Consider the following 72089-nt stretch of genomic DNA (forward strand, 5'->3'; position numbering starts at 1 on the left):
AATTAACAATTCACTCCTCCTAGGCTCATTTTACCATGACAATCCTGCATAAATTAAACTTAAAATGTATCAAATGAAGAATTCACTCTTAGGCCCATTTTGTCCTTACATTCCTGCAAAAATAATCATCAAAAACAATAATGTCATCCCTTATCCCTGAACACAAAATTAAATACAAAGAGCTCTCTGGAAGCTTCTGCTTGTTCTAGGAGATTGTTGAGGACCTTTTCCTTGTCTTCTTCACTGGACCCCTGAGCAGATGACTGTTGGAAAGGGAGCCATTTGACAGCTTCTGTCGGATTATTGGGAGCTCCTTCATTACAGAATATTAAAGGAAAATGTGACTTTTAATATTTCTTACAAATGTATTATATATTAAGATTATATATATATATTTACACTCAGATATGCGCGTTTTATATTTATATTTGAGACATGCCGCACTGCTGCTAAGCGTAGCTTGTTCTTCACTTGGAAGGGACTCTTGTAGGGTTTCTGCACTGGAATATACATATCTTGGTTAATTTAAAATTGATCAGAAAAGGCTGCAAATGTAACGGTGGGTTGGAGTAAATGTCAAGTATGTAGTGACCACCTTTCAGGGAAAATCCCAAAGTTCTCCAGAAAAATAAGAGCCCACCATCTCCGTAATTACTTACAGATGTAAAATCAAAAAGGTGCTCCCAAAAGCATACTGCAAACATTAAGGAACATTATCTCTGTAAACGTCAAATTAAATAATTGCTTCCTTGTTCCTTATTTAACATTATAAATAAATAAAAAATCATTGCTTTATTTATATCAAAAACATAATGTCTCACCATCAACATGACCCAGATAGCAAAATTGGTGTGGCCCAGATCCGGCCCACACTTGACACTTTCATCTGGCCCACATACCGCGTGGAATGATGGCACTTGGGCGGTCCGCTCCTGTTTGCCAGATGTGGGCCACAATTAAGCCATAACAATGCCGCATGCCAGCTGTAAACAAAACAAACGAAGCAGAACTGGCCCATATCTGGCCCAGACACCAAAGTTGCTTTGGCCCAGATCCGGCCCACACTTGACACTTTCATCTGGCCCACATACCACGTGGAATGATGGCACTTGGGCGGTCCGCTCCTGTTTGCCAGATGTGGGCCACAATTAAGCCATAACAATGCCGCATGCCAGCCGTAAACAAAACAAATGAAGCAGAACTGGCCCATATCTGGCCCAGACACCAAAGTTGCTTTGGCCCAGATCCGGCCCACACTTGACACTTTCATCTGGCCCACATACCGTGTGGAATGATGGCACTTGGGCGGTCCGCTCCTGTTTGCCAGATGTGGGCCACAATTAAGCCATAACAATGCCGCATGTCAGCCATAAACAAAATAAATAAAGCCGAATTGGCCCACATCTGGCCTACACTTGACTGTGGCCCATATCCGGCAAACAGGAGCGGACCGCCCAAGTGCCATCATTCCACGCGGTATGTGGGCCAGATGAAAGTGTCAAGTGTGGGCCGGATCTGGGCCACAGCAACTTTGGTGTCTGGGCCAGATATGGGCCAGTTCTGCTTCATTTGATTTGTTTACGGCTGACATTGTTATGGCTTAATTGTGGCCCAAATCTGGCAAACAGGAGCGGACCGCCCAAGTGCCATCATTCCACACAGTATGTGGGCCAGATGAAAGTGTCAAGTGTGGGCCGGATCTGGGCCACAGCAACTTTGGTGTCTGGGCCAGATATGGGCCAGTTAAGCTTCATTTGTTTTGTTTACGGTTGACATGCGGCATTGTTATGGCTTAATTGTGGCCCAAATCTGGCAAACAGGAGCGGACCGCCCAAGTGCCATCATTCCACGCGGTATGTGGGCCAGATGAAAGTGTCAAGTGTGGGCCAGATCTGGGCCACAGCAACTTTGGTGTCTGGGCCAGATATGGGCCAGTTCTGCTTCATTTGTTTTGTTTACGGCTGACATGCGGCATTGTTATGGCTTAATTGTGGCCCATATCCGGCAAACAGGAGCGGACCACCCAAGTGCCATCATTCCACACGGTGTGTGGGCCAGATGAAAGTGTCAAGTGTGGGCCGGATATGGGCCACAGCAACTTTGGTGTCTGGGCCAGATATGGGCCAGTTAAGCTTCATTTGTTTTGTTTATGGCTGGCATGCGGCATTGTTATGGCCATCACCCAAACAAACTTGGTTCAAGAGTGTTAAAGGACAATTTCTACTTCTCCATCAATCATCCTTCTGCAGTTTGTGCCAATCCACTCAATCTGAACGGCACACACACACCTGGACACAGTATGAATGACCACAGGACTTCACTTCAGCAGCAAAATGGACATGCGGTTGACATATCACACAAGGACAATGATAACACCACTCCGCCACAACAACCTCTGCTCACGGACACAATCTCAGCTGAGCCCTGCCCACAGAGAGACATATCAGAACTGCTTGAAGATTCAGCACCCAAGGACGACTTCCTGGAAAACAGCCAGGGAAGCCAGGACAGCATATCACAGCCTCCTATAACACCAGAGCAACAGCCCCTTTCACCAGACACGCTATCCCTCTCTCCAGCATCGCCTCTTCTGTGTTTCTCACAGAAAATGGAAGAACTGGTGTATGCTGGAACCAAACTATCCCACTCTTTTGCTGCAAGCCCCCAGATACCAACCAAAAAACGACAGGCACCATTACCACCCGCACCAAAGCCTGCGGGCCCAGCTCGCCCTCCCCCTCCTGTGAGAGCACTTCGGCCTCTGCCACAACGCCAGGGCCCACACCCTCCTCCATCTGCTCGAGGTGAACCAAAAACAACTGATACCAGCTCTCAGTGATGTGTTTTGGGTCCCCGCTCTGATAACAGTAACTTTCTCAAATGTTTACAGAACAAGCGGGAACCCAGTGTGCCGGTATCTTTCTCTATTGCTGTTTTATTACAAGATAGAAAATCTAAGGCCTTCAATAGCCGTGCAGCAAACCTAACTAATCTGGTGCCTATTACACGTCAAAGTAAGATTGATGTGGGGACAAAAAGTAAGACTGTTAAGTTAGCACTTTTAAACATTCGTTCACTTAAAAATAAATCACTTCTAGTCAACGATTTAATAACCACAAACAACCTGGATTTTATGCTTCTAAATGAAACCTGGCTAGAAGACAGCTTTAGTGCAACAATCCTCAATGAAGCAGCCCCTCCTAACTTTACTTTTATGAGTGTCTGCAGAGCTGTTAAGAGAGGTGGGGGTCTAGCTGCTCTTTTTAAAGATATCTATCAATGTAAGCAAATATCATTTGGGAATTACCCTTCTTTCGAATATCTGGGTATTGTGTTAAAAGGTGCTCCACGCATTTTACTTATCATTATTTACAGGCCTCCAAAATACTCTCCAGCCTTTGCTGAGGACTTTACAGAAATGTTATCAGCAATTACCTCAGAGTTTGACTGTTTTGCCATTGCTGGAGATTTTAACATCCACATAGATAGTGCAGAAAACAATATGGCAAAAGAAATCAAAAGTGTTTTAAAAACGTTTGATCTGACTCAGCATGTACATGGACCCACACACAATCGTGGACACACTCTAGATTTACTTATCAGTAAGGGTCTAAACATTTCATCTATTGTTATTAAGGATGTAGCACTGTCTGATCATTTCTGTATTTTCTTTGATATATTGATCTCTCCTGCCACTGAAGCTAGATCTGTGTCTGTCAAGAAGAGATGCTTAAATGAGAACACTAGTGTACTATTTATGAAGGCTATATCCTTAACACCAAGCATATCTGCAGACTCTGTTGATTTTCTCCTTGATTCTTTTAACTCAAAAGTTAAAGGTGTAATTGATGATATTGCTCCTGTTAAAGTCAGGAAGAAGAGTGGCAGACAAAAAGCACCTTGGAGAAACTCAACAGCAGTGCAAAATATGAAAAGACAATGCAGAAAAGCAGAGCGCATGTGGCGGAAGACAAAACTTGTAGTCCATTATAACATCTACAAAGACAGCCTTCATGCTTTCAATATGGAACTAGGCAAAGCTAGACAGACTTTCTTCTCAAATATTATAAACAGTAATTTAAACAACACACGCACTCTTTTTGCTACTGTAGAGAGACTGACAAACCCCCCAAGCCAGATTCCCAGTGAAATGCTGTCAGAGAACAAGTGCAGTGAGTTTGCTTCTTTCTTCTCTGAGAAAATCAGTAATATCAGAAAGGTGATCAGCACATCCTTGAGTTGCACTGAGGTCAGACAGATCAAACCACCTGAGAAAGTAGTTACTATGTCTGACTTCAAAGAAATTGATGGCAAAATTTTGGAAGAAACCGTACAGCACCTTAAAACATCAACCTGTGCTCTTGACACACTTCCCACATCATTTTTCAAAAGTGTGTTAAACAGTTTAGAAGCAGATCTTCTAGAAGTGGTAAATGCCTCACTTCTCTCTGGGAGTTTTCCAAACTCCCTGAAAACTGCAGTTGTCAAGCCCCTCCTGAAAAAGAGCAATCTGGATAAGACCATATTAAGCAACTATAGGCCGATCTCAAATCTTCCTTTCATAGGCAAGATCATTGAAAAAGTTGTCTTCAATCAGCTGAACAAATTCTTAAGCTCGAATGGATCCTTTGACAATTTTCAATCTGGTTTCCGACCGCACCACAGCACAGAGACAGCGCTCATAAAGATAATAAACGATATTCGCTTAAATACTGATTCAGGCAAACTATCAGTGCTGGTGCTACTCGACCTCAGTGCTGCATTTGACACTGTCGATCATAACATACTTCTTGACAGGCTGGAAAACTGGGTGGGGCTTTCTGGGATAGTCCTAAAATGGTTCAGGTCATACTTAGATGGGAGAGGTTATTATGTGAGTATAGGAGACCATAAGTCTGAGTGGACATCCATGACATGCGGAGTCCCTCAAGGCTCAATTCTTGCGCCACTCCTGTTCAACCTGTATATGCTCCCAATGAGCCAAATAATGAGAAAGAACCAAATTGCTTACCACAGCTATGCAGACGACACACAGCTCTACTTAGCCCTATCGCCTAACGATTACAGCCCCATTGACTCCCTGTGCCAATGCATTGATGAAGTCAAAAGTTGGATGTGTCAAAACTTTCTTCAGTTAAACATAGACAAAACTGAAGTCATTGCATTTGGAAACAAAGATGAAGTTCTCAAGGTGAATGCATACCTTCACTCTAGGGGTCAAACAACTAAAAATCAAGTCAGGAATCTTGGTGTGACACTAGAGTCAGACCTTAGTTTCAGTAGTCATGTCAAAGCAATAACTAAATCAGCATACTATCATCTGAAAAATATTGCAAGAATTAGATGCTTTGTTTCCAGACAAGACTTAGAGAAACTTGTGCATGCTTTCATCACCAGCAGGGTGGATTATTGTAATGGACTCCTCACTGGCCTTCCCAAAAAGACCATAAGACAGTTGCAGCTCATACAGAACGCTGCCGCCAGGATTCTGAGCAGAACCAGAAAATATGAACATATCACACCAGTCCTCAGGTCTTTACACTGGCTCCCAGTTAAATTTAGGATTGATTTTAAAGTATTATTACTGGTATATAAATCATTCAATGGCCTAGGACCTCAATACATTGCAGATATGCTCACTGAATATAAACCCAACAGATCACTCAGATCACTAGGATCATATCAGCTAGAAATACCAAGGGTTCACTCAAAGCATGGCGAGTCTGCTTTTAGCTATTATGCCAGCCGCAGCTGGAACCAGCTTCCAGAGGAGATCAGATGTGCTCCTACTGTAGTCACATTCAAATCTAGACTCAAAACACATCTTTTTAGCTATGCATTTACTGAATGAGCACTGTGCCAATGTTCGTCCGACTGTTTGTACTGTACTGTATTTTATTTTTTTATTTTTTCTTAACTGTTTTAATTATTCTTATTTCTTTTTATTATTTTAATTTATTTTATGTAAAGCACTTTGAATTGCCATTGTGTATGAAATGTGCTATATAAATAAACTTGCCTTGCCTTGCCTTGCCTTATGGCTTAATTGTGGCCCAAATCTGGCAAACAGGAGAGGACCGCCCAAGTGCCATCATTCCACGCGGTATGTGGGCCAGATGAAAGTGTCAAGTGTGGGCTGGATCTGGGCCACAGTAATTTTGCTTTCTGGGCCAGATGTGGGCCAGTTCTGCTTTATTTGTTTTGTTTATGGCTGACATGCGGCATTGCTATGGCTTAATTGTGGCCCAAATCTGGCAAACAGGAGCGGACCGCCCATGTACCATCATTCCACGCGGTATGTGGGCCAGATGAAAATGATGGCACTTGGGCGGTCCGCTCCTGTTTGCCAGATTTGGGCCACAATTAAGCCATAGCAATGCCACATGTGAGCCATAAACAAAACAAATAAAGCAGAACTGGCACAAATCTGAGCCACAGTTAATTTTCATTTGGGCCCAGATTTGACACCTTGTATGTATACCTGAAATGATGGCACTTGGGTGGTCCACTCCTGTTTGCCAGATCTGGGCCACAAGCAGGCCATTTGTTCAGCCACATATTAGCCAAGAATTAACTAAATAAGCCTTAAATGTGTGTTTTTGTGTGTGCATGCTGTGCCATTAAAACTTTGGGAAACTCAGTGACTGAATATCACTGACACTAAGTGAACTCTGCATCAACAATATCCAACATACAGAGAAGAGAAATGTAAAAATGGCCCCTCTTTATGTTAAGATAAGTTACAACAGATGATTCAAACACATTTCTGAAAACATTTGCATCATTTATTAATATTGCCAAAGAACAACCCACTGCAAGTTTACATTTTCAAAACTGGAAAGAAAAAACAAAAGAAAACAAAAACAAAAAAAACAACAATAAACAAACACAAAATATATGCATAGAAAGCATAGTAAAAACTAAATAAAAACAAAACATGTTTCCAGTAGCCTTGGTCATCCAAAAAAAACAAACAGACAACACAGAAGTTAACACACTACAAAACCTTGGCAAATGGAACCATCCAAAATTATATAATTTGACCTCCTTGACTGGGCCCATCTGCATCATGGCAATCTTGCAAGCCTTTATTGGATACACAAATGAAAAAAAAACCCAGTTGACTCAGTAACAGAACGCTAATACAATAGCGTTGAAGTACAAAACAAACACACACACAACAACTTAGAAGCTAAATTAAATAAAAAAGCCCTAAACAAAATATAATTAAAAAATAAAATAAATAAATACAAAACAAAAAAAGCAGGCACTGTAGTAAGAGATGCGTTCAGGAATTACCTGCGTCTATACACCGTCTATTTACTAATAGTGAAGCTGCAAGTTTTAAAAACTTTAAAAACGGCTGTCTCTGTGCTTTAATCAAAGCAGCACATTAATACTGAATGGTGAATAAATGGACTGGAACTACCAGTGCATTAAATGGTTTGGTAACACTGTAAGGTCTTATTTGTTAACATTAGTTAATGTATTAACTAGTATTAACTAACATTAACTACATTATTTATTAAGCTTTCTTAAAGTTACAGTCAATCATTGTTTGATCATGTTAGTTCACAGTGCATTAACTAATGTTAACAAATACATTAACAAATACAACTTTTGATTTTAGTAATGCATTAGTAAGCATCACAATTAGCATTAACTACGATTAATAAATACTAGGGGTGGAACGGGACACAGAAGTCATGGTTCGGTTCATACCTTGGTTCGGACATCACGGTTCGGTACGAGTTCGGTAAATTGGAGGGAAAAGCAAAACAAAAATGTAGAAGGCAATTTTTTTTTCTTGTGCATGTCTGTAGGCTGTAACACCAAAGGAAAATAAATGTCTTAAAGGAGAACTCCGGTCAATTTTAACATTGAGCTCATTTTTTTGTAAATTTGGAGTGCAAAAATCGGTGTTGCCTACACTGTGTTATCCTCTTTTTAAAATTTGCACCCTGTTGACTTCAATGGGGCAAGTTTTAAACCTGCTTTTAGCCTCTTAACATCCTTGATGTGTCATTACAAGTGCCCAGCCATGTGAGTGATTCCTTCAGAAAGAACACGGTGAATCTGACTGCAGTAGATGTGAAAGATATGAATAAAAGTGATGTTAATTCAGCCAGCGCACACACCTGTATTTACTTCCTGTTTTCGGTCGAAGTCCACAGTAGTCGATTGTCGAGTTGCTTAGTTACCTATGATCACGCACGTGAACTCGATGATCGACTACTGTGGACTTCGACCGAGAGAGAGAGAGAGAGAGAGAGAGAGAGAGAGAGAGAGAGAGAGAGAGAGAGAGAGAGAGAGAGAGAGAGAGAGAGAGAGAGAGAGAGAGAGAGAGAGATTTTGGTTGGGTGACAGTTGTAGGTTACAGTTTGACAAGAGTTTACAGTTTGACAAAAGCACAATGTTGTGTTTTATTGCGAGTGTACACAAATATAAGTAAACACTTTGCAGTTTGAATGATGTCCTGTATGAAAAAAATGACGGAGTATGTTTTTATGTTTCCACTGTTCGATCGCGCCCGCGCCTCGATCTCTCTCTCACACACGCACGCACACAACATATTCCAGCATTGCAATCTTGACATCGCAGCCTGTTCATTATAGACACAGAGTTTCAGAGCTAAGGCGGAGCTACAGATTAGGTGTCCCTAAAGAACCTGCATATTTAACAGTAGTTCCGCGTTACAATAATTAATTTGCACGCAAGTTTTATTTATTTTTATACCGTGTATTCTCCGTGTATATTCATGCACTGAACCGTGATGCACCGCTTCGGTTCAATACGAATACATGTACCGTTCCACCCCTAATAAATACTGTAGAAGAATTGTTCATGCCACATGTTAACTAAAGTAGTTAACTAATGTTAACTTGTAAAGTGTTACAAATGGCTACACCTTGCAGCCAATCAGAATAAAGTATTCAGACAGACCATGGTATTATACACATCTAGCAAAAACACAATGTAACTGACTTACTGGTGTCTTGGACCCTCCTCCGTTTCTCTCTTTCTCTTCTCCCTCCGTCTCGGTCACTTGCAAGATGAAGCCATTTTTTAACAAATGATTCGATCTCTTGATCGGTGGCCGCAGCTGTCAGTCTGTTGTTTCTGACAGTTCCTAAAAAAATATAACATTGTAAATGGAAAAATGGAAATGGAAATCACATTATGAAATAAATGTTTATCTCCAACACACATTGGCCACAATTATTGGCACCTCTAGATTTTGTTTACGAGTAAAATATCTCAGAAGTATATTCCCATTAATATGTATCTTTTTTAGCACACCAGGGTTTAAATATGAGGAAACACAAAGGCCAAATTCCCTTAATTATCCATCACAATGAGTAAAACCAAAGAATATAGTTCTGATGTGTATTAAAAGATTGTTGAACATCACAAAATAGAAAGTGGCTGTAAGAAAATAGCTAAAGAATTGAAAATCCCCATTTTGACCATCAGGGCAATAATTAAGAAGTTATAATCAACTAAAGATGTTACGAATCTGCCTGGAAGAGGACGTGTGTCTATATTGTCTTAATGGACGGTGAGGAGGAAACTTTGAGTGGCCAAAGACTCTCCAAGGATCACAGATGGAGAATTGCAGAGATTAGTTGAGTCTTGGGGTCAGAAAGCCTAAAAAAAAAATATCAAACAACCCCTACATCCCCACATGTTGTTTGGGAGGGTTTCAAGAAAAATCCTCCTCGCTCTGCTAAAATTAAACTCCAGCATATTCAGTCGTCAGACACTGGAACTTCAAAAGGGACCGGATTCTATGGTCAGATGAAACAAAAAAGGGGCTTTTTGGCAGCAAACGCACTAGATGTGTTTTAAACTGTAGGCTATTTTATTCCCACCAGCAGTTTTTTTGTAGCAAATCACATTGACACATATTAAGGTGACTCAAAACAGTAAATGACAAAAAAACAAACAAAACTAACGTTAATTTTATAATTACTAGGGTATAATAAAAATGTTAAATACATAGAGGAATAGCCTAACCAACTTTTAAATAGTCTACCTGAATCCAAAACATCTATTATTGTTACTTTGTAATCATCTCATAAAAGCTTTTATTGTAAGAAAAAGCATGTAGTTTTTTTTTTTTTAATTTGTGCATTATTCCTAGGGTTCATTATCCCTAGGAATAATGCACAAATTTGCTGTCACAAAGTAATACAACTAGTGCAGTATTATGTCCAATGTATATAAACATGAATGTCAAATTACACTATATTATATATTTATTTTTTCATTGCCAAAATAAGACACGAGTTAAATACTTTAACCCTGCAGAACTGACTAAAGGTTGGGAGAGTGATAGGGAGCAGATCTAGCTTAGAGTTGAACTGCCAAAATAATGTAACTTCGAATAGAAATTATTCCATCGACTCTATAACACAACATGCAGACTCCAACTTGATATAACGAAGCAATCGCTAACAAAAAGAAACATTTATCGATTATGTCTTACCTTGACTTTTTGCAGTACCGGTATCCGTCCTCCGTCCTCCTGACAATCCTCTGACGTTTTGGTTTTGAGCGCCTTTTTCGCGCTTTCCGGCAACGTTTAAATTTAAAGGGCCGTGAACTGGAAAATCGTCCGTTAGATTTTTTTTTCTTCACAGACAACTACATCCAGTAAATATTTTATTTAAACATAATAGATCTTATCTCTAATCAGCAAAAGAGTGGGAACATTTTGTCATGAATGCAGGGCTTTGAAAAAGTATTCAAGAAAAAATATCAAAATAATATTTTCTCATAGCAGGTTCTGCTGATTTGTCATCTTCATTTAATTGTATTTCATCAATTATAGTGTCAATTAGTATTATAATTTATATTATATATTATAATTTTAATCTTTAATAAAGATTGTTTATAGCCTAAAGATGACAGTTGTATAAATTTAAATTATTTTTAGCCAGAAATGTAAGAAAAATGTAAGGTTTATTTAGAATAAAATATTATATATATATATATATATATATATATATATATATATATATATATATATATATATATATATATATATATATATATATGAAATATTTTACATATTTAAATATTTTAAGGGAGTTTAAAATATTACCCTTTGTGGGGTCACTTAAAACAACATGAATCGCAACCTTTTTGACTTCAATGTCCGCTTATATTCTCCACAACAAATCCTGTACATTTGTTATAAAAATAGCCAAATAATGAGAAATATCTTGATTTTTGGTGGATTTAGTTTTGTCATAATTTTAAGTCATCTTGAGGCCCCAGAGGAAGTTTGTCCGGGTCTGCTCTAGAAGTTAGATGACACTGCTAGCAAGATAAGCAAGGTTACACCGAGTAGGCTACAACATGTTCCTTGCTCAACATCTTTGTTGATTCTGGAACAGCATTCGACCAATTAGATTTGAAGTTTGCAGTTATGTCAAGTTTAGGCTTACAACCATGCTTTTAGATCAATGTTATTATCATTTCCCTCTGATTGTAGGTTTAGGGTTAGGGTTAGGGTTAGGACTATTTTTATGGACAGGAATGTTGTTCCAAGATCAACAAAATATATTGATACAGGAGCATGTACTTGGCAAAATCATTGTGCCCCAAGCGTTACACAAACAGCAACTAAAGTATCTTCTTGCACATCCCAAAACCATAAAAAGTCTTCATAAGTTTGAACCTAGACACTTGAACTTTTCTAGACACTCTACCTACAAAACATATGTTAGCAATAGCATATGTCATAGATGTAAGTACATGTAGCCTCACATCCAGCCTAACTGTCTGCTCCATCCATACCAAAAAATATTGTTAAATGTTGTTAAAAAAATGTTTAAAAAATATTCAGGCCATTACAGTTTCAAACTTTGTCCTTTTTAAGCTTAATTAGCCATTGTCAGAAGTGTTGCATCCAATCCAGAAATGGACTTACCATGTAGGTTTTAATTTTTGGGAAACACAAAGAATATTTGCCACGTCGAATGTGAGCCAAGTTAGACTTACACCCTGCAATGCTGACTGTGCTGTATATTTCCCAAACGTGGCCCAAATTGTAATTAATTATTTGGGCAATATTTGCCATGTCAAATGGGGGCCACTTTTGCCTCACATCGAGATGAGATAGTGCTCACTGAGCCATATCTTTGCCAAAACTGACCCAGATATGTTTTAAAATAACTGGGCCACATTTGCAGCATTATATGTGGGCCACTTTTGGCTCACATGTAGATGAGCCAGTGCTCACTGAGCCATATCATTGCCAAAACTGGCCCAGTTGTGTTTTGAGATAACTGGGCCACATTTGCAGCATTATGTGTGGGCCACTTTTGGCTCACACCCAGATGAGCCAGTGCTCACTGAGCCATATCTTTGCCCAAACTGGCCCAGATATGTTTTAAGATAGCTGGGCCACATTTGGATCATCATTTGTGGGGCACTTTTGGCTCACATCCAGATGAGCCAGTGCTCACTGAGCCATATCTTTGCCCAAACTGGCCCAGATGTGTTTTAAGATAACTGGGCCACATTTGGAGCATCAAATGTGGGCCACTTTTGGCTCACACCCAGATGAGCCAGTGCTCACTGAGCCGTATCTTTGCCCAAACTGGCCCAGATTTGTTTTAAGATAACTGGGCCACATTTGCAGCATTATATGTGGGCCACTTTTGCTTCACACCCAGATGAGCCAGTGCTCACTGAGCCATATCTTTGCCCAAACTGACCCAGATGTGTTTTAAGATAACTAGGCCACATTTGCAGCATTATATGGGGGCCACTTTTGGCTCACACCCAGATGAGCCAGTGCTCACTGAGCCGTATCTTTGCCCAAACTGGCCCAGATGTGTTTTAAGATAACTGGGCCACATTTGCAGGATTATATGTGGGCCACTTTTGGCTCACACCCAGATGAGCCAGTGCTCACTGAGCCATATCTTTGCCCAAACTGGCCCAGATGTGTTTTAAGATAACTGGGCCACATTTGGAGCATCAAATGTGGGCCACTTTTGGCTCACACCCAGATGAGCCAGTGTTCACTGAGCCATATCTTTGCCCAAACTGGCCCAGATGTGTTTTAAGATAACTGGGCCACATTTGGAGCATTATATGTGGGCCACTTTTGGCTCACACCCAGATGAGCCAGTGCTCACTGAGCCATATCTTTGCCCAAACTGGCCCAGATGTGTTTTAAGATAACTGGGCCACATTTGGAGCATCAAATGTGGGCCACTTTTGGCTCACACCCAGATGAGCCAGTGTTCACTGAGCCATATCTTTGCCCAAACTGGCCCAGATGTGTTTTAAGATAACTGGGCCACATTTGGAGCATTATATGTGGGCCACTTTTGGCTCACACCCAGATGAGCCAGTACTCACTGAGCCATATCTTTGCCCAAACTGGCCCAGATGTGTTTTAAGATAACTGGGCCACATTTGGAGCATCAAATGTGGGCCACTTTTGGCTCACACCCAGATGAGCCAGTGTTCACTGAGCCATATCTTTGCCCAAACTGGCCCAGATGTGTTTTACGATAACTGGGCCACATTTGCAGCATTATATGTGGGCCACTTTTGGCTCACATCCAGATGAGACAGTGCCACTGAGCCATATCTTTGCCAAAACTGGCCCAGATATGTTTTAAGAAAACTGGGCCACATTTGCTGAAACATATGTGGGCCATTTTTGGTTTACATCCAGATTAATCATTGTCGATTGTGCCACGTTTTTGCCATAGGTGGCCCACATTTGGTTTGTGATATCTGGGCCATATTAATTATTTATCATATGGGCCACTTTAGGCTCACATTCAGATTACACATTGCCATGAGTGCCGCATCTTTGCCTAAAAAGGCCCACATGTGATTTAAAATATTTGGGCCATATTTGCCATTTTACATGTGGGCCACTTCAGGCTCAGACACATTTGGTCCGGGCCATAAGTAGGCCTGCAGTGCCGCATCATTGCCTGAAGTGGCCCACATCCGTCTGCTATCTGGGGAAGACTCCACAGTCCATACCACCAATCTGTTGGGGGATATCCTAAAAAAATGAAATAATAATGATAATAATAAAAAAAGAAGCATGAAGTTATTAATAAGAGTTTGACACTTTCGCAGTCCCAACTTTAGCAGACTTCTTTTTAACCAACCTTGTTTTCCAGTAGCACCCATGTGCCAGGTGGAATTTTGGCTGTCATCTTATGGCAACAAAAATACACAAATAATAAAAACAGATTTCCTAATATGCAGTTACATTGTGCGGCACATAGGCCTACAGTTTGAGGCTCTGAATCAATGCAAAAACAACGGTATTTGGGTCTTTCTTGTAAAAAATGTCGCAGCATGCAAAATCAGAACATCATGCAAGTAACCATTAAGCAATTTTATTAAACTCTTGACCGACAAACTCACCGCGCTCTCCATGCTTGTCTCGTTTTCAATAACTCCGCCCCTCACTTCCGGTTCTGTGGCTGGGGTTCTGAAACTGGTGGTGCTGCGGGTCTGCAGCTGGATATGTCTAGAATTTTCTGCTCTCCACTGTGATTGCACCATGGCTGGTGTGCGGGGGAGGCACTCTCTCCTCTCCATCTGGGGATACACCAGCATCCTCCCCAGCTCCTCCAGGAACAGCCTCCTTTTGAAGGTTTTCTCCTGGTTCCAGGAAGGGTCAACAGCCACCCACAGGACAAAGGCGTTGAAAGCAGAGACATCTATTAGATTGTAGAAGAGCGCCATCGGCCACCGACCTGTCTTCCTCTTGCAGCTGTATGCGCCAACCATCTGCAAAATAAAAAAAGATCTAGGAAAAATGAATCAATTTTTTTGGCCCAAGTTATAAGAGAAAAAATAAATAAATACAAGAGAAAAAAATGCATGATAAACTTAGTACTAAATATGCCTATATTTTAGAAAACTACATAAAGATGTGTATATAAAATAAATGTGTGAGTTACTGTTGCTAATAGCACATACCTTATCCAGGCTGTCGACAGCTCCTTTGCACCGGTTGTAGTCCATTATCATCACAGGCTTCTGGTGCTCCTCTCCACTCACAGCGGACTCGCGGTGCTTGGTGCTCAGCAAAAGCACATTCCCCCGCCCCACAGCCGTTGTGGTCTTCCTGAACGCAAACTCGGAGGATCTGGGTGCTCGCGCTCTGGTTTGGAGGAAGCTCTGGTTTGTTCCTCCGGATCGTTCCAACCAGAGCAATATTTTTCTTCAGCAGCTCCTCTGCCAGCGCATAAGAGGTGAAGAAATTGTCTTTGGTAACAGTGTGTCCCTCCAGCCTGTCAGTAATGTCCTGCACAACCCTCTGTCCCTGGTTTACCTCGGGAGCGCATCCTGCGGATTTTCCGGCATAAATCTGCATTTTCCATGCATAAGACGTGGAAACATCACTTGTGACCCAGATCTTGATTCCATATTTTGCTGGTTTGCTGGGCATATACTGCCGGAATCTGCAGCGGCCTCAGAACCCGACCAGCTGCTCGTCCACACAGACGTCCACCCCGAGGTTAAAGAGAAGGTGCAACCACTTATCCCAGATCGGCCTGAACGCCGCCAGCTTGTCATCCCGGTAATGTCCAAGTCGGGTCAGCCTGTCGTCAAATCTTACATTTGAACTGAACTTCTGGAAATTGCGGTGGGGCATGGTGGCCCTGAAGATTGGCCCTGTGTGGTCATCCCACAGGCTCCGGGTGGACTCATTTCTGGACTCCGGACCAGAATTAGCACCCCGAGGTAAGCCTCGACGTCTGTTGCATCCACATTAATCCAATCTGTCTCGGACCGTCTCACCTGGAGATTTGTTCTGTCCACAATTAATTTTACCATCTCCTCCGTGAACAGTAGCTGGAATGCAGACCTAGGGTCCACGATGCGAGCTGTTGCGTAATGTGTCGGTACCTTGGCTGGCACGTAGCGCAGCGTCTCGGCGTTAGTGGGTGACCAGTGGAGTCCATTTTTTGATGTCCACATAGGATCGGCTGTCTCCTGTGTGTCATCCAGTTCCTCACTCTGAGTTGAGTCAGATGAGGAGTTAGAATCCGAAGTCAGCTGAAACTCCACATCTGAGGCGCTCTCCGTTACACTGCCATCAGACTCCGGCTCGCTGTCTGTTGGTTCAGTAACGTACTCCACTGCTTCGGTGGTCGTGTAGGTTTTCTTCATCTTGTCGAGTGTGAAATGGCCGCACCAAAGAGGTGCACAGCTTTATAACTTTTGCATCAACCGCATTTGTATAAACACTGATTTCTCAACTATTCTAATCCAAAACAAAGGCAGACTTTGTATTGGATCCCTCGCAGCAGAGCCGGCCCGACCATTAGGCGACATAGGCGGTCGCCTAGGGCCCCGCCTTGCCAGAGGGGGCCCCTGAATCTCACGAATATTATATATTATACTTCGTTAATTAATTATATTACTGAGAACTCGGGTGCGCGCATCTTGACTTCTACATTTTGTGCACGACGCATTCAGTGTTGCCAGATCTCGCGAGACAAATAAGCAACCAGGCCTGTGAAAACAAGCCCAAAACAAGCAACTTTTTTACGGAGCACCCCTAGGTTCCGAGAAGAGAAAAATAAATGAACTGTGTGCACGGTTTTTAAACTGTGGGTACAGATTGTCAATTTACATCCATGTGGACAGATTGGTAAACTGTGCGCAGTTTTGCAAAACTGTACACACGGTAGCCTACAGTTTATTTATTTTTCTCCCCCCTGAGCTTCAAGACATTATATACACAGTAAATCTGATAATTAAAAATTAAACTAAAATAAAAATTTGCACACAAATAAATATCATCCTGAATTCACAAATTCTTTATTTATTATTGCAGGGACTGCAGAAGATCCCATTTTTAAATAACTATAACCCAGAAACAGGAGAAATTATTGATAATCTAGTGTGCAGCAATAGGCTCCTGCTCTGATAAACCAATGAGTGAGTTAGAAAAGACTTAAATAAACTAAACTGGTTTAAAAACCATTCCAGTCAAAACCATTTGAACAGGTGAGGATGAGGCTTGGTCTAAAACATTTTTCTTAAGACTCATAACACTTTAGCCTCATTATATATGAAAAATAACACCACCATAGGCTATCTTTCTCTTTCTCCCAGTCTGTTATATTTCTTCCCGTATTTCGCCCACTTTGTCCCGGGCATTTTTGTTCCTCGAAAAACTCTCCTACAGTCCAGTCACCATCAGTCGCGACTCGCGCGTATTTTCATTTAAACGTCACTCACTGACGTTTCCAAACCAGAAAAAAACAGATTGCCCTACTTTGCCTCTGATTGGCTAGTACTCGTTGCACTGCTGTCTGCTTGACAACTTATTATGGAGCTGGGAACAAGCCCAAATAAGCAACTATCCTTTAGAAACAAGCCCCAAAAAAAACGTGACCCACGACTACCAATATTTGTAAGCGACTTTACAGAAAAACAAGCCTAAAGTCACTTATAATAAGCGGATTGGCAATACTGGACGCATTGCATGGAGCTGACTACTCATGATACAGTTCACAAAGACGGTGAGTATCTAATAAATTACCCAGACCTACAACATACATAAAAAGGATAGCTCTGTATAGTTCAAACATGACACATTTCCGAAAAATATAATAAATACATAACAATAGACTGAATAAAATACAAAAACATAAGAAATATACACAGTAGCGCATCACACGCTAATTTGCATAATACCGCCCGCGATATAGTGGGAGACCTCGAGTACCGTAATTATCACAGTATTCACACACACGGATTCCACCTCACTTCTCTCCAAAATGCTCACGTTTTAGAAACAAGAGACATTTTTTTTGTGTGTGTGGCGCTCTTACCCTTTAGTAATGCTTAATTTCTTAGGCCTATATGAGGCATTTTGCATGACAGAAAATGTGCTGTCAAAAATAAAATACCAAATATTATAATCTCTATGGTAATATCGACTTCACATATTTGGGTTGCCTCTTGTCTGTCATAACGTCACGAAGTCTCGTCAGAGTCGTAGTCATACAGCAATGCTATTTTTAGTTAATTGAAATAATAATAGATGTTAAACTGTGGTAGAAATGGCATCCAAATGCCATCTTTCTGGAGATGAAAAAAGGAAGAGGAGAATGGTTGAGGAATAAAGACAAGCTCAAAGTAAAGGTGTGTTCTTCTGACTTCTATAAATAGTGCGTTATTTATTGCTGTATTATTAGTTTTAATAATAAATGTAACAATGCCCATGATCGCAGACAGACAGACATGGAAAAATTGGGCCACATTCAGCGTGTTAAGAATAATCTACCCATGCATTTTGTATACATAGTTCCCACATGACGTCACAACATACGGGCATTTGCCGACCCGGCGCCATTTCTGAGGGCAGAACACAACATTCTTACAATGCAGAACATGAGAAGAAGAAGCTGAAACGGAAATTTTGTGATTAAAAAGTGAAAATGGTCATCTCCTGCTGGGTCAATGGATGTTCCAATCGTGCCGGAGGTTCAGTTAAATTTAGTTTTTTAGCATTTGCCGACCCGGCGCCATTTCTGTGGGCAGAACAATAGTAGAAGAAGCTGAAGCGAGTTAATTTCGTGATAAAAAGTGAAAATGGTGATCTCCTGCTGGGTCAATGGATGTTTAAATCGTGTCGGAGGTTCAGTTAAATTTGGATTTTACAGTATACCCATCATTAGACTTCATGAATGTGAGAAGACTAACGTTAAGCTTTTGTCAGAACAACGACGGAGGTTATGGCTGGCGAGGATAAACAGGAAAGAAACTCCCTCAAAACACGCAAGAATTTGTTGTTTTTTATTGCGAGTGTACACAAATATAAGTTAACACTTTGCAGTTTGAATTATGTCCTGTATGAACAAAATGACGAGATATTAAAAACATACAAAAAAAACATTGTTTCCACTGTTCGATCGCGCCCGCGACTCTCTCACTCTCACACACACACACACACATTCCAGCACGGCAATCTCAGATTATGTCCCTAAAGAACCCGCGTATAAAGTAGTTCCGCATTACATTAATTAATTTGCACGCGAGTTTTATTTATTTTCATACCGTGTATATTACCGTGTATATTCATATTCATGCACATATTTCCAGGCTCGGAATTGCTCACATGTATTAAAACTCCTAGCCAATACCAGATAATGATACACATGATTATACTGTATCTGCTGCATAATCAGTGCTCAGTGCTTCCTTTGTTAGCGCATACGGATCCACACCATTTATGACTGAAATTTTCGCATTGTACCTCTCTCTGTCTTGTGTTAATAGAGTCTCTTTATAATCTCTGTCACTTGTCTCTTCATGATTTTCGTAACATTATAAATGGAAAGAAATATTCGAAATTTGCTTGTAAAACTCATAGACAGTATGGTAAAACATTGTAAACACAGCAGCTTTTGCCCTCAAAGATGGCGTCTCCGGGGAGGTCACGTGACATTAATTGGCCTGTGGGAACTATGTATAGATTTTTACCCTCTGATGAAGTTATCGTAGTTTTTTTAAATTAAGGTGGGCCATCTCAGGCCTCAAAATGGCCGTTTCACCCCTTTGATAGGCTAATTATGCAATTAATTTATGTTAACTGTCTCTTTTTCTGCAATTTCTCAACTAAGAATAATGGTCATTAATAATCACTATTATAATTTTGAGCAAAATAATCGTGATTATCAGTTTCATTATTATCATGCAGACCTAACCTACCCCACCCATTCTCCCTCCCCGCTAAAAACAGGTTTCTCCCTCTTTCCAAATTAATATTTAAACCACCATAACATTTCTAAATAACACAAAACATTTTTATAATTGTGATCATCATAAAGTTAAAATGTAGTAGCCTACTGCATTTCTAGTCATTATGCATAATTGTAACCATATCTTATGCATTTACAAAAACACCTTTAATTTATGCTTTATTTTATATGCTTTATTTTTTTATGTGTGCTTTCTGTCTTTTATGTACTAGGGGCTATGCTGAAATCTCTTAGTTTCTTAGTATTTTTTCATATGTACGTTGAATGTTACACTTTTATAAACTTAAATATTGAGCAATCTATAGCCTATTTTTTATATATATATATATATATATATATATATATATATATATATATATATATATATATATATATATATATATATATATATATAATTTATATATATATAATTTATGTACAATTCATACATTTTATTTCATTTATTAGAGTTTCATGTAAATATTTTTTTCATTTTTGAATGCTACACTTAATACACATTTACAAACTTAAATATTGAAATTGTCGTATGTGCTTTCTCTTCCTTCACTGTAAAAAAAATTCTAACCTCTCCAAATCAAAATTTTCTAGTGACTGGTCACATCTAAATTTTTAAATTGACCCAAGTGCAATTCTTGTTGCAATAGTCTGTTAACATTGGCTCAATGAGAAATAATACGTTAGACTAATTGAAAAATTTAGATGTGACCAGTCACTAGAAATTTTTGACTTGGGGATGTCATTTTTTTAGCGCAATTTTCCAACGGACAAAATTGCGATTGTTAACTCATGATTTCTGTTCTGTCTGTGCGCACCAATCTTGCACTTCTATCTACTCCTCAACCAGACCACCTAAAGACTTCGGGTTTTCGGCATTATGTTAAGGAAGGTCTAATCTCGGGAACGCAAAAAAAAAAAAAAAAAAAAAAAAACGTTAAAGATTTACTATCTCTTAGTGTTGTGATCCCATGAGGTGAGAAAATTGCGCTAAAACCAAGCGGCAACCTCCCCGTCTCTCTCTTGAAACCAACACGGAAGTGAGTTAAACTGCAATTCATTAACTGGCCGCTTGGCCTGGCTGCAGGAGTGAGTCAAATCTGTATCTCCCTCATGTTAAAATTACCAACTTTACAGCAGAAAAAAACATGTTTACAGCCTGGTTCTCTATGTTGCTTTGGTCTATACAGCTAATTTTGCCCTTCATAACAACTGTGAGGGGGGTGAATTTTTTTATAACTCATCCGTTTAGTTGATTAATATTTAAATTTAAGGGTGTGGCCACTTGAGTGACAGGTGGATTCCCGCTGATGTCAATGCGAGCCGTTTGTCTGCTGTTACTAGCCGTCACTTCACCTCAGCAAATGTTAGCTGCTGAACTTGCCTTCTCTGCAGTGTTTGTGCTTTTTTTCGGGATTATTTCATACAATTTAATACTTGGGTACAAAGCCCACGTCTTTGGATTCAGTCGTTGTCGTCGAGTATCGTTTGAGAGAACAACCAGCGCTGTATTTCAGTTGTTTTCCTCTGTGAACAGGCACTAATGGATGTCTGACAATTTCGTTGCTTTTTGGGGTTTTCAAATTTAAAACGTCAATAAAGGCTCGTTCGTTCTGCTCTCACGGAACAGATGGATTATAATATGCTTATGTAAGTTACCGTCAGATGAAATCATGCAGGCGTCGGCGCTTTCTCCGTTCATGCAATAAATGCACATCCATGAATGAGCGCGGATTTTCTAGCGCATTTAACGTTACTTGCACTTCAAAGGCAATATATCTATGGTTTAACGGTTTAACCAATTTGAGAGGCGGTCGAAATCAGAATTTAAAATGGACTGAATAAGCTCTCTACGAACTTGAGCGATGCCGCGCTGACGGACCATGAAAGAGTGACTGACATGTATGCACATAAATCACTGTCACACACAAACACTCTCGAAGTAATACACAGTCTCACTTGTAGCCATGTATTTTAACTATTATAATATTTCGAAGGGCAAAAACGGGAACTTTTAATTGGCTTTACATCATCAGCTAACTCGATCACGTCGAGCTAGGTGATTTCAGATAGCCAGGCTCATATCTATGGCCAGGCTCCTCAGCTCCACTCACGCACTGTTTGCCTATTTTCTGTTATCCGGGAGTGACGCAAGGCCAAGATGGCGACGGACGGCTCCGCCCACTTTAGGCTTCAAAAATGCTCTCCAGAAACCTACGGGTGACGTCACGGACACTACGTCCATATTTTTTTACAGTCTATGGCTAAAACACTCACCGAGTTTTTATTACTTGTTTTTTTACAGTGTTCATAAAATTGTTATGAGAGTTTTTTACTCCAGTGGGGCCAATTTTCATGATCTTGCCTAGGGCCCCACAACCCCACGGGCCGGCACTGCCTCGCAGCTACATCTTTGTGTTGTCGCAAGATGCAAGGTGTTATTATTGTCTAAGGACTGACTGCATGGCTGTGTTTGTGCCTCTACATAGGTGAGAAATTATCAATTAACTTTGATACATAGACTGCTAAAAAAAAATAAGCTGTGTCAAAGGTTCATGTCTGTGTGTAAAATACGCATGAATCAAACCGAAAGAAAACAATGCAGTGAGAAGTGCTTTCTCTTGCTAAATGCACACACACACATACATGCCTACACACACATCCTACACCACCGACACACACATACACAGAGAGAGAGAGAGAGAGAGAGAGAGTATAGACAGAAAGATTAAAATATGTTTTGTTAAACCGAGACTTATGGCAGGCGAGTTTCTTAATTTCAATTATATATATATATTTTAATTAAATACAGGTTAACTAGCTTACATAAAAGGTACTACTATATAAAACAAAACTAAAGTAAATCAAAACTAAATCGTTTACAAGCTTTAACTGCAAGAGGCTCAATGGCAAGGCATATAACAAATCACTCACATGGCTGTGCACTTGTAATGACACATCAAGGATGTTAAGAGGCTAAAAGCAGGTTTAAAACTTGCCAACTTAAAAATTTAAGTCAACAGGGTGCAAATTTTTAAAAAGAGGATAACACGGTGTAGGCAACACCGATTTTTGTCGTTGTTCTCTGTACTGACAGCACTCCAAATTTACAAAAAAAATGAGTTAATTAAAATTAAAATTAAGTGTGGTATGTTTTTCCTTATAAACCACTTTCTCAAACCATTTTCTTAATAAATCGCTTTACAACAACAATTTACAGTGTTTTTCTTCACAACCCCCTTTATTCATATATGGTTACAATGATTATTACAAGTGATCGTTTAACAACAACTTCTGGTGTCTTGCTTTATAAAAACACTTTCTTTATAAGGTTACAATTATGGTTGACTACAATACATAAGTGCTTCATACACAAAAAGGCATAATTATAATAGAATAATTACATATTCTATAACACTTTAAAGAGAAAAAGAGAGGATTAGGCAGCATTGTTGATGTAAAGACAATTGCGAAGCAGTATCTTGAATAGTAGTTTTTTACTCACAAGTGACTGTACTCACAAATCTGTTTTTACTGTTTGATCCAGTGATTACAATCGTGTCCTTTTTTTAGTGAAAGGAAAGTAGAGATAAAGGACAGTAAGGGTACGTCTAAATTAATCCGGATACGTTTAAAAATGCTCTCCATCCACACTAGCGGTTTCTTTTGAAAAACTCCTGAAAACGCTGAATACACCTTACAGCGCATGCGTAAAACCTCACAAAAGCTCACTGAGATGATACAGATGGAAAAGTAAATAAAAAAGTTATTGCGCAATTCTTCTGACAGGATTATTTTATTTAGCAAAATATCTCAGCATTCACTGATGTGTCAGGTCGCACTCAATCACTATTATATGTCTAAAACGAGACTGCTCTCATGTTTTACTGAAGGACAGCAAATGCGAGTGAATTTTCTGTCATCTTTGCTGGACTGTGATATGAAGAGTGTGCAAAGTTACATATTTTAGCAACAGTGTGAAAGTGAATTGTATAACAGGCACAATAATGGTATAAACATGAATATCTATTGGTACAATTTGCACCACATGACTAAACTTTGTTAAACGTTTTTAAAAACCTCAGTTTTGACAGTCCACACAACAACGCGAAAACGGCGTTTTCAAATTTATCCACTTTGGAGAACGCTTTCAAAATGCTTTGTTTTCATTAATAAAAATGTCAGTGTGGACAGAAGGACAAAACTGAGAGAAAGATACTTTTAAAAAAATAATAATTTTTTAACAACAATTTTATTTATCAAAAATAATAGGTCAGGACCACAGCTCTGTCCACTTTTTAAGATTCATATTTAGAATCAGCACATTCACTGTATTGTGGGGGAACATCTGCAGGATCGTGATTCACGAGAGAGTCGCTCACCAGAGGTACCTGCAAGAAAAACAGGTATGCCATCAGCTTTAATGCTAATTTATTGATCATTCTAATAAATTCTTGAACACACACACACACATACATTTATTTATATATATATATATATATATATATATATATATATATATATATATATATATATATATATATATATATATATATATATATATATATATATATATATATTTTATGGCTGTCAAAAGATTAATCGCATCCAAAATAAAAGTTTGTGTTTAAATAATATATGTGTGTGTACTGTGTATAATTAAATTTGTATATATAAATACACACACATGCTTGTATATATTTAAGAAAAATGTGTAATTTATATATAAAAAAAAATTACATTTATATATAATATAAATTATATATAAATATATACAGTATATGTATGCAAATATTTCTTAAATATATACATGCATGTGTGTGTATTTATATATACAAAATAATTATACACAGTACACACACATATATTATGTAAACACAAACTTTTATTTTGGATGCGATTAATCGAGATTAATCTTTTGACAGCCCTAATATATATATATATATATATATATATATATATATATATATATATATATATATATATATATATATATATATATATATCAAAGTCCCATTAGACTGGTGCTACTAGCTTCTCTTACCTCTGATGGATTGGGTCTAAAGGCATAGGACTGTGGAATAACAGCTTGGTGAACATTCAGCACCTTCGGAAAAATACATGTTGCGTTTTATACCTTCTAACTGCAATATAATTTTAATAACATGGGGTGACGGTTCTAGTATTACAGGTTATTTCAAATGGAAAAAGGAAAAGACAAAAAATCCTGCTGAAATATTTTGGTATCGAAATTACAGATTATTTTAAAACAATAGAAATTGAAAAACTACCCGTCTTTCTGTCAATCTGCAATGTCCTAGCAACCACCCCGAAAACCCTAGCGACTGCTTAGCAACCATAGCGGCCACTCAGCTTCTAGCCCTGAACGCATCACTCACCTGTGGAGAACAGCAGCAGGCGTTGGCTTTACAGGCAAATGCTGACAGAACGATGGAGATGATAAACTCAAGGATAGTGAATACCAAGGACACACCACGGATCCCCCGGAAGAGGGTCTGAGAAAACACTCATCATTAGCACAAAAATTAATAAAATAAATGATAGTTACTCACTCATACGTAAGTTGTAAGTTACAAGTCACTCAGCATTTTCACAGGCTACAAATTTTTACCAATACCATTAGGAAAAACTGCCATATAGATATTTGTAATACTATCTCATAATTTGGCAGCAGTCAAACCAAATATTTATTCAGACACCAGAAATAATTTTTGGTTATTTTTTTATTTTTTTACTAGTGGGTGCAACTACACTATAGTTAATGTATGTAAGTGAGGATAGCAAAATAAAATAAACTGTGACATTCTTCATCCAAAAATTCTTCATACAGTGACTACCAAATTATTCAGACACTTTGACCTGACCATGTTTTGCTTTAGTGTTTTTTCTTTAATTGCTAATGCGACCTTTTTACACCACAGACTTAAGCATTGCTTAGTAATTGCTTGATCTAAATTGGTATTATGTAATTAAATTTATCAGCTGACAGCTATTCAACCTAATTCATTTGTGAGACAGTCTAACAGAAGGATGGACAAAACCTGTGAAATATCAACTGATTTGATAACTCTGAGTTCTTGTAATTTTTTATTACCATTTTCTAAACTATAGCGAATAAACTGATAATGTGAGAAATGTTGAAGGTGTCTGAAAAAAATTTCTGGAGAAAATGAAATGAGTGAGTGAGGAGAGGCAGGTTTGTGTGTAACTCGCTGTCGCTATTTTTGACCAATACATTGCACTTAGTTTATTATTTCAGATGCCCTTTTAAAAAGACTACAATTGAAAAATGTATATGAAATTCAGTCTGCCGAAGTGGCTAGTAGGAGTGACTGCAACATGCCACTGCTGAAATACACACGCATTTGGCGGGTGTTAATGTCAAGCTGTGATTTATGTAAATGATCAGTAACATTAAGAGGTCTATTAAATTATTCTATTAAATGCAAAAAAATTGTGACTAGAAAAGTTGTTAACATACCTGGTAATTATCATATTCATATCCATAGCAGTAAGGGTTATATCCTATAGATAAATCTAATGAAAGGATAATAATGGAAATGCCTGCAGTTATAGCACTTGAGATGTTCATTCCAACTGAAGCTTTCACCTATAGGCAGAAAACACAGAAAAAAACAAGTTAATGAGTTAGAAAGCACTTTACCCAGAGTGTTAAAGCAGATCATGAAACAATATATATGGAGCACTATAAAAATAAATAATAAAGTTGCAATTATTGGGTCCAAGAACAAATGACTCATGAAGACAATACAATTATACAATGGCAATATCTCTCTTCAAATATAATAAAAGTCTTATAATTTCAAATATAATACGGGTGTCTGTGTGTGAAACTATTCTTCTATGTACTATTTTACAATAGACAAATAATATTGTCTCTTAATTTTAATAGAATAGCAATACATTAATTTATGTCTGGCAACTTGACATGTTTTCTGTATCATGTAAAACTAAAGGTAATTTGGAGATCACTGATTTCTTTGCAAACTGATTAGATTTTGATCAGACTTCATTGATCATTCTGAACTGCCACCTTACCGTGGTGGAGGGGTTTGAGTACCCGAATGACCCTAGGAGCTATGTTGTCTGGGGCTATATGCCCCTGGTAGGGTCTCCCAAGGCAAACAGGTCCTAGGTGACGGGTCAAACTAAGAGCGGTTCTAAAACCCTTTATGATGCCAATAAATTCGAGGACCGTGACGTCGCCCGGCATGGCGCAGCCGGGGCCTCACCCTGGAGCCAGGCCCGGGGTTGGGGCTCGTATGCGAGCGCCTGGTGGTCGGGCCTCCCCCCATGGGGTCCGGCCGGACTCAGCCCGAAGGAGCGACGTGGGGCCGCCCTCCCGTGGACCCACCACCTGCAGGAGGGACCGTAAGGGGCCGGTGTTTAGTGGATCAGGCAGCAGTCGAAGGCGGGGGCCTCGACAACCCGATCCCTGGACACGGAATCTAGCTCTAGGGACATGGAACGTCACCTCTCTGGCGGGGAAGGAGCCTGAGATTGTGCGTGAGGTCAATGATCGACTTTGTGGTCGTTTTATCTGACCTCCAGCCGTATGTCTTGGACACTCAGGTGAAGAGAGGGGGGGAGCTGTCAACTGATCACCACCTGGTGGTGAGTTGGATCCGATGGCGGGGGAGGAAGCTGGACAGACTCGGCAGACCGAAACGTACTGTGAGGGTCTGTTGGGAACGTTTGGCCGAATCCTCTGTCAGAGAAACCTTCAACTTCCACCTCCGGCAGAGCTTCGACCGGATCCCGAGGGAGTCTGGAGATATTGAGTCCGAGTCGAGGCGGCAATCCCCGAACCCGGTGGTGGACACCGGAAGTAAGGGATGTCGTAAAGCTGAAGAAGGAGTCCTATCGGGCCTGGCTGGCTTGTGGGACTCCTGAGGCAGCTGACGGTACTGACAGGCCAAGCGGACTGCAGGCTGGGTGGTTGTGGAGGCAAAAAATTGGGCTTGGGAGGAGTTCGGTGAGGCCAAGGAGAAGGACTACCGGTCAGCCTCGAAGAGATTCTGGCAAACTGTCTGGCGCCTCAGGAGGGGGAAGCAGTGCCCTACCAACGCTGTTTACAGTGGACAGTACCTTTGGACTGGCAGACCGGGGTGGTAGTCCCTCTTTTTAAGAAGGGGGACCAGAGGGTGTGCTCCAACTATAGGGGGATCACACTTCTCAGCCTCCCCGGGAAAGTCTATGCCAGGGTACTGGAGAGAAGAATATGGCCGATAGTAGAACCTCGGATTCAGGAGGAACAGTGCAGTTTTCGTCCCGGTCGTGGAACACTGGACCAGCTCTATACCCTCTCCAGGGTACTGGAGGGTTCATGGGAGTTTGCCCAACCAATCCACGTGCTTTGTGGATTTGGAGAAGGCATGTGTCCCTCGCGGCATCTCGTGGAGAGTGCTCTGGGAGTATGGGGTTCGGGGCCCTTTGCTATGGGCTATCCGGTCCCTGTACGACCGGAGCAGGAGCTTGGTTCGCATTGCCGGATGCAAGTCAGACTTGTTCCCGGACCTTCAGCATGCACTGGGACGGTACTGGAGAGAAGTACTCGGTTTGCAGCCGAGTGTGAAGCGGCTGGGATGAGAATCAGCACCTCCAAATCCGAGGCCATGGTTCTCAATCGGAAAAGGGTGGTTTGCCCGCTTCAGGTTGGTGGAGAGCTCCTGCCTCAAGTGGAGGAGTTTAAGTATCTTGGGGTCTTGTTCACGAGTGAGGGAAGGATGGAACGGGAGATTGACAGATGGATCAGTGCAGCTTCTGCAGTAATGCGGTCGATGTACCGGTCTCTCGTGGTGAAGAAGGTCAATGATTTACCGTTCCTACTCTCACCTATGGTCATGAGCTGTGGGTCATGACCGAAACGACAAGATCCCGGATACAGGCGGCCGAAATGAGCTTTCTCCGCAGGGTGGCTGGGCGATCCCTTAGAGATGGGGTGAGAAGCTCGGTCACTCGGGAGGAGCTCAGAGTAGAGCCGCTGCTCCTCCATATCGAGAGGGGCCAGCTGAGGTGGCTCGGGCATCTTTTCTGGATGCCTCCTGGACGCCTTCCCGGGAAGGTGTTCCGGGCATGTCCCACCGGGAGGAGACCCCGGGGAAGACCTAGGACACGCTGGAGGGACTATGTCTCCCGGCTGGCCTGGGAACGCCTCGGTGTCCCCCCGGAAGAGCTGGAGGAAGTGTCTAGGGAGAGGGAAGTCTGGGCATCTCTGCTTAGACTGCTGCCCCCGCAACCCGGCCCCGGATAAGCGGAAGAAGATGGATGGATGGATGGATGATCATTCTGAAAATATAATGAATTTTATGCATAGTCAATCAAATTAACCATTAACAGAGCATCCGGTAAGTATCCATAGCGCTTCACTTTCCACATTTTGTTGTTATAGGCTTAATCCAAAATGGATCTGAGCCTCGACACAATCCTGTCTCAGAGGTGTACAGACACTTCATGGCTTGGTTTGTGCTCTGACATGCACTGTTAACTGTGGGACCTTATATAGGCAGGTGTGTGCCTTTCCAAATCATGTCCAATCAACTGAATTTACCACAGTTGGACTCCAATAAAGTTGTAGAAACACCTCAAGGGTGATCAGTGAAAACAGGATTGCACCTGTGCTCAATTTTGAGTGTCATGGCAAAGGCTGTGAATACTTATGTACATGGGATTTTTTGTTTGTTTTTATTTTTCATAAAATTGCAACGATTTCAAACAAACTTCATTCACGTTGTCATTATGGGGTATTACTAGTAGTATTTTTAGGAAAATAATGAATTTAATCCATTTTGGAATAAGGCTGTTACATAACAAAATGTGGAAAAAGTGAAGTGTTGTGAGAGTTTGTTGGTGTTTTCATATATATATATATATATATATTATCAGGCAAAAGTTTGGAAACATTACTACTTTTAATGTTTTAGAAAGATATATCTTATGCTCATCAGGCCTGCATGTATTTGCTCAAAAATACAGTAATACTGTGAAATATTATTACAATTTAAAATGATAGTTTTCTATTTGAATATACTTTAAAATATAATCATTTCTGTGATGCAAAGCTGAATTTTCAGCACCATTACTCAGTCTTCAGTGTCACATGATCCTTCAGAAATCATTCAGAAATCACATGATCCTTCAGAAATCAAAAACTTTTGAACTACCGTTCAAAGGTTTTGGGTTCAGTAATATTTTCTTTTCTTTCTTTCTTTTTTTTTAAAGAAAGTAATACTTTTACTTTCATCCAGTTTTGGGCAGTTTGTTTAGTCTTACATTAAATAAAGTTTGTGCTTGGACCCCTGAAAATAACAATGATGTGCGCATACCAAACACAAACTGGAGGAGGCTTTGCCATGGAGTTTATTTTCTGCAGCAATGCAGAGTGATCCTGTGATAATGTACTGAGAGGAGAGAGAAAGGATTCTTCTGTTAGAATATTTAGCTTGCGTTAGAAAAGACAGAAATGCACTTAAATTGTATATTGTTTGCTTACGATGAGAGATCCCCAAAAAGGAATACCACTGAAAAAAAAGATGGAATCTACATTGACTGTAGACACGATTCCCAACAGGAGAGTCAGCAGACCGATCATTATCTGGACAGTCTGAGGAAGACCAAAAAACAGTTTCTTATTGCAGGGTAATAGTGACTCACAGTTATTAGCTGAGCAGGATTGCCAGATCTGCACAACAGTTTGTTAATGTTTGTAGTACTGCTTTTTTGGATTTTTTTTCCCATACCTTTCCTCCTTCACACGTATAAAAATGAATTATTGAAATATTTCTCACCCCGAGTGCTTTTGGTTGGCCTTTCAGGAAAGCCTGAAGTCCTTGAGGAGCTGAAGCTGTCTGTGGCACATAAATAGTCACTGGAGCCGTTGTCCCCGTTTCAGCTGGAGCCGTTTGTTGTGGGGCCTGAAACTGGATGATCAGCGTCGACGAGTTTGTGGGAATGACTGTACTAGACATTCTTCTTTCTGAATCTGAAATTGATCTGTACAAAATCAAGACATGTAAAAACATGTGATGAATAAGAATATAAAATAATTTTCATAAATAATCTTACCAGTGTATTTATTAAAATAATATATGTTCATAGTTATTATTATAAACAATCTGTGGTCTTCAAATTCTGGAAAAACGTATGAACGCAGTCATGTCACAGAATTATTGGTAACTCTTCACAGAAATTATATTACAAACATCTCATGTTTAAACTGATCTACAGCATCCCATATGTGGGACATTTACCAGTATATATTCAAAACAATAATATCTTTGTAAAAACCTAAAGTAACATTGACAAACTATTTGAAAGTTTACAATCTTTAGTTTTCATATTTGTTGATTTTTAAAAAAAAAAAAATTACAGGTGAGCAGTAATTTATAAATTTGCAACAAGAATTTTTCATTCTCATTAGGCGTGTTCAGGCCTTTATTTTGAAATAGCGATGAACATGAAAAATCATGGAAGATTAGTAGAAACCTCAGTTTGTTTTCATGGCAAGAGTTCAAAAGATACCACCAATTCAATTTTATGAGGAAAAAAAGGTCTGAAAATGTTTTAAATATACAGAAAAATGATGGATTCTCGATGTGGTATGCAGTGTTGAGCTATAATGCACATACATGTTTTTTTATTGCTTTACTTTATAGGTTGAATACAAACCAAATACTGCCAAACCGCCCATATTATTTCTGGATAGGATGACTAATTCATACATTTTATGAAAATGATGGAAATATATAGTTCAGATCACTCAAACCATATATGGAAATGGAGGTGCCCTTATATGATCAGTAATAGAGCTTGGCTGTCATCTAGTGAAAAAGTGTGGTACTGCGCCAAACAAACTTACTGAAAGCTATTTTTTGAGATCTCAACCTAAAATTTGGATCACAACTTTTTTTGATCACAACAAGATTTGCGGCTTTGATTTTCTCGCTATTTTAGAGTAAAACTTATTTTGTAAAACAAAAGTCTTACGGGGTTGGAACAACATGAGGGTGAGTAATTACTGGCAGAAGTTTCATTTTTGGGTGAAGTAACCCTTTAACAAAAGTGTCCTACTGCCGTTATAAATCCAAACATTACTAAATAAAGTAATAAACGACTCATTAATAAAAAATTTGTCTTAAAAAACAACAAAAAGGGAGACATAATGCAAAGATAATAAATTGTATAAAAGTAGTCAGATGAGATCTAATTTGTTTTACCAGGGGGGAAAAAATGCACTCTTCAGTTGGTTTTTCGCACTTTGCTGTGTGTTTCTTATAGTTCACTCCTCTGAGATAACGCATTCTGTGGTGTAATACTGTTTCCCAGAATGAAAGTTAAAGTGGGGGGAGCTCAGATGGTTAGGAGGGGTGGCAAAGCTACACACTGTTTCCAGGAAATCAAGCCTGACGCACTACTGTAATATAATCTCTTTTCACAATAACAGTAATATTAAATTAAATCTTACTTAATTTGTCTTTGTTGTATTTTATATAATCTGCATGCTGGTTTGGAAACAGACTTGTTAAAATTGTACAAAACATGTGGGATAACAATGATCAGCACAGTAAAAAAAACCTTTATCTTACCTTATTTGGAACAAATTTGGCCCAATAATCAGTAGTTCAAGTCTTCTAAAAAATAGAGAACGAATTGACTTGCTTGTTTTTGCATTGTAAAAAACAACAACAACTTTTGCATCATACTGTATCATTTGTGTTAATTATGGGCATATAAGCAAGATTCATTACCTTTAGTATGCTGTTAAAAACGAAGTGAGGAAGCTGGATCTTCCAGACAAAAGAAAACACAGGGCTAAAAAAAAAACACGACTAGACGAGGGAAAACAAGGAGCACTTGGGGAAAATGAGGGTGGGGAAACAGTAGAAGAACTACAAAGACCAAGTAAAAGACTACAAAAGGACAGGAAATCATAAAAGATACAAAATACAAGACACTAAACAAAAGACCTGACACTAGTGCATCACAGACTCAAACTCATCCCTGAGAGTTAAACATCTGACAGTCTAAAACCATACTATCACACACAAGCAGGAGATGAGACAGATATTCACTGAGCTGAGGCCTCATTTATAAAACTTTCCATAGATTCCATACTAAAAGTCTGCGTACGCACAAAAAGTTTTTAGATTTACAGTATAAAACCATGCGTATGCCAGAACCTGCTCAAAAATCCCAGTCAGCGGAAGACTGTTTGTACATGCATCTCTGGCCTGGTTCACACCGGACGCGGAAGCGGCGCGGAACGGAGGCTTCCTTTCGGCGCCCATGTTAACCTATGTTGTTGTTCACACCAGACGCGGAGCGCCGTGAAGCGCCAGTTTCGGCGTCTGGTCTATTTTTTGCGCAAGCCTCGAGTGATCCGCGTCCATTCCGGCAGGAAGTCACACCAAGAAACACGAGACAATCCGGTCAATTGTCAAAATATAAGCAATTTTCAAAAATTAAAATACCGCGAGTGACAAATGCGATCATATAGGGACAGAAAAATGGACATTTTCATAGAATGACCCACATACAAAATGTATTTCAATATATTTAACAGTGCTTCACATATATGTGAATATATTAATAGTGCTGTTGTTTATCGGGGTCTACGCAGTGCTTAATTTGTAAAGGGAGGATCCTCCCCTTACACTGCCTAGCTTTACGGCACCAGAGAATTTTTAACATGTGCTGAGGGGGTGCTAGATCATTGACGGGGGGAGCTGCGCAAAGCTTGGCCACTAAATATTTAATATTCAGTTATGTTATTGATCACAATTAAAGTTTTAATTTCATTAAATTGAACAAGCGCCACATTCAGCATTCAATCAAATATTATAAAAGATGTATGCTATTATTAACAATAATGTTATTTCAACACAATATCTCGTTATTTCGACATTTGTGTGCGTGCAACAAGCAAGATGTGCATTTGTAAATCCAATGACGCGTGTATTGATTTTTATTAATAAACAAGTGTTTTCTCTGATAGTGTCGACTCGGCTGCAAAGATGAAGTTGACAATCGCCATCTCCGTGTGAACGCGCCTATAAAGAGAAATGCACATAGGCCTAATGGATTACATAATCATAGAGTAGCCTTTTTCTTTTTTCGTTTTGAATTATTTCGTTTAAAGACATTTCAGGCTTTGTGTATTTTATGTATTTTTCATGTCTGTGTGAGGCATACACTGAGTTTCGTTAAGTTAGGATGAGATGCGCTCCAGTTCACGTGCAATGCAAGTGACCGCGCGGGCGCCTCCAATTGTCTGTTATATTTGCTTCTTATAATTAAATCCAGGCATGGTTGATGAAAAATTGATTAAAATTAAGATACAATTTATACAAAACGAAATTCACTTTAAAGAAAGGCTTTCTACAAAACAAAACTTAATGAAGTGGTCAAAATCATGTCTGACCCGCATGTTTCATATTGCGCATCCTATAACTCGGTCGTGCTGTTCACTTTTCATAATCAACATAAATGGAAAATAAAAATAACATAATATTTTAACAAATATGAAACTAAATGCACTTTTTTAATGGCTACAACAGTATAGTAGGCCTACATACTCTCTATTTGTACAAATTGCTGCACATTCATTTAATTCTGAATTTTGCACACAAGTTGAAAGGCATTTGTTCAAATCAAGTTCACGGATAATTGTGCATGCATTTATTAATCATTATTATGATACTAAAATCGCTATGTACAAAAAAATCAGATGAGCCCAGAATATGAACGCAATTACACGTTAAGCATTTTCCTCCCATAGAAAACCATTATAAGAACGCTTAATGTGGCTTAATGCAGATTAGAATGTCCCCTTATTTTGTAGAAATAACGAGATATTATGTCGATACTAGGCTACTGCTGTGTCCACCGTGGTCTCCACATTCTTGATCAGCGGAAACGAGTTTTGCTTGTTTGGGATCTGACTGGCCAGGAATCAGATTTATTCCAAATCATGTAGGTATATGGTTTGCGAATGTGCTTACAAATAATGTATTTCTGGCATGTGCAGTGACACGTAACTTTGAAACTATTTCTACAATCTATTTCTTCACTTGCTACAATAGACTTTAATTGTATTTATGCTACATTAGGGCTATATGTGGTCCAAAACAGACAAGCGTCTTGGGTTAAATAAACAAAGCCAAATTTTCAAGTCTTTTTTTGGGCTAAAATTGGACCAAATCAGACTGACCAAACAAAGCCCAATTTTCAACGTCTATGTTTGGGCTAAATTTGGACCAAATCAGACGGACCAAACAAAGCCCAATTTTCAACGTCTATGTTTGGGCTAAATTTGGACCAAATCAGACGGACCAAACAAAGCCCAATTTTCAACGTCTATTTTTGGGCTAAATGAAGACTATGACGGGCCGACTTGATTTAGCCCAAAAAACAACGTCTTAATGACGTCTGGTGCTGGGTGGGATTTGTGTATCTAAACAGACTAGAAAGATGAAAACAAACAAAGAAAAAACACAACAAAATAGATTTAATAAATTTGAAGAGAGGATGTATATTTCAACGGTATATCTACACTACTTCTGTCTACCACATTCTCTCTCTGGCTGCGTGTGTGTCTCGACAACGGATTAATAAAAGAAGTGTACAAACTTCTTGGTTACAGAAACATGGTGTATTCATTTTATGAGGTTATTTACTTACCCATGATGTAAAAAATAGCTCTGAATAAACAACAACTGAGCAGAAGCGCTTGTCGACCGCCTCGGAGAATACGCGTCTGGTGTGAACAGGCAGGCGCCGTTCCGCGCCACTTCCGCGTCCGGTGTGAACCGTCCCCTCCCCGAAATAACCATACATGGAGCTTACAGTGCCTAGTTTCACTATGCGTAAAATCATCTGCATATCATTTCCATCCACATTATACCATGTTTAACACCATCAAAGGTACAAGACATTGGAAAATATTAGATACGGAATATAAATGGCATTTGTGCCATTTACATTACATTGCTAAAAATCATCCAATATCCTTGCTATGTTTTAGAATAAATGCCTCATACATAATATCGACCAATGAGTGTTTTTCAACAACGGAAAGAGGTCAATAAAACTGCAGGAGAACAATTATGTCTCAGAATGTTACATTTACCCCAGGAAAGCCATTTAATTGTTATTATAATGAAAACTTCATTATATTTAATTTTTTTTTTTAACCTTTAATAAAACCAGCTGATAGAGCTCTCTGTATGTTTACAGCATTATGTGAGATATATTTTTTCTTGAGAAAAATTAACATGTAGTCTGTCTACTGTAGCCTACCTAATATTTATCCAAAGAGTCAATACTGAATCAAGATTGAAATCAAATCCCAAGAATTGAAATGTGAATTGTGAAAATTGTGTTAAGCAATAATACAAACAGCAGCCTACCAGTCATTTTACCATATAAACATTGTAACATGTTGTCACTAAACTTAATACAATTTTGTTCAGTTACCAAATGTTTTGACAATCAACAATTACACCTATTGTGATGCAAGTTGTTGTTTTTTACACCCCTAGATATTTGTAGGTGTTCACATAATCTAGTCTAGATCCATCCAGAGTCAAAATACTAGTCAAGTTGTATTTTGCGGGTACGGGCAGTCTGCGATTGAACAGCATGCATTTAGTTTTGCTGGAATTTAGTAGCAGCTTAAGTCCCCAGAATGCATTCTGAATGGCACTAAAGCTTTTTTTGGAGATTGGTTAGCACAGTGTCCAATGTAGGACCAGATGTGTATAAAATGGTGTCATCTTCGTAGAGGTGGATCTGAGTGATACCAGTGGCAAGAGCAACATCATTGATATACACAGAGAATAGTATTGGCCCGAGAATCGAACCTTGTGGCACCCCCATCGAGAAATCAATAGGTCCAGACATCAGACCCTCAGATTTAACATGTTGAACCCTGTCAGAGAAGTAGTTGGTGAACCAATCGAGGAAGTTTCTCGATAAACCAAGGCTATCAAGTCTGCCAATGAGGATGCGATGGTCGACCGAGTCGAAAGCCTTGGCCAGGTCAATAAAAACGGCTGCACAGTAATGTTATTTATCAATGTCAGTTGTAATGTCATTTAAGACCTTGAGTGTTGATGCAGCCATGACCAGCTCGGAAACCTGATTGCATGGCAGAAAGTGTATTGTGGGATTCAAAATGTTTGATCACCTGCTTGTTGATCTGGCTTTCGAAAACTTTGGAGAGACAGGGCAAGATGGATATCGGTCTATAACAGTTGGGGTCCAGCGTGTCACCCCCTTTAAAGAGGGGGATGACTGCTGCCGTTTTCCAATCTTTAGGGATCTCTGAGGATGGAAAGGTTGAACAGACTAGGTGCTGCTGAGAGTTTCAAGAAGGTTGGATCCAGATTATCTAATCCAGCTGATTTATAAGGGTCAAGCATTTGCAAATCTTTCATGACATCTGCTGATTGAATTTGCATGAATGAGAAATTAGAGGGACTAAGGCAAGGTGATGCGGGGGGTGAAGAGCTTATGGCTGCATGGGTAGCCAAGTTGAACACTTGGCCAGCCCTAGCAAAATGCTTATTGAAATGTTTAACTATAGCAGTTTTAACAGTAGTGATAGTGTTATCTAGCCGCAGCACAGTAGGCAGTTGGGAGGAGGTGTTCTTATTCTCCATGGTCTTCACAGTGTCCCAGAACTTTTTTGAGTTGGTACTACAGGCCGCAAATGTCTGTTTAAAGAAACTACTCTTGGCGTTCCTGACTGCCTGTGTGTACCGGTTCCTTACTTCTCTGAAGAGTTGCGGCTAGAGCAGTACGCCACAGGGTGTTTTTGTGCTGGGCTAGGGCGGTCAGATCTTGAGTGTACCAAGGATTATATCTATTTTTGGTTCGGAACTTTTTGAGAGGAGCATGTTTGTTCAAAACAGAGAGGAAAGCATTTTTAAAAAATGACCATGCATCCTCAACTGTCGGTATAAGGTCAATGTTCTTCCAAGGTACCCGGGCTAAGTCAATTAGGAAGGCTTGTTCACTAAAGTGCTTCAGCGAGCGTTTCACTCTAATGAGTGGGGGTGGTTTGATTACTGACCCATTACGGATGCATGCAATAAGGCAATGGGCACTGAGATCCTGACTGAAAACAGCAGAGGTATATTTTGAGGGCATATCAGTTAAAATAATGTCAATAAGGGTTCCCTTGGACACGTTTTTCAGGTTGTACCGCGTTGGTTCATTGACAATTTGTGTGAGGTTAAGGGCATCTAATTTAGATTAGATGTTAAAGGGGTGGTAAAACACGATTTCACTTTTCTAACTTTAGTTAGTGTGTAATGTTGCTGTTTGAGCATAAACAACATCTGCAAAGTTACAACGTTCAAAGTTTAAAGCAAAGGGAGATATTTGCTTTTAAAGAAATCAATTTCTAAGAACTACAGAAACGGCTGAGAAGGACTACACGACATTCCTGTGGGCTTGCTGACATCACTAAGCCCAACATTTACATAAACCCCTCCTCTGGGAACACAATACATAGAGGGGGCGAGGCCATTTTATGTTGCTTTGGAGAAGAGTTGTTGTGGTAGTAGAGTGTCGTTGCCGCTATGCCGTCGAAACGCTGTTATTTTCACCCAGATTGCAGGTCCACTTTGTTCAGTCTTCCTAAGGACGGTTACAATTTATTTTTAACTCGGTCCCTCATAATTATAATCCAAATGTCGCTCTCTGTGCTGCACATTTTCCGGAGGAAAGCTTCCTCAATCTACGAGTTACAATGCAGGATTCACACAACGGCTTGTCCTGAAAGATCGAGCAGTTCCAACTTTAAAAACAGAAGCTGTTTACGAGCCACAACATGCAAGTATGATTTTTTCGTTGATGTGTTTTCCTGTAATAGATCGTATTGTTAATTGTACATTGTAGCGAGGAAGTAAACGAAGGACAACGCTGTTCGTCTCCACAAACCAGCTTGTTAAATGCTAACGTTAATTCATACTTATCCGACAAACACATACAAACTTCTGTTTAATATCACCAGCGCAGCGAACTTGGAATGTTCGTGGTTGTTGTCGTTTATGTGATCACTGTAAATTATTCTTTGATTATAGCTTTTATGTATTGTTTATCTACAGGCATGCTAAACATGGTTTGTGTTTGATTTGGCTACTGTTGTAAAGCCGATGTTTAGTGTTCGTATTGGGTTAATAGTTCTGGCGACAGATATTTAACGTTAGCTACAATCGTTTTAAATATACAAAAGTAACAGTGTCATATAGCGATCACAATAGATCTGCAGTCTTAAAAAAAACCCATACCTTTCTGAAACGTCCTTTAACAGCCGTTCTTGAACAGGTTCTGCTCGATCCTCTCCACTAACATTCTCTGGGTCTGATTCAGGCTCAAACTGGTATGGGAATATTAACGCCGTTGTTTACTGAAGCACAAACTACCGGTGAGGGTAAGGGGCGTTTCCGAAACAACGTGCACTTGGCGGTTAGCGAATCACAACACACTGGGCCAGCTAACCAATCTGAGCCCATTGCGTATTTTTGAGGGCGGGGCTTCTTAGAACCAGGAAATCATCCGATCGTTTTTACAAGGAGGGACAGAGCAGTGTAGAATAATGGTTAAATATGTGAAAAATAATGCGAATTTTAAAAAACGAAGCATGAACACATGTTACAGTGCACCCCACAAACACAATCAAGCCTTCGAAAAAAGGTGTTTTACCACCCCTTTAAGTTGGAGTTTGCATTGACTGGGATCACAGACTGGGGGAGTTCACACCTTATTGAGGAACAGGAGGTCATTTGATTTGGAGACCCTGGGAAAGGACACACACACACACACACAAATTAGAAACAGCATCTCTAAACTCTCACACTTCTTTTACATTTTGTTCTGTTTCTCTGGACACGAGAGCATTGTACCAGTCGCACTGAGACATTTAAAATGATACCAGACATGTAAAGATCATTATATTCTGCTATGATCACTCACAGTGAACTGAGTGAAGGGGAGAATGGGTAAAGGGACTGAAGTGGGAGAAGGAACAAATGAGAAGGAAGGACCGGAGGGAAAAAGCTTTCCTGCATCTTCACTCTGTGGGCTGTGAAACAGAAGCCTGTGTGTGTTTGTGTTGTCCGTATACACACACTGTAGCATTTGACTGTATTCATCAACCCTGTTACTAAAGTTACTGTAAGAAGAATAATCTCTGGAACTATGAATAACTTCTACTATTTATAAGAAATGCAACTTCAACAGTAACTATAAATCAGATTTAAACTGAATCTAATGATGATCTAATCATTTTATTGCAATTAATGCAGCTTTGAGAAAATCAAACAATGTTTAGATTCATATGGACATACAGTGAAGAAAATAAGTATTTGAACACCCTGCTATTTTGCTAGTTCTCCCACTTGGAAATCATGGAGGGGTCTGAAATTGTCATCGTAGGTGCATGTCCACTGTGAGAGACATAATCTAAAAAAAAAATCCAGAAATCACAATATATGATTTTTTAACTATTTATTTGTATGATACAGCAGGGTGTTCAAATACTTATTTTCCTCACTGTATAATGGTGTAGTTATTTACGTGTCATTCATGTTTTTGTATTATTGATGTTTTATCCATGTCATATTGTGAGAAATAACAGTATTGTCTTTCAATAGAGCAGTTTTACAGGGTTTTATAATCTATCCTGACTCATATAATGTGTTTCTATCAGCAAACACTCAGAATAAAGTGAGATGATCTGCTGATGATCCTGAATGGCTTGTTGAACGAGTGTTGATAGTCTGAAGGCCTGTTCACACCAGGACGAATTTCACGCGCGATATTCGCCAACATTTAACGCCTTGTGACTAAACAAAGGGCGCCAATGTGAGTGTGCACACCGACGCGAAAAACGCCACGCGTAAAAGCGTCATTTAAAAAAAAAAAAAACGCCTCGGGTTCGTTTTTTTGGTTTGACGCGCTGCGTCAAAAACTATCCGACCAATGAGATTGGCGCTTTTGCTCACGTGTCTGGAGCTTCTGAAGTTACAGTAAAACACAACTTGGGGGCGCTCAAACACAAAACGGTCTATTTTATAGAAAATCTTTAGTTACCGTTACCTGGTAACTAGAGGCTGGAAGATATTACCTAAAAGCAAAATCTCAATTAATTTAACATTTTACCTCGATTTCGATTCATGAATGAAATTAACGATTTTTTTCTCGAAACACAACTTTATTGTCGATATTTAATGAGTTTATTCTCAAGATTGTATTTGGACTTTTTTTCCTCGAAATTTAACGAGTTTAATTTCGCATTATAACGACTTTAATCTCGAGATGGTTTTATTTTATTATTATTGCTTGGCCCTAATCCTCTTCCATATTTCCACAACTTGGGAACACACAGCCCTGAATATATATTTATGTAAAGGGCTATACAGACATCTAGTGGCTACAGTATGGTATTACAGATTATTTTTGTTTATTGTACAAGGAAAAAATAAAAACACAACATTTAAAATTTCTACACAATCTACATAGTTTATTTTAAAATAGGCCAACATGTTGACTAAAGCCGTGATCTAGTCTTTTCAAAATCTTGCCGTCATGTAGAATAGCAAGGAGGGACAACGACTGAAGACATTATTTACTTACATGGTGTCAGTCCAAATCAGAGCTGTAGAGATGCACACACTGCACAGGCACCAATCGCTAGTCTCATCGACACCTTAAACGTCATGTAATACCCTTCCTCAATCCACGCTTTATCAATTTCTCACGATTTAATTAGCGATGTTTATTGTCAGAAAAGAAAAAGAGAGATCGATGTCCCCATCACTGTGTTTGTGTGGGCTATCAGCAGTGGAGAGTATGTGCTGCCGTGAGGTGAACGCGTTTTGTTTAGTGGAACAGAATATAATATTTTTCATATTATATTCAGCATTTTGGTATAAAAAACAATGGTGGGTGGTTCTTATCTTTAATAAACGCATTGCATTATCTTCGTGAAAAATGTAACCTGCAATTTACACTTTAAGTGAGAAGAGATTAAGAAAGGACATTTTGTTACAACCATGTTGTTTGCATTTTCTTCTTTGAAAACAAAATAGCAGTGGAATTTCCATGAACTGAAAGCATTTTTACCTTCTACTAGCAGCAGTAGCTACGTTTACATGGACACAATCTGAATGAAATCAATACGATTGATGAATCCGAACAAGGTGTTTACATGAACGATAAATAAAGTACCGTATTTTCCGGACTATAAGTCGCACTTTTTTTCATAGTTTGGCTGGTCCTGCAACTTATAGTCAGGTGCGACTTATATATCAAAATTAATTTAGACTGAGATGAAAACATTACCGTCTACAGCCGCGAGAGGGCGCTCTATGGCGGAGTTGTTCAGAAGCGACACCAAGGATGAAGAAAATTCAATGGATTCAGTGATGTGGAATGAGATCACGGGAGCTTGGTGAACTTGTTTACTGGTAACTTGCTTGTTGGACTCGCTGGCTTATGTTAATTTAGCCTATTCAGCCTCCCAGGTATATGTTCTTTATGCTATTGTGTAGCTGAATAACTGTTAATGTGTTGCGTTAACATACCGGACACCTACTCAGCCTGTTGTTCTGTGTGCTACTGTGTAGTTGAATAACTTGCCTTTCCTGATTAAATGTCTGTTCTTGGTCTTGGATTTTGTGAAATAAATTTCTAAATAAATGCGACTTATAGTCCAGTGCGACTTATATATGTTTTTTTCCTCTTCATGACGCATTTTTTGACTGATGCGACTTATACTCCGGAGCGACTTGTAGTCCGGAAAATACGGTAATCGGGTTGATGTGCGCGTTTATATGTCACAAGTGTCAAATCGGATCCGATGTTTTGACATGCGCACACTGCACGAATATACAGAGTTTCCCGCTTTTCGCGCATAAATCCTCTATTGGTTCTTTATTTGTTTTAAACAGCAGACGTAATATTAATTCGTCTCTGGTCATAATTTAGAGCATATTAACCGTTTTGCCGTGCTGCTTATTGATAACGCAGTAAAAATGCCCCTCCCCGCGGCCAAAACCAGACGTCTGTGGATGAGAATCCAAAACAAGGACTGGTGGGACGTTGTCCTGCTTCACTTCACAGACGCGCGAGTGAAATGAGAATTTTAGAATGACGGGAAACTTTTTAATATGACACTTTATTCAACAGGAAGAACAGCTCGTTCCGCACGTCATACGTCATTACACTATTTAACGTCATCGCACATGCGCAGTCCTTTCAGTTTTCGGTTTTTAATCCGATCAAGTGTTTACATGTTCTCTCGATCGGATTACAAAAGGGATAAAACACCCCTTTCAATCTGATCGAAATTTAATTCAGATCGAGCTCAGTCGGATCGATTAAGGTGTTTACATGAAGGTTTTTTAGTCCGATTGAGCCGTCAATCTGATTATAAGTGTCCATGTAAACGCAGCTAGTGATTCGATCTGCATCTGAGGGGATTGTAGACAGCTGTTATTTGCGCATGTACCAGCGGGTGGCACACGTGAGTCATTACTGGCAACAGAACTAGGAACTACTGTATAATCAAGCCACGCTTAATATAGTGATATTATGCCAAAATACTGATTTTTAGGGCCCGAGCACCGATGGTGAGAGGACCCTATTGTTTTTGCTCCGTTTATTATTATTCTTCTTCTTCTCCAAAGTGAATCGCTTTTTAGAGGGCCTAAACATGCTCGAAAACTCATGAAACTTTGCACACGCTTCAGAAGTGGTGAAAATTTACGTGTGATATGGTTTTCAAAATTGGGGGGGGCAAATTCGGTAAATTATTGCCCCCACATTTTGCCCCGGCTCTACGTTTCATGCACAGGTATGAAAATTGGTACATACATGTAATGACCCAATACCTACAAAAAAGTCTCTTGGAGCATAGCCCTAAACACAACAGGAAGTGAGCTATTTTGAACTTCCTCCTAGATTTTGGGCATTTTTCGTAATTTCCTGATGTTGTACTTTAACGAACTCCTCCTACAGATTTCATCTGATCCTCTTCAAATTTGGTGAGTGTAATCTGAAGGCCTTTGCGACGTTAAATTGCGAAGATCTTGAGTTTTCGTCGAAGGGTGTGCCCTCGGCAGCCTGACAAACGTTCACCCAATTTCGGCCTTTTGGTGATATATGCATGATCAGATAAGTTCAATATTAATGTTGCTTGCAGTTCCGATGTTGCTAGGCAACCACAGACAGCCTGCAGTAACTCAGGCATACAATTTCCAATCTGCCCCAAACTTCACATGTTTGATAAGAGTCCTGTCCTGAACACATGACCATGCTCATTATGGTTATAGCAATAGCGCCACCTGCTGGTAGCAGGAAGTGTGGCAAATACAAAACGTGTTCGAAAAATCCTGAAACTTTGCACACGCTTCAGAAGTGGTGAAAATTTACGTGTGATGTGGTTTTCAAAATTGGGTGGGGCAAATTCGGTAAATTATTGCCCCCACATTTTGCCCCGGCTCGACGTTTCACGTACAGGTATGAAATTTGGTACATACATGTAATGACCCAATACCTACAAAAAAGTCTCTTGGAGCATAGCCCTAAACACAACAGGAAGTCAGCTATTTTGAACTTCCTGTCAGATTTTGGGCAGTTTTTGCCATTTCTTGATGTTGTACTTTAACAAACTCCTCCTACAGTTTTGATCTGATCCTCTTCAAATTTGGTGAGTGTAATCTTAAGGCCTTTACTAAAGGTGCCGGGTGGCGGTGGCAGGGGTGCGAGGGCCCTTTTCATCGCTGCTTGCAGCTTTAATTTTAATTGTAATCCTGAAAGATCTGATTACAAAGTTTTTTGACGAATAATTTTAACAAATTACAGTTACTGGATTTTTGTATCCTGATTACATAACGCCGTTACATGTATTCCGTTACTCCCCAACCCTGCTGAACACACACATGTGGCTTTTCTCAAGTGTGGATTCTCATGTGATTCTTAAGGGATGTTGATTGTGTGAAACTCTTCCCGCACTGATCACATGTGTGTGGTTTCTCTCCAGTGTGGATCCTCATGTGTTCGTTCAGATTTGTTTTTTTGTGTGAATCTCTTCCCACACTGATCACATGTGAACGGCTTCTCTCCAGTGTGGATCCTCTCATGTGTTTTCAGATTTGCTGACAGACTGAATCTCGTCACAGTGAACACTTGTAAGGTTTTTCTCCAGTGTGAATTCTCTGGTGCCGTTTTAATGGTTCAGCTGTAATAAAAGTCTTCCCACAATCAAAGCACACGTACTCTCTCACACCAGTGTGAATTTTCTCATGTTTATGTAAATATGTCAGCAGTGAAAAACTCTTTCCACACACAGAACATGAATGCGGCTTCTCCTTCATATGAACTGTCAGGTGTCTCTTCAGGCTTGATGCAGTAAAAAATGTTTTTCCACATTGATCACATGTGAACGGTCTCTCTCCGGTGTGAAATCTCATGTGAACATCAAGATGTTGTTTTAATGTGAAACTGTTTCCACACTGAACACACATATGTGGCTTTTCTCTAGTGTGGATTCTCATGTGTTTCTTAAGGGATGTTGATTCTGTGAAACTCTTCCCGCACTGATCACATGTGAACGGCTTCTCTCCAGTGTGGATCCTCATGTGATTCTTAAGGGATGTTGATTGTGTGAAACTCCTCCCACACTGATCACATGTGTGTGGTTTCTCTCCAGTGTGGATCCTCATGTGACGATCAAGATCACGTTTGTTTAAGAAACTCTTTCCACACTGAGTGCAGGTGAATGATTTCTTGGCTCTTCTTTTCTTTAAAAATAACTTTTTAGTCTTTGAGCGACTCAAAGGTTTGACATGATGTTCCTCCTTCACTTCACTCAGTTCTTCACTCTCCTTCTTCACTTCCATCAGGTCTGACATAAAAGAAAAAGGTTTAGTTTAGTAATAGTAGAAAGTACTAGTAGACGACTGCTATAAAATATGATAATTCTGGTGTTGTTTTCATAAATGAATGAGGTACATTGATATTTCAATTATTTTCAAGACATTTTAGACACAAATCACGTTTCACGTTACGAAGTGAGAAATATGAAATATATTTGATTAATGACAATTATTTAATGTGATACAATAGTGCCAAGGGGTGTGCAATATTGAAATACAATTATCTCTCGATATTTGTTAGGAATTTTCCGATAACAATAATTAAAGGGTAACTAAACCCTAAACCAACTTTTTTTAGTTAATGATCTGTAAGAATGGGGCTTTATTAGTGCTGTTCATTGATTCGAGTAACTTTTTTGACATTTTTGGTATAAAGTGTTTTAATTTTACAATATATGGTGTAAAAACGTCTGAGTGCTGCCCTCTTAAGGTTGAACGGTGGCTACTGCAGTTGAATTTTCCTACTGGATGTTGCGGTGGCAAGTGACGTAAGCGGTGGCAGGTGACGTAAGCAGGTTCCAGCTCACCACGCCCCTGGTACAAGCTCACCACGCCCTTAGTATGAGCTAGCGTAGATTTATCTGTATTGTACAGTGGTCACTGTCAGGAGGGTACGTAGGTGTAGTGTTGCTGGTTGCAAGTTGCAACAGCACTGCTGGACTGCATAGCTTTCCAGCAGACTTGGAAATTAGGCGCCAGTGTTTGCATGCACTTGGCCTGGAAGACCGTGAGTGTGAAACCTGCATTTTACGCGGGATTGCTTCTCCAACGCAATAGAGGTGGAAATGGGCTTCTCCACAAAAAAAAGCTGAAAAGCGACGCAGTGCCAAACGCCACTCCTCCTACATGGACTCCACCACAGCAGCGGCGTCTTGATGTGAGTGATCATATATATTTTAATCACAATTTATGGTTAGGCTAAAGTTAATCCTCTGGGGTCGACAAACGCGTCGGCGCATTTTGCTGGATTTTTTCACATAGCGGCAAAATATGAATATGCCTATAGAGAGCGCGCGCTATTGACATCAACTCGATAAATCCAGAGAATGACGGGCTCTGATAAAACTCATCAGATGCATGTACTTTACGTCGTCTTGCGACCCTGTGAGTCACTCTCCATTTTAGAGAGTCTGACAGCAGGTCTCAGGTGCACGCCCCCCCGCTCACGGTTCGTCCCCTCTATCTCCGCTGGGGTCTGCCCACTTTTCTAGCATTTTTCAAATATTGACAGTGGGTGGAGTCAGGCTCTGACCAGGGGTTTAGTTACCCTTTAAAAACCATTTTGCTGAGTCTGTTTTGTTCGGTACAGGCCTGTCATGAATAAATAAATATGACAATTAAACCACCACTAGGTGGCGGCAAGTCCATGTCTTATAAGATAGAAATATGAAGATAAAGGATGTAAAAATGAGCCCGATATAATAGCAGAAAGTAGACAAACATTTTTTAAATGCAAGGTCAAACCAATTGTCCCAACGTCTGAATCCAATGGTGTGGTAGAAGGTTTCCTGCATGCTGTCTTTTCGGTGCACAAAGTAATTTAATTCCAATTAGGTATTTATCTGACCAATTTTCCACATCCTCGAATTTAGGTTGGAATGCCAATAATTTAGGTAAACATTTGATTATTCTATTTAAATGTTTTTATTTCACTCATTCAAGTGGATGTCATTGTCACTTAGAGTTTCCCACCGGCCACTAACGTTGATCTCCCGGTAACAAATGCCCAGTGTTGGGTAAAGTTACTTGTAAATGTAATGCATTACAATATCTTATTAGCCCTTATACTCCATCGCGTTCTCTCCGTTCTGCAAATTCCCTCTTATTACATCAGCCTTTGTGTAAGCTCAAGACCATGGGGGAAAAAGCTTTTTCCTGTAAAGCCCCTAAGCTATGGAATCTACTTCCTTCTACAATCAAAAGTGTGCCAACGTTGGGACAATTCAAAGGGTTGATTAAGACACATTTGTTCAAGGCTGCTTTTTCTTAATTGTTTTTATTGCTTTTGCTGTATTTGTTTATTTTACTGTATGCGCTTTGGGTCTGAGAAAAGCGCACTATAAATAAAATTTCCTCTAGAGGCGTAGTTTGTGGGGGTGATGGGGACGCGCGTGAATCACCGCTACTCAGCTAGGGGTGGGGAAAAAAATGCATCGTGATGTGGACGATTCTGAATCGATTCGCAAATGTCAAAAATCTATTTTCTAAAAAAAACAAAAAAAAAAAACAAATTCTAATAACGGAATATTAACGGAATGCAAAAGTTGGAACTCTAAAGTGGACGTGCAGTGTGCGGACAGTCTGTGGCGCGCGCATAACAGAGTCGCGCACATAACAGACGCATGATGGCTGAGCGCCAAATTCTAACGGCACCCTCTTCGTTAAAAGCTAACGTATGTAAAACTGGAAATTTCATTGTTACCTATTTAGTATTTTTTGTATGAGAGCTGCTTTCTGTATTGTTTAGTTTTCACATCAATATGCTGTAAACCGATCTGTTATACGTACGTTATACTGCCCTGCAATATGTGCAATGCCAGTCACAAAAAGTTACATTTTGACTGTGCTCTCTGCAGATGTTCATTCACTTTTTTTGTATAAGCTGTTTTTGATTGTGGTATACAGCAAACATTTCAAGTTATAACTCTTTATTATTTAGTTGTGTATAAGAGCGGTTTTGTATGTTACTAATTATTCAGAATATGCATAAGTCCACAAGCAATATATGAGAGCTGCTGGTACATAATTTATATTTTTGATCGAAAACTATTTGTGAATTTGCTACAGCAAAATGTTTTTTTGTCTGAAGGATTATATTGCTCATTGGAAATAAAAGGATGGTTGGTTAGAAGTCTATTATTAAATGCTAGAGATTCAGAATATGCTGAAGTTTGTATTAATTTACTACAAGTACGCTGCTAGTACAGGCACACATTTATTTTCAAGTCAAGTCAAGTATATTTGTATAGCGCTTTTCACAATACAGATTGTATCAAAGCAGCTTCACAGTATTAAATTAAAATAATACAACAAGGTTTGTTTTGTAACAACAATGGCTTATGTTAGGGAATTAATTAGCTCGAATTAGCATTAATGTGAATATGCATATGTTGCTTACATGAATTAAATGATTCCCAACTAGGGAGTAGGTCAAAACTTCAACTTATATCACCAATTACACGATTTATCGTAGTAATTAATGATATAGGTAGGTAGAATTATATTTTAATTTGGGGAATACTTTTAGGTAGAAGTTGAAGAATGTTCATTTATTGTACAAAATGCACGTCCAGCATACAAATTGTACAATTTCTGAACAGAAATCTAGCGTCTTTAACACCGATAGATAACACTTTCCTGTGGCCACAAAGGAACTAATTATCTTCGTGTTTTAGACAATTTGAGATTTCTTTCAATAGTAAAATTGACCGTAGAGCTTAAGAGGTAAGATCTGCACTACTCAGGGACTCAGAATTGAAACAAAACAGGCAAACTTAATTCAAATGATTTAACAAAGTTTATTTAAACGAGCTAACGGTTACAGATACTATCTTAAATCACACAGGAGTAAATAAGCATAAACAAAAACAATATACGATCGTAATAAGGAATACAACAAAATGAACGTAAAAATCAAAAGTTAAAACAGAGGAAGAAAAAAGGAGAACATAAGAGAGAGAGAGAGAGAGATTAGAAAAAGAGACTAAAAGTGATTCTTAGGAATGGCTTCGTGTGTGTGTGTAATGGTAAGAGTGTGGTAAGGAGAGGTGTGTGTGTGTGTGTGGGTGAGCACGCCTATGGCAGCACGTGGTGTTTTCGTCTAGAAACACGTGGGTACGTGTGTGTGTATGTGTGGGTGTAAAAGAGTGTGTAAGTGTGAATGAAAGAATTTAGAGATAGGGAGAAACAGTTCAGTCATTCACCACAAAACCCCAACAGCTTTAGTAATTGTTAGGTCACTTTAAACTGCCCTTCTTTCAAATTGCAAATTTAAAGGCTACGTTACTCTGAGTCGTAGATCGGCCCTCTCGTGTGTGTATGCGTCGAGGTAGGCAAAGCCTGGATCACGTGGTCGTAGCAGGTTGCCACAGCGTCTGGTTGCTATGGCGATTTGAGGCGAGCGAAAACTTAGCAAGGTGATCTTAGCTTTAAGTTGGTTTCGTTGTTGGTTGAAGAAGATTATCAACTAAAGTAGAGTAGTTTCAAGAAAATAAAACTTGGAAGAAAATGAAAATAAAAGCGAGCGAAGGTTTCCTTGAAGGAAGGAGGCGTGGTCTTCTTCTCTCTCTGGCGACTGCACTGGAAAGAGGGAAGCGCGGCATTTTGAAGGAGCTAAACTCACGCCCTCTCACGTATGTGAGCCAATGGTCTTTAATGACGTATCGGGCCACCTCCTTAGTTTTCGGAGGTCTATACGCCCCTTCCGACAAGGTATGGAAAGGATGATTTTGTTCCTAACATTAATAACACTTGGTATTAATAAAAGAACACATCCTCTGATATTTCGTGTTAAAGATTCCGCACCGTTGGGATTTATGGAGCAGAACGATACCACGAATGGTAACTCTATGACCTAGTCACTCGCAGATACATGATTTTTCACGATTATAGTCACATTAAATGGATTACAAATCAATAAAGCTGTATAGGCATAATATTTGGGATAAGGGATCATGCATACATCAAGAGAATACATTTTAAACATTTCACAAGACGATTTTGATTCTCACGTGGTAGGATCTGTGTGTTTTCTGTGTGTGTGTGCGGACAGTTCGAGAGTTCAAACCCTGGCGCGTTGAACTTTTGTCCTCGAGCACGGGTTGCGAGGCTCTGTGTGTGCGTTTTACTGGTTTTGATGAGATTATCAGTTAGGCATCTGGTTTGAACAGAGTCTGGTTGTTTTCTTACGTGTTAAATGAGTGTCTAAATGTAAATGGATGTCCGACAGGGGGTCCCTGGGGGTTCTCTCGAGATTGCTTTTATTGCAGGGATGTTTGCAGAGCCATAAACCAAAAAGGGTCTTTGTTTGTTCAGCAGTAAGGGATCTCTGTTTCCAGATAGGAGATTCAATGATTTGCACCATTTGTGGCGCCGTTGGGTCTGCGTGTCCTAAAAGGAAGAATCTTGGGACAATAGAGGTGTTTGTGGATTAGGATGCTAGTGATTTGATTAGGTCTCAAACCAAAAGGAGTTTGATCACAGGGTAATTTCAGTAATTTAAACATATAGGGGAGAGCTGGTGATCTGACCATATCCTTTGCGTTACAGTTTCTAGTGGAATTTATTGATTGATAAAATAAAATTAAATATCCCCAAAATATCCCCAACTGAGCAAGCCAAAGGCAACAGTGGCAAGGAACCGTTGCGATTTTCCTGTTGGTTCTTTGCAATGTTGGGACATATGCTGGCAAATGTAACCTTACAGGTGACTTGCCAAATCACTTCCATTTGTTTTATTAATAAAATTAATATAGGAAGATGGAAGTAAGTTTGTTATGGGTCATCACAAAAAAGTACCAAGTCAGTAAAAAAAAAAAAAAAAATCGTTAATAATCGATAATCGTTACGGCCCGTTCACACCAAGGATGATAACTATAAAGATAACGATAAAGATATAATTCTAAAAATCGTTCTCCATATTAAAGAATAACAAAGTTCACACCACAGTTATAACGATAAAGATATGAGGAACGATATCGTTGGGATCACTTTCAGAACGATTTTTTTCCAGCTGTCGAACGATAAAACACTGACAGCCAATCAGAATCCATTCTAATTTAAAGGTCTCGTGCATTTAAAATGGATCTGGATCATTCGGGCACGCGCGTGCTTAGAATAAAAAGACCGTTATCGGTCGTAGGTGTGGACGCATATATAGTTATCTTTATCGTTATCTTTATAGTTATCGTGCTTGGTGTGAACGGGCCTTTACCCTCGGAATCGTAATCGAATCGAATCGTGAGGTGCCTAGAGATTCCCAACCCTATACTCAGCGCACGTTCACCAGCGCACTACAAAAGTGTGATAAGGTTTGCGTGAGTCGTTCCTATCGCGACGCAAATGATAAAATGTGCTATTTGAATTCTGTTGTGAATTCACCACTTTAAAACACAATGGAGAATGTCAAGCATGATGTGAAACAGCCACATAAACTAAAAAAAAACTCTTAAAAAAATTAAAAGAGGGGAAAACATCATCCTGCACCAACATAAATTTCCACAAAAATGTGTTCTGCTAATAATGACATGTATTAGCAAAAACATGGCTTTCAGATATTCCAAGAGATGACAGGAAATTAACATTTTCAATATAAGAAAATGTTAAGGTAGTTTGACCTACCATAGCACATTGATTAAAAAAAAAACTTTAAAAAGTCAAGTCACTTTTATTTATATAGTGCTTTTAGCAATAGGTGCATGAATAAAATAAAATGCATTATTATCCTACGTAAACAAGTAAACGCTAACTAGGCTATTACTTTATTACAGTTACTTTATCAATGCATGTGTGGATGAAACCACATGTGTTGATGAACCCTCTGAACAAATAGGCAAACACAAATCAAAATATGCAACTGACACATAATAAACATAGAATTACAAAATATACACAACTTACATTGAGCTGTAGAACCAATAAGGTTCCTCAAAATAGGGTTTCTTGCATCCAGCTCAGTTGAGCAAACACTCAAAGCCATGCCAGTACCTCTCTAAACACTCTTACTTGTCTCTCTTAAAAGGATAGCCCTTCCCGTAGAAACCTCCCTAGATCCCCCATGAGGCGGGGAGTAGCATTACAGCACATGAAATGGAGCAGCCTTTCAGAACTGTTACAACTGTATGTAAACCAGACACAGATATAAAATAAGTGTAAATAAGGGAGATAATTTGACCTGAAGTTGACAATCTATATGAAAGTTTCTCCAACCTTCCTCTACTGAACATTTGTTGAAAACCTGTACCCATTTCATAGTTTAACTGTTTATCTAAAAGTGATGAAGTGCTTGAATGTTTCTAACATGAATGTTCTTCAGCATCATGAATGAATAAAGAATAAACACCAACCTCTTTGTTCTTCAGGATCTTCAGTGTGTTTCATTCTGCAGGGTTCTGGATCACTCATGTTCTCCACTGTCCTCTTTAATAAACTCAGTCTTTGCAGATTTCAGCTCTTCCTGATGCTTTCATGCTCGTCTTCGCTTGTAGCTGATGGGAATTTACAGCATTTATTGGAGAATTGATGTGGGAGGAGCTTCACTGATGATGAATTACAGTGGGAGGAGCTTCACTGATGATGAATTACAGTGGGAGGAGCTTCACTGATTCACTGACAATTGTTGTGGGAGGAGCTGATCTGCCAAAAATCAGTAAATTAGGTTTTTTACCTAAATGACAAATCTGTAAAAAAACTGGACATCATGTCTGTCTGTCTATCATAAATTAACTGATGCTCATTCAGTTCATAACCCTAATTATTCTCATAATTATTATTCTTCTTCATTCAAAAATTGTTGTGGAATCTGTCACTTCATTAAAAATCAATCTTGAAGTCTTGGGGTTTTGATGCCATAAAATAAGCTTTACTATCCAATAAATTATTTTATCTCACAAAGTCGAGTGCTTTTGCAAAACCAACTCCAGAGTCCAGTATCGAACATATATACACCTCAAAGGTAATCAATACATTCCATATACTTGTGTTTTAACATCCTGCTGTGAAGTTCTGGAGAGGACCAACTCCGAAAGCTCTTATTAAAAGTCTTCACGCACTTAACATCTTAGCTTTATGAGCCATGTGATTCAATAATCTATACAGCTAACTCTCGTCTCTCTCATTTTTTTATTGAAAAATAATAAAAAGACAAGTCATATCTGTTGAGGGGATCTCCAGGACGGGGTCTGCAACAGATTTGATTTTTTATATTTTTTTTTAATTCAATATACTCATTATTAACATTCTTGTAAAGTCATGGATATATATTTTTTTAAAGATAATCTTTATTATAAGTATTCTTAAGTATTTTGTGTACTTTTCTCTTACCCTCTAGATGGCAACACCGAGCCCATACACTCGCCCAGCACCAATCCGCTGCAAATGTGTTGCAAACAGAACAACTTGCAGAGCTGTCACATTTTCATCAGATGGCAAACAAATTAAAATAGCATCACTTAAGGCCAGATCAACTAGCGCCTTAAGCGATGGGAAAAACATTTTTTTTTTTATGAGACTCCTATTTCGAGGAGGGCGTGAGTTACTTTTTAAAAAATGTAACAATTGGCAACAAATATGGGCGACAAAATATATATTTTGGCCGGGCGTCCACTAAATTCAGGGCAGCACCAATAATGATCAGCGAGGAGCAGGAAAAGGCTGCCAAAGAGGCCCTGTGTCCTCCATCACTGCCAGTCACAGGAGAAGAAGACGACATCTTTTCTCGGGCAGACTACCTAACTCTTCAAGGGCAGGTGGAAAGAGTGAGTTATTCTAATGCCATTACTGAATATCTAGAAATAAGTTCTTCTGCATTCCTCTGGTGCTTACATGAAGATGAAAATAAAGAATCAGGTTTATTTACTCATGAAGTTGCAAGCATAAAAGCATATGACATATTAATATATTTTTAAAGGTATCACATTTAAGTTGAAAATTCCAGTAACGTGACAACATTAATCAGGATAACTGAGAATCTTTACAAAAAGGTATAATTTTTCCATGGGCTAGAAACAATATTAAATTAGTAAAAAAAAAATATATATATAAAAAAAAATACAGCTGAACCATAAGAATATTACTCACACGACTATCTAGACAACTCAAACACGGTCCCAAAGCTGTACATTTTGAATGAGGGTCATTTGACCTGAATTACTTCACCATAACACAACGTAACCATTGGGTTATTATTCTGCAGATACAAGCGCTGAGGATGGCAGAGGTCCAGGGAAGCCCGGTCCCCGACCTGGATCTGTCCATTAGGTGTGGCCAGAAGCTCCTGGATGTTTCTCTATGGAGGGATGAAGCCTTGTGTGAGCTCTTCCTCAGAGATGAGATACAAGAGCTCACACACCTCAAGGTGTTCGTCTGGGACAGCGGACACGGGAAACTTAATTCTTCAAACTACACCACTGTGAAGGCACACAAACAGTGCAAAACACATTAGCTGCTTCTCTAAAACTGGGGATGCAGAGGTCCAGGGAAGCCTGCTCCCTGTCCTGGATCTGTCCATAAGGTGTGGCCAGAAGCTCCTGGACATTTCTCTATGGAGGATGAAGCCTTGTGTGAGCTCTTCCTCAGAGATGAGATACAAGAGCTCACACACCTCAAGGTGTTCGTCTGGGACAGCGGACACGGGAAACTTAATTCTTCAAACTACACCACTGTGAAGGTACACAAATATAGTGCAAAACACATTAGCTGCTTCTCTCGAACTGGGTATGCACAATATTAGATTTTTGCCAATATCCAACAGTTTTCAACAAATTTTGGCCAATAGTCAATGCTGTTATACATCTCTCTCTTTTTTTATATTAATTTACAAAATGTTATGTTTGCGTCAGACCATTAAGTCAAATCAGACTTGTGACTTTATGACATCAATTACTGCTTAATTAATATTTAAACATGCATAACTTAATGTTACTTGTAATCTAACAAGAACAGCGCCCCTAAATAAAGCACTAGGACCCAGAGGAAGCTCTTGCTGTATTTTGTTTTGTATATTGACACTTGCCAGTGCACTCTGTCCAGTTATTCTTTTAACTGGTGATCTAAATTTTCATGTTGACAATTTGGCTTGCAATAATGCTGTGTGCCTCATGGATGCACTTAAATGTTTTAACTTCACTCAGCATGTTGACTTTCCGACACACAAACATGGACATATATTAGATCTAGTCTGCACTTCAGGAGTATTTATTGAACAACTTGAGTGTACTGATGTATGTATAAGTGATCACAAGCTCCTCACGTTCAATCTGACTCCTCCTTCTTTGCAGACTGTGAAAGAACGTGTTATCTGTTTCAGGAAAATCAGTGATATTGATTTTGATCTCCTTAGTCATACTATGGGTGACTTACCAGTTGCAGCTTCTATTGACCAGTATAATGCTGCTCTTACATCTATTCTGGATGAGTTTGCTCCTTTGAAAAAACGTGTTGTGTCTTTTAAGAGATCATCTCCCTGGTACACATCTGAGTTGCGCAAATTGAAGGCGTTAGGCAGGCAGTTGGAGCGGAAATATAAAAAATCTGGTCTAACAGTTCATAGATTAATGTTTAATCAGCATCAGATTGAGTATCAAAATGCTCTCAAAACTGCAAAAGGGGCATATTATTCTACTATTATTAGAAGCAACATCTCTAATCCCCGTGTTCTGTTTAGAACAGTCAATAATCTAATTAAACCTCCTAGTGACTTTAACTGTTCCACCATTGAGCAGTGTAATGCATTTCTCAATTTTTTTTCAACAAAAATTGAGAATATCCATAACGCTATTGCTTGTGAGGTTGCTCCTGAGCTTGTTGAGGTGCATCCTCCCAGTCTCTCTGGTATTGTTTTTTCATTTTTCAGTGCTGTTGACCCTGATTTTATTTCTAAACTTGTCTTGTCAATGAACTCTACTACTTGCGTACTTGATCCACTCCCTACGACTTGTTTAAAAAAATTGTCTGCATGTCATTTTACCTCACATCACTACTATTGTAAATGCCTCACTCATTACAGGGAATGTCTCTTCTGCTCTAAAAATGGCTGCAGTTACGCCAGTTCTTAAAAAAGCTGGTAGCGATATCACTGACATGTCAAATTATCGACCCATTTCTAATTTACCTTTCCTGGCAAAAGTGCTTGAGCGTGTGGTTGTTGGGCAACTCCATACTCATCTCCGTACGAATAGCCTATTAGAAATATTTCAATCCGGGTTTAGATCTGGACACAGTACAGAGACTGCTCTGGTCAGGGTTCTGAATGACCTCCTCGTTATAGCTGACTCTGGGGCTTGTGGCATTTTGGTCATGTTAGACCTTACTGCTGCATTCGATACCATATGTCATTGTAAATGATTGGATAGATTGCATAAGTGGACCGGTCTGTCTGGAACGGTGTTAAACTGGTTTGAATCTTACCTCTCAGGTCGTTCACAATTTGTCTACCTGGGTTCAAACAGATCTCAGACTGTTTCTCTGTGTCAAGGTGTCCCTCAGGGGTCAGTCTTGGGTCCTACTTTATTTAGTGTTTATATGTTGCCTCTCGGGAAGATCATTCAGAAATATAGCCTGAGCTATCACTGCTATGCAGACGACACCCAGATTTATATCAGCTCTCAGCCTGATCTGAATTTTTCTTCAAACCTGTCTGACTGTTTGCTGGAAATTAAAGGGAGGATGAAACTCAACTTTCTAAAACTAAACTGCTCCAAAACTGAAGTCTTATTAATTGGCACTCCTTTGAATGTCAGTAAATGTAAGGATTTTAGAATCTTAGTAGACAACACCCAATTGTCCCCTTCTGGCCAGGTTCGTAACTTGGGCGTTATTTTTGATGCCCAGCTAACTTTTAATTCTCATTTTAAAAACATAACAAAGGTTGCTTTTTTCCATCTGAGGAACATTGCGCGCATTAGACCGGTTCTCTCTAGGCCTGATGCAGAGAGGCTTATCCATGCCTTCATCACGTCAAGGCTTGATTATTGTAACTCTCTTTTTGTGGGTTTACCAGCAAACTCTATTAAGAGGTTGCAATATATACAGAACTCTGCCGCACGTGTTTTGACTCGCACATCATCACGCCATCACATTACACCTGTGCTCCAGCAACTGCATTGGCTTCCAGTTCAGTCACGTATTGATTTTAAAGTTCTGATTTTAACTTATAAAGCAGTACATGGGCTGGCTCCAGATTACGTCTGTGATTTGGTTACTCCATCCATTCCTGCTCGCTCTCTCCGCTCTGCTGGCTCTCTCTCTCTGTGTCAGCCTCGTTGTAAATTAAAAACTATGGGGGGAAGGGCCTTTCCAAAGTTATGGAATACATTACCTGCGACTATCAGGGATGCTGCTTCTGTGGATTGTTTTAAGAGACTTCTTAAGACCATAGACTGTAAAAAAAGATGGACGTAGTGTCCGTGACGTCACCCGTAGGTTTCTGAAGAGCATTTTTGAAGCCTAAAGTGGGCGGAGCCGGCCGTCGCCATCTTGGCCTTGCGTCACTCCCGGATAACAGAAAATGGACAAAGAGGCTGAGAAATCACGCCCAAATAGCTCGACGTGATCGAGTTAGCTCAGGCTGTTAACGGCTCTGGGTAATGCTATAAGGTTATGCTACTGACAGTACCAAGTCTGCGACTGCACAGTGCCTCGCGCTAAAGTGACACTTGATGATGTAAAGCCAATTAAAAGTTCCTGTTTTTGCCCTTCGAAATATTATAATAGTTAAAAGACATGGCTACAAGTGAGACTGTGTATCGTGATTCTGTACTATTCTGCTAGTTGAAAATGTATTATGCAGTAACTTAATATTACTCTGAGAGTGTGTGTGTGACAGTGATTTATGTGCATACATGTCAGTCACTCTTTTTTATAGTCTATGGTCCGTCAGCGCGGCATCGCTCGTCAAGTTCATAGAGAGCTTATTCAGTCCATTTTAAATTCTGATTTTGGCCGCCTCTCAAATGGGTTAAACCATAGATATATTGCCTATGAAGTTCAAGTAAATGTGCTAGAAAATCTGCGCTCATTCATGGATGTGCATTTATTGCATGGACGGAGAAAGTGCCGACACCTGCAGGATTTCATCTGACGGTACATAAGCATATTATAATCCATCTGTTCCGTGAGAGCAGAACGAACGAGCCTTTATTGACGTTTTTAAATCTGAAAACTCCAAAAAGCAACAAAATTGTCAGACATCCATTAGTGCATGTTCACAGAGGAAAACAACTGAAATACAGCGCTGGTTGTTCTCTCGAACGATACTCGACGACAACGACGGAATCCAAAGCCGTGGGCTTTGTACCCAAGTAATGGGTGTATTAAATTGTATGAAATAATCCCGAAAAAAAAGCACAAACACTGCAGAGAAAGCAAGTTCATTTGCTGAGGTGAAGTGACGGCTAGTAACAGCAGACAAACGGCTAGCATTGACATCAGCGACAACCCACCTGTCACTCAAGTGGCCACACCCTTAAATGCAGAAATTTAAATATTAATCAACTAAACGGATGAGTTGTAAAAAAATGCACCCCCCTCACAGTTGTTATTTTTCTGCTGTAAAGTTGGTAATTTTAACATGGGGGAGATACAGATTTGACTCACTTGTGCAGCCAGCCCAAGCGGCCAGTCAATGAATTGCAGTTTAACTCACTTCCGTGTTGGTTTCAAGAGAGAGAAGGGGAGGTTGCCGCTTACTTAAGACACATCTTTTTAGTCAAGCTTTTAATTTATAAACTGTGTATTTTTTTGATACTGATTTTTTTTTATTGCAATGTTTGATTGTTTGACTATTTTGTTCTGTATGCTGTAGCGCTTTGAGTATGTGAAAGGCGCATTATAAATAAAATGTATTATTATTATTATTATTATCACACACCAGACGCAACTCTACTCTAATTGTCAAGTTCAACACAGCAATCCATTGAAGTGAATCTTATCACAGGCAAACGTTAATTTCAACTGCCGACATGATCTTATCGCTAACATACATGACAGTTATTGCAAGCACATAATCAGCATCATTTTCCATATCGGGCTGATGACTACATTTTAAGCCTTTACCGATGACGCTCTGATAATATTGTTCATCCCTATCCACAACATGTGTAACAAACCCCCAGCCCATTAGAAATATTAAAAAACTGTGCATAGTGTAAATCTAACATGAAGTTAAGCACCCAATAAAAATTGATTAACCTATTATTATAATAATTGTAGCATTAACCATTCTCATTGCTGGTTACATGGTTGCTATAATTTCCCTATAGCAATATGTTATTTTTCTAGTAGGGTGCAATATCACTGAGGTATAGCATTTAGTTCATACATTCATTGTGCTTTTAAGGAGATGTAAACCTGAATGTAAATTGTATTTTTTGTTAAAATCCAGACTACTGAGAGGAAGGAGGAGACTTTGGAGGTGCAGGTTGTCGGGGTGTCCGAGGAAGATGGCAGCCTCACTCTCCTCTGTGAGGACTTCAGAGAATTCAGTGTCCCGGCTGACCTCTACCAGGGCCGCGCTGATGACCTCATACACCAGCTGCCGGTCCACCTAAAAATACATGTTAAAAAAAAAAGTGTGATATCAATTAATTTCAACCATGAAGAATAAAATCATTTTGTAGTATTAGTTTGTTTAGTTTATTAATATTTTGTTCAATTTATTAGTTAAATCAGTTTTCATTCAATAGTAGTAGTTCAGTTAGTTTTCATTTAGTTGTAGTAGTTCAGTTAGTTCATGTTAATAAGTTAGTTTAGTGGTTATTTGTAAAAAGTGTTTTTGTTTGTTTCATTTTTAACTCTTGTAAATGTTTGTTTCTTCATGTTTTAAATTTTAGAAAAGATTTTGTTTTCAAAGTTGTTTGTGTGATATTTTTTTTAAACATATGCATTTAAAAACCACCTCAATAATTAGTCATGTCCAGCTGTGGAGCACATGCTAGCTTTAGCACCAACATCTTCAGCCGTTCACAAAAGAGGAAACAAAAGCCCTTGTTTATGTTCTGTATATTTTTCATAATCAGCATTCATAAATGAGGAGCTCTTTTCCAAAACGGGATAAATCCATTTCAGTAGTTTTCAGGAAAATTACATTTTTTACCTAGACCCACACATTTTGTGAATATTCAATTTATCCTGTTAAAATGTTTTTTTTTTGGCTCAGTCTGAACACGTTGAACAATGATTATTAAATCAAACAACAATATTGTTGATGATAAATTCAAAGTTTATTTATTTATTTTTCAAAACGCTATAAATCCATCAATTTTTGGAAAAAAATGATGGTTTGTCTTTTAAAAAACAAATAAGAGAACATGCAACATATAATCAGGTACTCATAGTATAAATGAATATAAATTAAATAAGTGCAAATGCATGAAATAAATAAAAGCCAAATAAAATAAATAGTAAAATAAAATAAAATAAATAGTAAAAAATAAAATAAATATTTCCAGTGACATGTTCTAATATTGTCCACCACATAAAACAAATAATTTAAAAATAACACACATACAAATACCAGTCCTTAAATACAACAATGTTAAAAATACATTCAAATCATTTAGTAACACATTTAGGCTATTAGAACTATTCAGTACTTTTAATGTCACGTTAGCAGGCTTCTTTACAGGAAAATATCTTTATTGCGAGGGGGAAACCTACAAAACAGTATTATACTAGTTAGGGCTGGGATAAACGATTATTTTTTAAACGATTAATCTAGCGATTATTTTTCCGATGCATCGATTAATCTAACGATTCATTTTTACAGTCCGATTCGATTTCGATTCGATTATCGATTATCTTTCCATTAATTGACTAATAGCAATTTATACATGTTGATTTACATATCTGAATGAAAAAAAAACATGAATTTCTTAACATTGCAATATATGTTTATTGCTCTTAAAATAATAAAATAAAAGACTAAACAGGTTTCAGCATTCAATAAAACCTTGAAGCCTTGAAAACACAAAGGCCTAGGTTACTGAAAAAAGTGCATCTTAACAACAACTTGATGTCTAGCATTCAGGAAAAAAATAAAAAGGTCACCCAAAATACTTGTTTAGAGCAACTGAAAGAATACAGTAATCACTGTAAACTTGAGGGCTTTAAGCTAATACAGAGAGTACTTTTCCAACTAAAAATAAATAAAAATGAACAGCAACAGTGGGAGCCAGCAGCCTGTCATGGCGTCCTTCCTGAACCAACAGAATTGAACATTTATGTTGAAAACACATTTATGTCCTAGCTTACTGAAAAAAGTGCATCTTTTAATTCTTCATTCACCTAAAAATAACAACAACGTATAGTAATACACTCTGCCACTCACCTTTTTCTTAAAAAAAAAATACTAATGTAGTTAACTAAAATTTAATACATGGAACATTATTGTAAAATTATTGTTACCGATTCAGACGTCTCGTGAGTTCAGTGTTGGACAGATCAGTTGTTTTAACCATTCATTAAAGTGAATCGGCTCAAATGAGTCATTAGTTCGCGAATCGGACGTTGTGTGATTATCCCGGCAGTTTATTTTTTAGCACAATTCACACTCCGCCGTAATTCAGTCGAAAAAAATCTCAGAATGCTCCACGTGAAACTTTGGTCTTCCGCCCTTTTTCTATCGTGTCAAATGATTTTGATTAATATGCACGAGGGAAGAGAGCAAGACAGCGCTCGTGTTGTTTGTTAGAAATGTATTGCTAAATCATATTACAAAGACTGTGAACTGTGAAGTACTGAATTGTGGAGTTAGACCGTTAAACAGTTTTTCACCATTGCTGTGTTCCGGATTTTTTGGGCGGGGCTAAAACGGGGGCTCGATGACGCACTGAAGCCCCTGAGCTCCTGGACACGCCCCTACTTGATGACGCACTGGAGCCCCTGAAGCTGGCCCCTCCCCTAACAATATAGCACATTCACATCAGTTTGCCGATCGCGAGTTACTGTCAGTACTATTAGTTACTACAGCCTACAGTTTGCTAGCTAGCTATGCCTTCGTCACGGAAATGCGTATTACCTGGATGCGATCACGTACAAAACAGATCGGTGTCCTTATTTAAATTTCCAAAAAACGATCACATCAAGAAGAGGTGGATTAATTTTGTGAAGAGCCACCTTGATGGACAGCTGAGGATCACCGCCAAAACCCGCCTCTGTAGTGGTCATTTTACACGGGATAGTTTTATAAACTTTAGTCGGAGACAACTGGGATTCACTGATAATCCGCTGTTACTGGTATGGGGCCGAACCGACTATCTCCCGCCTCGGCCTTCATCCTCCCGTCGACCACCAATGAGTGTAAGTTGCCTTGTGTGCTTATGTTATAATTATAGTAGGTAGTCCAGGCTCGAACATGTATGGCTTTGTAAAACAGCTGCTAGGAACATCCATTCCGTCTGTAGCGGTGACAGTTGAGTGTGGCGACGGCAGCTTTCCCGCGAGTGGGCGTGGTTTCAGCGCAGCCAGCGGACACGCCCCCAGCGTTTGAGAGCAGAGACTACTGCTCATTTTTTCAAGATTTTGATAGCTTATTTTATGTACTTGCCGGCTTTTTTTATCATTCAAATTTGGCTGGGTGGCTAATAACACATTTTTCTGTGGTGTGACAAACTCAGAACACATACATAATTTTGACTTTACAGGGACTTTAAAGTCTGAGCCACTCGTGTTGCTACTACTCTCCGGCGCCGCCATCTTTGTTTTGGGTCTGACAAATCGACGCGCATATTTTGCGTCAACGTATTTTTTGCGTCGACGTCATCGATGACATCGACGCGTTGTCCCAGCCCTAATACTAGTCAATTCTGAAACGAAAGTTGTACTCACCAAACACTTTTATGAAGGTCGCCTTGCAAACGTGCACTTTCTCCGGATGTCTGTTGCACAAAAGACTGTACTTAACAGATACGTTCCGGTCTTTTTGTTTGTTAATGTCCTGGACTTTCGGACGCTTCCTTGTCACTTGATGTCCAGGTGATGTCCAGGAGATGAAGTATGGCCTGGTCCTGGTCAACCTTGTTTTGTTTTTCATAAAAATAGTTGAAATTTACCATCAGATCGTCCGGCGACAGCCTCTCGGCCTGACAGAAACCTTTGGCGGCAGCTTTGTGTTGACATCCCACTGTTGGTATTAACGCGCCACCCGAGTGACGAACCTTCTTTTTTCTTTTTTTTTGTGATTTTCTTTGTCCAGTCTGCGTTTTCTACCTCTAGGTGTAGGTCTCACTGGCTCATCAAGGCCATCAAAAGTGTTACTACAGTTTAAAGCACTCATTTTGAGGAATGAATGAACATAAAGTAACAAACCTCTGTTCAGATCGCCGCCTATTTGGATTGAGTAGAACGCTCACCGAATTCTGATTGGTTGAGAGGATGTATCCCGTTTAGGCTAAAAATAGGTTTGGCGCTTATCTTGTTTTGGAAAGAAACTGCATCTTGCAGTACATTTTAAACAAGTAAATATAGCGATTTGTCATGAAACGTCGATGGTGCAGTGAATAGGTTCAGTACACAGCAAAATTACATGACAAACTAATTTTTTTTTTTAAATGGCGTTTATCCCGTTTTGGAAAAGAGCTCTTCAAATATTACCTGTATTTTATTTCACTCTTACCCTCAGGATGGCAACCAAACAATGTCATTCTTGTAGGCTATGACAAGAGCCATTTATGAATTAATTGCTTTTTACGCATTAGAAAATCCAGACATTGTTATTTTATTGTATGAAAAAAAAAAAAGGATTATAAATGAATATCTTTCTTACATCGAATCTACACGTTTCCTAGAGCGAATTGGCAGAATCCAGTCAGTGTGTGTGTGTGTGTGTGACTGACTGAGGTGAGCAGCACTGGCGTGAACGCAACTTAAAACTCCTGCGAACACGCAGTTGGTTTCTTCATTGGTGAACTAATCTGGTTATTGCATTATGAGCTAAACAGAGATTTGTGTGATTGGTGGTTGATTGGTTACTCAACGCTGAATTTTTTTTTTAAAAAGTAATCTTGCATGCCACATATTCATCTTTAACTGTAATGCCGCAACACTTTCCTTTATTTTCACATATCACTTCAATAGTGACAGTCGTAATAGATGCGTTTTAATTGTATGGATTAATTTTTTTAACCCTTGTCGAATATGCAGTTTTGTCCATTTTGGAGGGAGCAACTGTAAGGAGCCCCTGAAGGGACCTTTGCAAAAAATATATAGAGACTTCCGTGTGCGCACGCAGTAGAATTTCCGGTTTGCGTTATAGTGTCATTATACTACAAATGTGGAAATAGGTATGAGATGAGAGTGTGCTTGGAGCATGTCTCCTGAGATGTGTCTTATTATAGGGAGATGAGAGGGTGTCACTTAGCATCGGAGAAAGCGTTCTGCTTACCTGGATCACACGAGGCACCTCAGCCTATATGTAATGGCAGTGACGTCAGTGCACTCAGTTCAATGTTTTATGACAGTCAGTTTCTTGTGGAATATTAGCGCGTTGGTCTTGTGAATAAATTTGGTGTTATATCGCTAGTAAAGGTACAGTAGGACTGCATTGTTTGTGGACTGAGGTTTACTGTAGAAAAAAAAAAGAAGCATGAATATCTCTATTAGCTGCAAAGTACTAGTCATTGCAGGCCACAAAAAACTACATCTAAGATTACACTAAAAACTTAATTGTAATTTAACCCTTTCACGCCACTATTAGTGGTCACTACAGTGGACAGCTATTAAAAAAGCATTTTCTTGAATTTGCACGGGTTTTTATGGCAAAGTTGCACATCAGTCTCTTCATTGGACCCTGGTGCATCATCCTATAAATTGCAACCAAGTGGCAAGCCTTTGTGTTTCGATTTTTTCCCCCTCCAAACCAAGATGGCCAAGGGTCAGTCAGACTTGCCAAGTTGCTCCGGAATATCCACCCATTCCTTCTATCCTAGGAGACTCTTGTAGGTAAAAAAAAATATTGCAGCATCAAGCAATATCTAATGAGTCATATCACAGTAAAATTTTCCAAGTTTTGATTTTAGATTGAGAGAAAACTCTCAATCACATGTCCACTGTAGTGGACGTCATGCATGCAATGGCTATATTTCAGCTACAATTCATAATTATAATGTGAATATTGCTTTTGAAATTTAAAACTTAAAAACTTAATATGCATTGACTTTTTCTACTGTAAATAAATGTATTTGTATTATTAGAATGTAATTTTCATTGACATCGAAAAAAGTCATGTGATTACATAATGTATGACACTTGTAATGCATTACTTTACTTGTTAGATCAAAAAGTAATCTGATTTTATAATGCATGTTATTGTAATGTTTTTTTACTAGTAACATCAAAAAGTAATCTGATTACGTAATGCATGTTACTTGTAATGCGTTTCCTTTCTCATAACATCAAAAAGTAATCTGATTATGTAATGTGCGTTATTGTAATGCATTTTTTTACTCATAACATCAAAAAGTAATCTGATTACGTAATGCATGTTACTTTTAATGCGTTTCTTTACTCATAACATCAAAAAGTAATCTGATTATGTAATGTGCATTATTGTAATGCGTTTCTTTACTCATAACATCACAAAGTAATCTGATTAGGTAATGCACATTACTTGTAGTTAATTACTTGTTACATCAAAAAGTAATCTGATTAGGTAATGCACATTACTTGTAGTTAATTACTTGTTAGATCAAAAAGTAATCTGATTAGGTAATGCATGTTACTTGTAACACATTACTTTACTTGTAAAATCAAAAAAGTCATCTGAATGTGTTATGCATGTTACTTGTAATGCATTACCCCCGACACTGATCATTTCAGATGAGATTGAAAAAACGTATCGCTAGGTTTTCTCAGAGGAGGGCTATGATAGAAATGTGCATGTCCATCTTGAACATAATCAGAATTATCAGCTAATAAGGGTAAATCTCCATACTCTGGTGCACTGGAGGGAGCATCTGAGTGGTTTCCACAGTTGTAGCTTGACAGGCTGTAGAAAATTCTGATGGAATCACGTCCTCATGTTCTGATATCATAGATACGCGAAGTGCAACTTGTATGAAGTTGTATGAAGCCATTGCAATATTTTGCATTTATATTTTTTGTATATATTTTATAGTTTTCACATTATTTGATATAATTGCATTGATTAGTTTGTTAAATTCACATACTTTATCTGTTTGATTATTGTCTTATATTTAATACAGTATATCTTCAGTTTAAACCAACCGCATGCTGTCCACTCAAGTGGACATCTGAAGATCTCTTTGAAAAATTTGTAAAAAAATAAAATAAAAATCAATTCTTGTTTTTCATGCCCTAAGAGCAATAAAAACACATAGGAAAAAAATCCTGACTGAGGATATCATAATTCATGCATGAAAGGGTTAATACATATTTAACTCATTAAAGATATTTTTATACCATCATCCATGACAAAGCATTATATCATCATCATTAAGCACACAGAAGTTGACACAACACTTAATGTTTTATTTTAATTAAACAGCATACAAATATTTATAATTGTTTTAATTTATTAAAATGCATAATATCAGCGTCATATGCATACATACAGTTACAATTCAAGTCTTATCATAACTGGTAAAACCTGAAAGTCAAAGAAAGAAAACATCTGTATTTTATACTTTCTTTAGACCATATACAATATCACTCAATATTACTATTAAATTAAATACTATGGTAATGTCGCAAACGGATCCTGTCGCGACATTCCCTTCTTTGCATTCTCTCATAAAATAACCTTTTTATCATAGTAAAATCTACATAGCCTATCATTCCCAACAAAAGTATTGTTTAGCTAATAACGTGTTGAAGATTAGTGGACAGGCAGTCGATTCTTTAAATAAGCTATTTCCTCACAAAAACGATTCTGTGAAGCCTCTTCTCCTTCTCCACTGATATCTATTAAAAAATAAACAGTTAACCTAATGGTTGAGATGCTAGCGGACTTTCCCCGAAGACACTAAATCATTTCTACAAAGTAAATTTTCAACGGAAGCGTGTTATTTACATGAAAGAATGTGTCAGAAGCATTTTTATGTACTATTTGTGTAAGTTTGGGGACTAAACTTACCTGAAAGTAGTGAAAACAACAGTGAGAGATGGGAATTATTGTTTGTGTCAGTTGAGCTGCCGTTCCGTTTCCATGGTAACGCCCTCTGCTCCAGTTCAAATGCAACTCGAATGTTCAGCGCGCGCGCCCATTCAAATATGTAAAAGTCACGCAGCATTTACATAAATTGTACAGATACAGGATTGATGGAGGGAATTATTTGATAATCAGATCAAATATATTGAAAACTTTGGTTTGTTCCTATTTTTATAAAACCTGTTTAATTATAACCTCAGTGAGCGGAGTACATGCCCAGATAGCAGACCAACATTGAATCTACATTGAATCAATGTTAATGCATTAACCAAAAGATCTTTGAATCAGTGTTGAAATTTAACATTGATTTTTCACCAGGTTTGCACCCTGAAATAATGTTATTTCAACAATGAAATATCAATCAATATGGTCATAAAATCTATATTATTTCAACAATAATTAAATCACTTATTTAACATTGAATCAACATAGAAACAATATAAAATCACTTGCTTTATGTACAGCAAGCTTCTATGCTAGTTTATCATGCTTGTTCTGCGCTTGAATTTTTAAATGACTCCATTTAGACAGAGACCATGTAGGGTTGCAATTAAATATGTTGTTTTAATCAAAATGTCTTTCAAAGTAAACTACACATCCTTCAGTTTACAAGCAAATGTATTTATTTTTGCCCCCAAAACTGAACAGGAAATATCACGTTCAGAAAAAAAAGGCATTTCGTGGTGGCAAAGACAAAAACAGCGCAGTACTACGGTAAGAAAGAATGAAACATTACTCTGATAAATATTTCAAGTTCAATTTTATTTAGCACATTTAGAACAGACCAAAGTGCTTTACAGAAGAACAACATTAAACGATATAGCATGCATTATAAAATAAAACAAGATATAACATGCATTATAAAATAAAACAAAAATAAGAGCAACATAGCTGAGTAACCATAAAACAAAAGAACCAGAACAGAAATCAGAACTCAGATATAACTCAGATATAAATTAATAAAACCAACCAAAGAAAATAATCAATATACTAAATAAAATAGGTAGGTTTTTAAAGAATTAAAACGTAGGTAGAGAAGGGGCTGCTCTAAATAGGCAAATGCACACTACATCTACGCTTGGGTAGAATACCGCATAATTCTAATGAACTCAGGGGTTTCCACCACGAGCAATACCCCCAAGCCATTCAGGGCCATTTTTGTACCGAAACAGAAAAAATAAACTCTGAGGCCTCCTTTTTCTCTGCTTTTGCCTCCTGTTGTAAGGCATCTAAACAAAACAAAACAAAAAAACAAAATTAGAAAATATTTGGAAATGTGACTGATTATAAATTACAAAATGTACTACAAAATTAAGTGAAACTTGAAATTTTGAAAAACACGCTGAATTCAAAATCAAGACTACAATGAATTTTGAATTTTAGTATAGACATTTAGCTTTAAAATGCATAATATCAGCGTCATATGCATACTAGTAAACTAGTAAACTTTGATCAAAGTTGAGTTGATGTCAAATTTAACGGATGTAACATGAACGGAAAAACAATGTAAGTTCAAGCAGAAAGTGTACTTAATCTAATTCAGTTTAATAAAATCTGGTTGAATCCCAGTTCATGTTTTACTTTGTTCCTAATTTGGTATAGTTATGAGTCATGCGTTGTGTATGGTTCACAAAACTGGTAATAGGACTTCCGTGCAGGCAGGGTGGCCATCTAATATTATCTGTTCTATAAACTTAAAGGTGCATTTTTGAGTCTGGTATGTTCATAAACTGAAAGCCAGCAAAATTACTAACAAATACCAACCACAGGTATATTTTTCTAATTTATTTGCCAAATGTAGAAGACAAAGGAACTCCTACAAGTGTGCTAAGTTATAACGTGTGTAACGTGGACGGAAAAAATTAAACAATCCTGCAAGATTGCCTTTGTAACACAAAATAATACCATTTCATGAAAACTGGCATAGAATAGAACAAGAATAGAACAAGTTCATAACACATTAAAATAACCTGTCATCATACTATCAAATTTAAAGATCATACAGATTGTGTTAACGCACTATTAACGTGTTTTTTTTTATCCCTTTATTTTCATTTTCTTAAAGACAACATGTACAATGACACCAAAAAAAAAAAAACTATGTAGAAATCTAAATATACTTCCTAAGCAGTACCTTGTACATGCTACAAAGAGCTAAGTGCTTGAATTAAAACACCCCCCTCCCCATATTGCAATGATAGAAGGTTTCTTCAAATGCTCTACAAACAAAAATCTTTTGTACATGAGCAAAGAGTGAACATATACAATCTTTTATCCTGGTGAGCGACAACAACAGAAATTAAAATAATGTATAATCAGACAGCTTTTTTAAATTGAAGTATTGTAAAACAAAAATAATAAAAACAAAATAATAATAACAATACACATAAAGCTTGTTCAGTCCACCTTTAAGAATTTTCTTATTGGTTTCCAAATCTTAATGAAAATGGATAGTTTGTCTTTTAATATAAATCTCAGTTCTTCCAAGTGCAACATATTTCCCAACTCCCTAGCCCACATCTCAAAAGTGGGTACAGAATCTGTCTTCCACGACTGCAAAATAAGTCTTTTTGCAAGCATCATACACAGCGAAATGGCCTGTGTCTGATATTTATTGCAAGAAGCATTCTCTGTTCCTAAAAGTCCAGTGCAAGGCTCAGGCTCCAAATCAATAGAGTTTGCTTCAGAAAGAAATTTAAATATACATTTCCAAAATGACTGAATTTTACTACATGACCATAAAGAATGAAACAGTGTGCCTTCTGACATTTTACACTTATTACAGAGTGGAGAAATCGTGGGATAAATTTTATGAAGTTTTGATTTTGAATAATGAAGCCTATGAATTATCTTGAACTGAATCAGATTGTGTCTAGCATTCAAAGAACATGCATGTATGCTTCTCAAGCACTCATCCCACATGTTTTCATGAATGTTTAGACCAATTTCCTCCTCCCAGTCTTGTTTTATTTTCTCTGTGTTATTGTCCACATTTTCTAGCAATAATTTGTAAAAGTTTGACACACTACCACTCATACCAGGGTTAACATTAACAATTCTCTCTAAAGTGGGATTCAAATTAAAAATTTCAAAGTTTGGAATGTGCTTTCTAACAAAATCTCTAACTTGCAAGTAACGGAAAAAATGTGCAGAAACAATAGCATAGTTTTGTTTTAACTGTTCAAAAGAGCTGAATGTACCTTCCCTATAAAGATCTTGAATAGTTACTATGCCCATGCGTTTCCATTGAAAAAACAGCTTATCGTGTAATCCCGGAGGAAAAGCATGATTATTACAAATAGGAGTGTCCAGATATATATCTGGAATTTTCAAATATACTTTAATTTGTTTCCACACCTTGATTAGATTAGAAATAACTACGTTTCCGTTGATACTCTTGACTTCAATTTTAATGGGACTATTAAGAAGAGCCGGTAATGAAGTCTTATTACAACAGGCTTCTTCAATTGCTAACCATTCTGGCTTGTCACCTAACTCCTCCAACCCAGATTTCCTCCACCAAGCTAAAGTATTTAAATTAGCTGCCCAATAATAATATTTAAAATTGGGAAGCCCGAACCCTCCTTGATCCTTAAGTTTGTTTAGATGTTTCTTGTTGATCCTGGCTGTCTTATTAGCCCAAATGAAGCTGGTTATAATAGATTCTAGCTGTTTAAAATAATAAAGGGGGATAAAGAAAGGAATACATTGAAATACATACAAAAATCTTGGAAGTACAACCATTTTTATAGCATTTATCCTGCCTACCATGGACATGGGGAGAGTCTTCCAAAAAATTATATTATCTTTAAGCTGATCAATTTTCTTTTTCCAATTCAATTTCAATAACATTTCAGGATTTTTAGTGATCATCAGACCCAAATATTTAAAGGAGTTGTTTGCAATTTTAAATTTGGTGCTGGCTAAAAAATTTGTATCTAGATCGTCAGAGACTGGCATTAATTCGCTTTTTTCCCAATTTATCATGAATCCAGAGAAACGGCCGAATTTTTCAATAAGCTCAAGTAATGGTGGGATAGACGTTTCAGGTTTATGTGTGTGTGTGTGTGTGTGCGTGTGTGTGCGCACACTTTGAACTGCAGTGATCTCCATTTGTATGTGGCTTGACTTTCTGCCTCCTGGTAAGCCTCGTTCCTGGCCCTGATGTTGTCCTAAATCCCTAGTAGTCTGTTGAGTGTTCCATAACCATTTTATGAGATTTCTCTTTTAAGAATTGTCAATAAAGTATATTTTTGATATGTTGACCCATGTCTCTGACTCATGTTGGTGATCCGAACCTGTGTGTGCCTTTTCGTAGGGGCTAATATTAATTCTTTGGGTGAAATTCCCAAGGTGGCGTAGTCGGAGTGTGAAATTGTGTAAAACCCCCTATAGTGACTCCTCGTAGGTCGGCTCTCCCTTAGGCCACACTCGCTCTGTACATTGTTG

General features: G+C 38.6%; 2 protein-coding genes across 3 annotated transcripts; both read right to left on the bottom strand.

Moving 5' to 3' along the window:
- Positions 1-13993: 13993 nt before the first annotated feature.
- Positions 13994-19716, bottom strand: LOC311082078 (uncharacterized protein; the record flags this gene model as incomplete). Its single annotated transcript, XM_084112822.1, has 4 exons — positions 14977-19716; positions 14416-14784; positions 14154-14201; positions 13994-14044 (listed from the first exon to the last, which is right to left on the bottom strand). The coding sequence occupies exons 1-4, from the start codon at positions 15025-15027 to the stop codon at positions 13994-13996; spliced, it is 519 nt and encodes a 172-aa protein (XP_083968948.1). The 5' UTR covers positions 15028-19716.
- Positions 19717-22994: 3278 nt separating this feature from the next.
- Positions 22995-32686, bottom strand: LOC311081734 (membrane-spanning 4-domains subfamily A member 8-like). Of its 2 annotated transcripts, none has more exons than XM_084112361.1 (9): positions 32561-32686; positions 32399-32443; positions 30602-30806; positions 30307-30417; positions 30140-30214; positions 26275-26403; positions 25172-25288; positions 24817-24879; positions 22995-24163 (listed from the first exon to the last, which is right to left on the bottom strand). In XM_084112361.1, exons 3-9 carry the CDS (start codon positions 30779-30781, stop codon positions 24071-24073), a joined length of 768 nt encoding a protein of 255 aa, XP_083968487.1. In that variant the 5' UTR covers positions 30782-30806; positions 32399-32443; positions 32561-32686; the 3' UTR covers positions 22995-24070. The 2 variants fall into 2 exon arrangements, with proteins under 2 accessions (XP_083968487.1, XP_083968488.1); XM_084112362.1 differs by having other exon boundaries at positions 32399-32440; positions 32561-32663.
- Positions 32687-72089: the final 39403 nt, after the last annotated feature.

This window comes from Abramis brama, assembly GCF_963993115.1.
Source record: "Abramis brama genome assembly, chromosome: 4".
NCBI classification, from domain to species: Eukaryota; Metazoa; Chordata; class Actinopteri; order Cypriniformes; family Leuciscidae; genus Abramis; species Abramis brama.

What these genes read in the sequence shown, in the direction of transcription:
- LOC311081734 (XM_084112361.1), bottom strand. Translation starts at nt 30,781, where the DNA reads ATGTCTAGTACAGTCATTCCCACAAACTCGTCGACGCTGATCATCCAG. An exon ending in GCCAACCAAAAGCACTCGGG is followed by an intron (nt 30,418 to 30,601) that starts GTGAGAAATATT and finishes GGTCTTCCTCAG; the next exon opens with ACTGTCCAGATAATGATCGG. An exon ending in CCTCCTCCAGTTTGTGTTTG is followed by an intron (nt 26,404 to 30,139) that starts GTATGCGCACAT and finishes TTCTGCCTATAG; the next exon opens with GTGAAAGCTTCAGTTGGAAT.